Raw genomic sequence first — 71,201 nt, 5'->3', positions numbered from 1 at the left:
CGTGCAAGCTCCTGACAAAGGTGTTCTCCAGGTTCAGTTTCTATCTGCCAGACGCATTGGAAATGTTTTCCTCTATCATTCGCACCAAGAGTTGCAGATTGCTTAACTCAGGAGCTCTGAGAATGGAACGGCAAGTGGTGTTCCGCTTACGTCATAAACAGTGCTCCAGAGCGCTTAGCAACGGGGACAACGAAACGTGTGTGTGGGATAGTGACCATTCCCGCCTAGTGCTGGCAATGCACGAGCACTGCCAAAAGGCAAAGGAAGGCGCTTAGCATCTGGCTTGTGCGCAAAGCTTTCAGACTGCCAGAGGACCGCAGCTGTGGTAAGCCCGCTTGCTCATTTGACGTTACATGTCGCCTGCAAGAACTTCACCCGCATCTGGTTTATGCTGCTACCTGTTCTTAGGCCACAACAGGGACACGTGTAGCAAATGCTTTTTCCTGTTTCATTTTGCTAGACCACGCTCTTCTGTGGCTCTTTAGTCTTGCCAAACACCTATGTGTGTGCTGCTGCTTCCATCTGACAAGGAGCACAGCCTTCTGACAGCAGCTTTCAACTTGTCTAAGAAAGAGCTTGGCCATTTAGATGTGATGCAAATCTGTGTGTGTCTAAGGTGCACGTGCAAGCTCCTGACAAAGGTGTTCTCCAGGTTCAGTTTCTATCTGCCAGACGCATTGGAAATGTTTTCCTCTATCATTCGCACCAAGAGTTGCAGATTGCTTAACTCAGGAGCTCTGAGAATGGAACGGCAAGTGGTGTTCCGCTTACGTCATAAACAGTGCTCCAGAGTGGTTAGCAACGGGGACAACGAAACGTGTGTGTGGGATAGTGAGCATTCCCGCCTAGTGCTGGCAATGCACGAGCACTGCCAAAAGGCAAAGGAAGGCGCTTAGCATCTGGCTTGTGCGCAAAGCTTTCAGACTGCCAGAGGACCGCAGCTGTGGTAAGCCCGCTTGCTCATTTGACGTTAGATGTCGCCTGCAAGAACTTCACCCGCATCTGGTTTATGCTGCTACCTGTTCTTAGGCCACAACAAGGACACGTGTAGCAAATGCTTTTTCCTGTTTCATTTTGCTAGACCACGCTCTTCTGTGGCTCTTTAGTGTTGCCAAACACCTATGTGTGTGCTGCTGCTTCCATCTGACAAGGAGCACAGCCTTCTGACAGCAGCTTTCAACTTGTCTAAGAAAGAGCTTGGCCATTTAGATGTGATGCAAATCTGTGTGTGTGTAAGGTGCACGTGCAAGCTCCTGACAAAGGTGTTCCCCAGGTACAGTTTCTATCTGCCAGACGCATTGGAAATGTTTTCCTCTATCATTCGCACCAAGAGTTGCAGATTGCTTAACTCAGGAGCTCTGAGAATGGAACGGCAAGTGGTGTTCCGCTTACGTCATAAACAGTGCTCCAGAGTGCTTAGCAACGGGGACAACGAAACGTGTGTGTGGGATAGTGAGCATTCCCGCCTAGTGCTGGCAATGCACGAGCACTGCCAAAAGGCAAAGGAAGGCGCTTAGCATCCGGCTTGTGCGCAAAGCTTTCAGACTGCCAGAGGACCGCAGCTGTGGTAAGCCCGCTTGCTCATTTGACGTTACATGTCGCCTGCAAGAACTTCACCCGCATCTGGTTTATGCTGCTACCTGTTGTTAGGCGACAACAAGGGCACATGTAGCAAATGCTTTTTCCTGTTTCATTTTGCTAGACCACGCTCTTCTGTGGCTCTTTAGTCTTGCCAAACACCTATGTGTGTGCTGCTGCTTCCATCTGACAAGGAGCACAGCCTTCTGACAGCAGCTTTCAACTTGTCTAAGAAAGAGCTTGGCCATTTAGATGTGATGCAAATCTGTGTGTGTGTAAGGTGCAGGTGCAAGCTCCTGACAAAGGTGTTCTCCAGGTTCAGTTTCTCCTTGCCAGACACATTGGAAATGTTTTCGTCTGGCATTCGCACCAAAAGTCTCAGTTTGATTAACTCAGGAGCTCTGAGAATGGAACGGCAAGAGGTGTTCCGCTTACGTCATAAACAGTGCTCCAGAGCGCTTAGCAACGGGCACAACGAAACGTGTGTGCGGGATAGTGAGCATTCCCGCCTAGTGCTGGCAATGCACGAGCACTGCCAAAAGGCAAAGGAAGGCGCTTAGCATCCGGCTTCTGTGCAAAGCTTTCAGACTGCCAGAGGACCGCAGCTGTGGTAAGCCCGCTTGCTCATTTGACGTTAGATGTCACCTGCAAGAACTTCACCCGCATCTGGTTTATGCTGCTACCTGTTGTTAGGCGACAACAAGGGCACATGTAGCGATATGCTTTTTCCTGCCTCATTTTCCTAGGCCACGCTCTTCTGTGGCTCTTTAGTGCTTGCCAATCTCCTATGTGCGTGCTGCTGCTTCCACCTGACAAGGAGCACAGCCTTCTGACAGCAGCTTTCAACTTGCCGAAGAAAGAGCTTGGCCATTTAGATGTGATGCAAATCTGTGTGTGTCTAAGGTGCAGGTGCAAGCTCCTGACAAAGGTGTTCTCCAGGTTCACTTTCTATCTGCCAGACGCATTGGAAATGTTTTCCTCTATCATTCGCACCAAGAGTTGCAGATTGCTTAACTCAGGAGCTCTGAGAATGGAACGGCAAGTGGTGTTCCGCTTACGTCATAAACAGTGCTCCAGAGTGCTTAGCAACGGGGACAACGAAACGTGTGTGTGGGATAGTGACCTTTCCCGCCTAGTGCTGGCAGTGCGCGAGCACTGCCAAAAGGCAAAGGAAGGCGCTTAGCATCCGGCTTGTGCGCAAAGCTTTCAGACTGGCAGAGGACCGCAGCTGTGGTAAGCCCGCTTGCTCATTTGACGTTACATGTCGCCTGCAAGAACTTCACCCGCATCTGGTTTATGCTGCTACCTGTTCTTAGGCGACAACAAGGGCACATGTAGCAAATGCTTTTTCCTGTTTCATTTTGCTAGACCACGCTCTTCTGTGGCTCTTTAGTTTTGCCGAACACCTATGTGCGTGCTGCTGCTTCCATCTGACAAGGAGCACAGCCTTCTGACAGCAGCTTTCAACTTGTCGAAGAAAAAGCTTGGCCATTTAGATGTGATGCAAATCTGTGTGTGTCTAAGGTGCAGGTGCAAGCTCGTGACAAAAGTGTTCTCCAGATTCAGTTTCTCCTTGCCAGACACATTGGAAATGTTTTCGTCTGGCATTCGCACCAAAAGTCTCAGTTTGATTAACTCAGGAGCTCTGAGAATGGAACGGCAAGAGGTGTTCCACTTACGTCATAAATAGTGCTCCAGAGCGCTTAGCAACGGGCACAACGAAACGTGTGTGTGGGATAGTGACCTTTCCCGCCTAGTGCTGGCAATGCGCGAGCACTGCCAAAAGGCCAAGGAAGGCGCTTAGCATCCGGCTTCTGTGCAAAGCATTCAGACTGCCAGAGGACCGCAGCTGTGGTAAGCCCGCTTGCTCATTTGACGTTACATGTCGCCTGCAAGAACTTCACCCGCATCTGGTTTATGCTGCTACCTGTTGTTAGGCGACAACAAGGGCACATGTAGCAAATGCTTTTTCCTGTTTCATTTTGCTAGACCACGCTCTTCTGTGGCTCTTTAGTCTTGCCAAACACCTATGTGTGTGCTGCTGCTTCCATCTGACAAGGAGCACAGCCTTCTGACAGCAGCTTTCAACTTGTCTAAGAAAGAGCTTGGCCATTTAGATGTGATGCAAATCTGTGTGTGTGTAAGGTGCAGGTGCAAGCTCCTGACAAAGGTGTTCTCCAGGTTCAGTTTCTCCTTGCCAGACACATTGGAAATGTTTTCGTCTGGCATTCGCACCAAAAGTCTCAGTTTGATTAACTCAGGAGCTCTGAGAATGGAACGGCAAGAGGTGTTCCGCTTACGTCATAAACAGTGCTCCAGAGCGCTTAGCAACGGGCACAACGAAACGTGTCTGTGGGATAGTGACCATTCCCGCCTAGTGCTGGCAATGCACGAGCACTGCCAAAAGGCAAAGGAAGGCGCTTAGCATCTGGCTTGTGTGCAAAGCTTTCAGACTGGCAGAGGACCGCAGCTGTGGTAAGCCCGCTTGCTCATTTGACGTTAGATGTCACCTGCAAGAACTTCACCCGCATCTGGTTTATGCTGCTACCTGTTCTTAGGCCACAACAAGGGCACATGTAGCAAATGCTTTTTCCTGCCTCATTTTCCTAGGCCACGCTCTTCTGTGGCTCTTTAGTGCTTGCCAATCTCCTATGTGCGTGCTGCTGCTTCCACCTGACAAGGAGCACAGCCTTCTGACAGCAGCTTTCAACTTGCCGAAGAAAGAGCTTGGCCATTTAGATGTGATGCAAATCTGTGTGTGTCTAAGGTGCAGGTGCAAGCTCCTGACAAAGGTGTTCTCCAGGTTCAGTTTCTATCTGCCAGACGCATTTGAAATGTTTTCCTCTATCATTCGCACCAAGAGTTGCAGATTGCTTAACTCAGGAGCTCTGAGAATGGAACGGCAAGTGGTGTTCCGCTTACGTCATAAACAGTGCTCCAGAGTGCTTAGCAACGGGGACAACGAAACGTGTGTGTGGGATAGTGACCTTTCCCGCCTAGTGCTGGCAATGCGCGAGCACTGCCAAAAGGCAAAGGAAGGCGCTTAGCATCCGGCTTCTGTGCAAAGCTTTCAGACTGGCAGAGGACCGCAGCTGTGGTAAGCCCGCTTGCTCATTTGACGTTAGATGTCACCTGCAAGAACTTCACCCGCATCTGGTTTATGCTGCTACCTGTTCTTAGGCCACAACAAGGGCACATGTAGCGATATGCTTTTTCCTGCCTCATTTTCCTAGGCCACGCTCTTCTGTGGCTCTTTAGTGCTTGCCAATCTCCTATGTGCGTGCTGCTGCTTCCACCTGACAAGGAGCACAGCCTTCTGACAGCAGCTTTCAACTTGCCGAAGAAAGAGCTTGGCCATTTAGATGTGATGCAAATCTGTGTGTGTCTAAGGTGCAGGTGCAAGCTCCTGACAAAGGTGTTCTCCAGGTTCAGTTTCTATCTGCCAGACGCATTTGAAATGTTTTCCTCTATCATTCGCACCAAGAGTTGCAGATTGATTAACTCAGGAGCTCTGAGAATGGAACGGCAAGTGGTGTTCCGCTTACGTCATAAACAGTGCTCCAGAGTGCTTAGCAACGGGGACAACGAAACGTGTGTGTGGGATAGTGACCTTTCCCGCCTAGTGCTGGCAATGCGCGAGCACTGCCAAAAGGCAAAGGAAGGCGCTTAGCATCCGGCTTGTGCGCAAAGCTTTCAGACTGCCAGAGGACCGCAGCTGTGGTAAGCCCGCTTGCTCATTTGACGTTACATGTCGCCTGCAAGAACTTCACCCGCGTCTGGTTTATGCTGCTACCTGTTGTTAGGCGACAACAAGGGCACATGTAGCAAATGCTTTTTCCTGTTTCATTTTGCTAGACCACGCTCTTCTGTGGCTCTTTAGTCTTGCCAAACACCTATGTGTGTGCTGCTGCTTCCATCTGACAAGGAGCACAGCCTTCTGACAGCAGCTTTCAACTTGTCTAAGAAAGAGCTTGGCCATTTAGATGTGATGCAAATCTGTGTGTGTGTAAGGTGCAGGTGCAAGCTCCTGACAAAGGTGTTCTCCAGGTTCAGTTTCAACCTGCCAGACACATTGGAAATGTTTTCGTCTGGCATTCGCACCAAAAGTCTCAGTTTGATTAACTCAGGAGCTCTGAGAATGGAACGGCAAGAGGTGTTCCGCTTACGTCATAAACAGTGCTCCAGAGCGCTTAGCAACGGGCACAACGAAACGTGTCTGTGGGATAGTGACCATTCCCGCCTAGTGCTGGCAATGCGCGAGCACTGCCAAAAGGCAAAGGAAGGCGCTTAGCATCCGGCTTCTGTGCAAAGCTTTCAGACTGCCAGAGGACCGCAGCTGTGGTAAGCCCGTTTGCTCATTTGACGTTACATGTCGCCTGCAAGAACTTCACCCGCATCTGGTTTATGCTGCTACCTGTTCTTAGGCCACAACAAGGGCACATGTAGCGATATGCTTTTTCCTGCCTCATTTTCCTAGGCCACGCTCTTCTGTGGCTCTTTAGTGCTTGCCAATCTCCTATGTGCGTGCTGCTGCTTCCACCTGACAAGGAGCACAGCCTTCTGACAGCAGCTTTCAACTTGCCGAAGAAAGAGCTTGGCCATTTAGATGTGATGCAAATCTCTGTGTGTCTAAGGTGCAGGTGCAAGCTCCTGACAAAGGTGTTCTCCAGGTTCAGTTTCTATCTGCCAGACGCATTTGAAATGTTTTCCTCTATCATTCGCACCAAGAGTTGCAGATTGCTTAACTCAGGAGCTCTGAGAATGGAATGGCAAGAGGTGTTCCACTTACGTCATAAACAGTGCTCCAGCGCGCTTAGCAACGGGCACAACGAAACGTGTCTGTGAGATAGTGACCATTCCCGCCTAGTGCTGGCAATGCACGAGCACTGCCAAAAGGCAAAGGAAGGCGCTTAGCATCCGGCTTCTGTGCAAAGCTTTCAGACTGCCAGAGGACCGCAGCTGTGGTAAGCCCGCTTGCTCATTTGACGTTAGATGTCGCCTGCAAGAACTTCACCCGCATCTGGTTTATGCTGCTACCTGTTCTTAGGCCACAACAAGGGCACATGTAGCGATATGCTTTTTCCTGCCTCATTTTCCTAGGCCACGCTCTTCTGTGGCTCTTTAGTGCTTGCCAATCTCCTATGTGCGTGCTGCTGCTTCCACCTGACAAGGAGCACAGCCTTCTGACAGCAGCTTTCAACTTGCCGAAGAAAGAGCTTGGCCATTTAGATGTGATGCAAATCTCTGTGTGTCTAAGGTGCAGGTGCAAGCTCCTGACAAAGGTGTTCTCCAGGTTCAGTTTCTATCTGCCAGACGCATTTGAAATGTTTTCCTCTATCATTCGCACCAAGAGTTGCAGATTGCTTAACTCAGGAGCTCTGAGAATGGAACGGCAAGAGGTGTTCCACTTACGTCATAAACAGTGCTCCAGCGCGCTTAGCAACGGGCACAACGAAACGTGTCTGTGAGATAGTGACCATTCCCGCCTAGTGCTGGCAATGCACGAGCACTGCCAAAAGGCAAAGGAAGGCGCTTAGCATCCGGCTTCTGTGCAAAGCTTTCAGACTGCCAGAGGACCGCAGCTGTGGTAAGCCCGCTTGCTCATTTGACGTTAGATGTCGCCTGCAAGAACTTCACCCACATCTGGTTTATGCTGCTACCTGTTCTTAGGCGACAACAAGGGCACATGTAGCGATATGCTTTTTCCTGCCTCATTTTCCTAGGCCATGCTCTTCTGTGGCTCTTTAGTGCTTGCCAATCTCCTATGTGCGTGCTGCTGCTTCCACCTGACAAGGAGCACAGCCTTCTGACAGCAGCTTTCAACTTGCCGAAGAAAGAGCTTGGCCATTTAGATGTGATGCAAATCTGTGTGTTTCTAAGGTGCAGGTGCAAGCTCCTGACAAAGGTGTTCTCCAGGTTCAGTTTCTATCTGCCAGACGCATTTGAAATGTTTTCCTCTATCATTCGCACCAAGAGTTGCAGATTGCTTAACTCAGGAGCTCTGAGAATGGAACGGCAAGCGGTGTTCCGCTTACGTCATAAACAGTGCTCCAGAGCGCTTAGCAACGGCCACAACGAAACGTGTGTGTGGGATAGTAACCATTCCCGCCTAGTGCTGGCAATGCATGAGCACTGCCAAAAGGCAAAGGAAGGCGCTGTCGTGGTTTAAACCAGTAATTAACAGAAAGGGGAAAAAAAGGAATTATTTATTTCTTGCTGTGAGATATGGATTAAAATAAGAGCAAACCAGGCATAAAACTTAAAAAGAATAAAGAAGAGTTTATTGACAAACTACAAGAATAAGAACACCAGAATAAACTTTTAGAAAAACCTTTTCATTTCTCACTGCTCACTATTCCTTTGTTTACATGACAACAGAGACAAAAACTGTATAATTTTGATGGTTTAAACAGTCCCAATTCTTTCTATAGTCTTTTCCTCAGTTTCTGTAGAGAAACAGAAGTTCCTTTCTGTTAATTTATGGAGTTTGTCACAAGAAAACTATTTTTGTTATAGTTTCTCGTTTCTCTGATATCAGCTGCTCAGAGCTACTGTTATTAAAGCCCACCCCTCCCATTCCACATCACTCTGAAAATGTGTTATGGGTCATGAGTTTGAAGATAGCATTTTTAAGGATAAGTTAGTCAAAGGTAAAAAAGTATTCTTCATCTGCTTCTGTGAGCTTCACTAAGAAACAGTTTTTCTCATTGCCTCTCAAGGCTTCAAATTTCTCAGCACTTCACTATACCACAATTACTTCACTTATTACTCAAATTTACACTTTGAACACCTTATTCCTCTCCATACTCTATTATGAATTAAAGGGGTTTTTCTCAAGACTTCATTGTCTATTTCCATAGTTTTAACAGAAAGATATTTCAGCTTAATTAAAGCATCTCCTTAATTCTCTACCTTTCTTGAAGTCTCTTTTCTTTCTTGCCACTAGTAGTTTATAAAGTCTCTTTTCATGTTGATTACTTTCCTTTTCTCTCTCTGGATGAAAAGATTAATCTGCAAGTTTCATCTGGATAAGAAAGAGTTAAAATCTTGCCCAGGCTTTTGTAGATGGTTCTGTGATCTCTGCCGGAGCAGCAGCTGAAGCTGTCTTCGATAGAAGATTCTTCATGGCTGCTCTGCAGTGTAGTTGCTGTCTCAGCCTGCCGCAGGTCCAGAGCTTTTCTTCTTTACTCGGCAGTTTCCTAGTAAATTCTATTACAGCAAAACCTGCAGCTAAGCCAGGAACCGGCCTGGCCCGGCTCAGCCCGGGGCAAGCCCCCGCCGGCCCCCATCTCCCGGCCGGGAGAACGGCAGGCTCAGCCCGGCTCCCCACCCAGGCCGCATGGCCTGGGCAGAGAACAGGAGGCCTGGAGCTCCGCCACCATTTACAGCCAAGAAACAAAGAACAACTACAGACTTCTGGGTGTACACTTTAAGGTGGGGTTCACAAGTTGATTCTACTTTTCAATGGCTAAAACTGCTGTCAATTCTCAGCAATGACCGATAATTGGTCAAGAGAAAAGACTCCCAGGAGACCCCAGCAACTTTAATTTTCTTAAAGGTAAAGGAACTTTATGACAGGCGCTTAGCATCCGGCTTGTGCGCAAAGCTTTCAGTCTGCCAGAGGACCGCAGCTGTGGTAAGCCCGCTTGCTCATTTGATGTTAGATGTCGCCTGCAAGAACTTCACCCGCATCTGGTTTATGCTGCTACCTGTTGTTAGGCGACAACAAGGGCACATGTAGCGATATGCTTTTTCCTGCCTCATTTTCCTAGGCCACGCTCTTCTGTGGCTCTTTAGTGCTTGCTAATCTCCTATGTGCGTGCTGCTGCTTCCACCTGACAAGGAGCACAGCCTTCTGACAGCAGCTTTCAACTTGCCGAAGAAAGAGCTTGGCCATTTAGATGTGATGCAAATCTGTGTGTGTCTAAGGTGCAGGTGCAAGCTCCTGACAAAGGTGTTCTCCAGGTTCAGTTTCTCCTTGCCAGACACATTGGAAATGTTTTCGTCTGGCATTCGCACCAAAAGTCTCAGTTTGATTAACTCAGGAGCTCTGAGAATGGAACGGCAAGAGGTGTTCCGCTTACGTCATAAACAGTGCTCCAGAGCGCTTAGCAACGGGCACAACGAAACGTGTGTGTGGGATAGTGACCATTCCTGCCTAGTGCTGGCAATGCGCGAGCACTGCCAAAAGGCCAAGGAAGGCGCTTAGCATCCGGCTTCTGTGCAAAGCATTCAGACTGCCAGAGGACCGCAGCTGTGGTAAGCCCGCTTGCTCATTTGACGTTACATGTCGCCTGCAAGAACTTCACCCGCATCTGGTTTATGCTGCTACCTGTTGTTAGGCGACAACAAGGGCACATGTAGCGATATGCTTTTTCCTGCCTCATTTTCCTAGGCCACGCTTTTCTGTGGCTCTTTAGTGCTTGCCAAACTCCTATGTGCGTGCTGCTGCTTCCATCTGATAAGGAGCACAGCCTTCTGACAGCAGCTTTCAACTTGCCTAAGAAAGAGCTTGGCCATTTAGATGTGATGCAAATCTGTGTGTGTCTAAGGTGCAGGTGCAAGCTCCTGGCAAAGGTGTTCTCCAGGTTCAGTTTCTATCTGCCAGACGCATTTGAAATGTTTTCCTCTATCATTTGCACCAAGAGTTGCAGATTGCTTAACTCAGGAGCTCTGAGAATGGAACGGCAAGTGGTGTTCCGCTTACGTCATAAACAGTGCTCCAGAGTGCTTAGCAACGGGGACAACGAAACGTGTGTGTGGGATAGTGAGCATTCCCGCCTAGTGCTGGCAATGCACGAGCACTGCCAAAAGGCAAAGGAAGGCGCTTAGCATCCGGCTTGTGCGCAAAGCTTTCAGACTGCCAGAGGACCGCCGCTGTGGTAAGCCCGCTTGCTCATTTGACGTTAGATGTCACCTGCAAGAACTTCACCCGCATCTGGTTTATGCTGCTACCTGTTCTTAGGCCACAACAAGGACACATGTAGCAAATGCTTTTTCCTGTTTCATTTTGCTAGACCATGCTCTTCTGTGGCTCTTTAGTCTTGCCGAACACCTATGTGCGTGCTGCTGCTTCCATCTGACAAGGAGCACAGCCTTCTGACAGCAGCTTTCAACTTGTCTAAGAAAGAGCATGGCCATTTAGATGTGATGCAAATCTGTGTGTGTCTAAGGTGCAGGTGCAAGCTCCTGACAAAGGTGTTCTCCAGGTTCAGTTTCTATCTGCCAGACGCATTGGAAATGTTTTCCTCTATCATTTGCACCAAGAGTTGCAGATTGCTTAACTCAGGAGCTCTGAGAATGGAACGGCAAGTGGTGTTCCGCTTACGTCATAAACAGTGCTCCAGAGTGCTTAGCAACGGGGACAACGAAACGTGTGTGTGGGATAGTGACCATTCCCGCCTAGTGCTGGCAATGCACGAGCACTGCCAAAAGGCAAAGGAAGGCGCTTAGCATCCGGCTTGTGCGCAAAGCTTTCAGACTGCCAGAGGACCGCAGCTGTGGTAAGCCCGCTTGCTCATTTGACGTTAGATGTCGCCTGCAAGAACTTCACCCGCATCTGGTTTATGCTGCTACCTGTTCTTAGGCGACAACAAGGACACGTGTAGCAAATGCTTTTTCCTGTTTCATTTTGCTAGACCACGCTCTTCTGTGGCTCTTTAGTCTTGCCAAACACTTATGTGTGTGCTGCTGCTTCCATCTGACAAGGAGCACAGCCTTCTGACAGCAGCTTTCAACTTGTCTAAGAAAGAGCTTGGCCATTTAGATGTGATGCAAATCTGTGTGTGTCTAAGGTGCACGTGCAAGCTCCTGACAAAGGTGTTCCCCAGGTACAGTTTCTATCTGCCAGACGCATTGGAAATGTTTTCCTCTATCATTCGCACCAAGAGTTGCAGATTGCTTAACTCAGGAGCTCTGAGAATGGAACGGCAAGTGGTGTTCCGCTTACGTCATAAACAGTGCTCCAGAGCGCTTAGCAACGGGCACAACGAAACGTGTGTGCGGGATAGTGACCATTCCCGCCTAGTGCTGGCAATGCACGAGCACTGCCAAAAGGCAAAGGAAGGCGCTCTAGCATCCGGCTTGTGTGCAAAGCTTTCAGTCTGCCAGAGGACCGCAGCAGTGGTAAGCCCGCTTGCTCATTTGACGTTAGATGTCGCCTGCAAGAACTTCACCCGCATCTGGTTTATGCTGCTACCTGTTCTTAGGCGACAACAAGGGCACATGTAGCGATATGCTTTTTCCTGCCTCATTTTCCTAGGCCACGCTTTTCTGTGGCTCTTTAGTGCTTGCCAAACTCCTATGTGCGTGACGCTGCTTCCACCTGACAAGGAGCACAGCCTTCTGACAGCAGCTTTCAACTTGTCTAAGAAAGAGCTTGGCCATTTAGATGTGATGCAAATCTGTGTGTGTGTAAGGTGCACGTGCAAGCTCCTGACAAAGGTGTTCTCCAGGTTCAGTTTCTATCTGCCAGACGCATTGGAAATGTTTTCCTCTATCATTCGCACCAAGAGTTGCAGATTGCTTAACTCAGGAGCTCTGAGAATGGAACGGCAAGAGGTGTTCCGCTTCCGTCATAAACAGTGCTCCAGAGCGCTTAGCAACGGGCACAACGAAACGTGTGTGTGGGATAGTGACCTTTCCCGCCTAGTGCTGGCAATGCACGAGCACTGCCAAAAGGCAAAGGAAGGCGCTTAGCATCTGGCTTGTGCGCAAAGCTTTCAGACTGGCAGAGGACCGCAGCTGTGGTAAGCCCGCTTGCTCATTTGACGTTACATGTCGCCTGCAAGAACTTCACCCGCATCTGGTTTATGCTGCTACCTGTTGTTAGGCGACAACAAGGGCACATGTAGCGATATGCTTTTTTCTGCCTCATTTTCCTAGGCCATGCTCTTCTGTGGCTCTTTAGTGCTTGCCATACTCCTATGTGCATGCTGCTGCTTCCATCTGACAAGGAGCACAGCCTTCTGACAGCAGCTTTCAACTTGTCTAAGAAAGTGCTTGGCCATTTAGATGTGATGCAAATCTGTGTGTGTCTAAGATGCAGGTGCAAGCTCCTGACAAAGGTGTTCTCCAGGTTCAGTTTCTATCTGCCAGACGCATTGGAAATGTTTTCCTCTATCATTCGCACCAAGAGTTGCAGATTGATTAACTCAGGAGCTCTGAGAATGGAACGGCAAATGGTGTTCCGCTTACGTCATAAACAGTGCTCCAGAGCGCTTAGCAACGGGGACAACGAAACGTGTGTGTGGGATAGTGACCATTCCCGCCTAGTGCTGGCAATGCACGAGCACTGCCAAAAGGCAAAGGAAGGCGCTTAGCATCGGGCTTCTGTGCAAAGCTTTCAGACTGCCAGAGGACCGCAGCTGTGGTAAGCCCGCTTGCTCATTTGACGTTAGATGTCGCCTGCAAGAACTTCACCCGCATCTGGTTTATGCTGCTACCTGTTCTTAGGCCACAACAAGGGCACATGTAGCGATATGCTTTTTCCTGCCTCATTTTCCTAGGCCACGCTCTTCTGTGGCTCTTTAGTGCTTGCCAAGCTCCTATGTGCGTGCTGCTGCTTCCACCTGACAAGGAGCACAGCCTTCTGACAGCAGCATTCAACTTGCCGAAGAAAGAGCTTGGCCATTTAGATGTGATGCAAATCTGTGTGTGTCTAAGGTGCAGGTGCAAGCTCCTGACAAAGGTGTTCTCCAGGTTCAGTTTCTCCTTGCCAGACACATTGGAAATGTTTTCGTCTGGCATTCGCACCAAAAGTCTTAGTTTGATTAAGTCAGGAGCTCTGAGAATGGAACGGCAAGAGGTGTTCCGCTTACGTCATAAACAGTGCTCCAGAGCGCTTAGCAACGGGCACAACGAAACGTGTCTGTGGGATAGTGACCATTCCCGCCTAGTGCTGGCAATGCACGAGCACTGCCAAAAGGCAAAGGAAGGCGCTTAGCATCCGGCTTGTGTGCAAAGCTTTCAGACTGGCAGAGGACCGCAGCTGTGGTAAGCCCGCTTGCTCATTTGACGTTAGATGTCACCTGCAAGAACTTCACCCGCATCTGGTTTATGCTGCTACCTGTTCTTAGGCCACAACAAGGGCGCATGTAGCGATATGCTTTTTCCTGCCTCATTTTCCTAGGCCACGCTCTTCTGTGGCTCTTTAGTGCTTGCCAATCTCCTATGTGCGTGCTGCTGCTTCCACCTGACAAGGAGCACAGCCTTCTGACAGCAGCTTTCAACTTGCTGAAGAAAGAGCTTGGCCATTTAGATGTGATGCAAATCTGTGTGTGTGTAAGGTGCAGGTGCAAGCTCCTGACAAAGGTGTTCTCCAGGTTCAGTTTCTATCTGCCAGACGCATTTGAAATGTTTTCCTCTATCATTCGCACCAAGAGTTGCAGATTGCTTAACTCAGGAGCTCTGAGAATGGAACGGCAAGTGGTGTTCCGCTTACGTCATAAACAGTGCTCCAGAGTGCTTAGCAACGGGGACAACGAAACGTGTGTGTGGGATAGTGACCTTTCCCGCCTAGTGCTGGCAATGCACGAGCACTGCCAAAAGGCAAAGGAAGGTGCTCTAGCATCCGGCTTGTGTGCAAAGCTTTCAGTCTGCCAGAGGACCGCAGCAGTGGTAAGCCCGCTTGCTCATTTGACGTTAGATGTCGCCTGCAAGAACTTCACCCGCATCTGGTTTATGCTGCTACCTGTTCTTAGGCCACAACAAGGGCACATGTAGCGATATGCTTTTTCCTGCCTCATTTTCCTAGGCCACGCTCTTCTGTGCCTCTTTAGTGCTTGCCAAACTCCTATGTGCGTGCTGCTGCTTCCACCTGACAAGGAGCACAGCCTTCTGACAGCAGCTTTCAACTTGCCGAAGAAAGAGCTTGGCCATTTAGATGTGATGCAAATCTCTGTGTGTCTAAGGTGCAGGTGCAAGCTCCTGACAAAGGTGTTCTCCAGGTTCAGTTTCTATCTGCCAGACGCATTTGAAATGTTTTCCTCTATCATTCGCACCAAGAGTTGCAGATTGCTTAACTCAGGAGCTCTGAGAATGGAACGGCAAGAGGTGTTCTGCTTACGTCATAAACAGTGCTCCAGAGCGCTTAGCAACGGGCACAACGAAACGTGTCTGTGAGATAGTGACCATTCCCGCCTAGTGCTGGCAATGCGCGAGCACTGCCAAAAGGCAAAGGAAGGCGCTTAGCATCCGGCTTCTGTGCAAAGCTTTCAGACTGCCAGAGGACCGCAGCTGTGGTAAGCCCGCTTGCTCATTTGACGTTAGATGTCGCCTGCAAGAACTTCACCCACATCTGGTTTATGCTGCTACCTGTTCTTAGGTGACAACAAGGGCACATGTAGCGATATGCTTTTTCCTGCCTCATTTTCCTAGGCCACGCTCTTCTGTGGCTCTTTAGTGCTTGCCAATCTCCTATGTGCGTGCTGCTGCTTCCACCTGACAAGGAGCACAGCCTTCTGACAGCAGCTTTCAACTTGCCGAAGAAAGAGCTTGGCCATTTAGATGTGATGCAAATCTGTGTGTTTCTAAGGTGCAGGTGCAAGCTCCTGACAAAGGTGTTCTCCAGGTTCAGTTTCTATCTGCCAGACGCATTTGAAATGTTTTCCTCTATCATTCGCACCAAGAGTTGCAGATTGCTTAACTCAGGAGCTCTGAGAATGGAACGGCAAGCGGTGTTCCGCTTACGTCATAAACAGTGCTCCAGAGCGCTTAGCAACGGCCACAACGAAACGTGTGTGTGGGATAGTAACCATTCCCGCCTAGTGCTGGCAATGCATGAGCACTGCCAAAAGGCAAAGGAAGGCGCTGTCGTGGTTTAAACCAGTAATTAACAGAAAGGGGAAAAAAAGGAATTATTTATTTCTTGCTGTGAGATATGGATTAAAATAAGAGCAAACCAGGCATAAAACTTAAAAAGAATAAAGAAGAGTTTATTGACAAACTACAAGAATAAGAACACCAGAATAAACTTTTAGAAAAACCTTTTCATTTCTCACTGCTCACTATTCCTTTGTTTACATGACAACAGAGACAAAAACTGTATAATTTTGATGGTTTAAACAGTCCCAATTCTTTCTATAGTCTTTTCCTCAGTTTCTGTAGAGAAACAGAAGTTCCTTTCTGTTAATTTATGGAGTTTGTCACAAGAAAACTATTTTTGTTATAGTTTCTCGTTTCTCTGATATCAGCTGCTCAGAGCTACTGTTATTAAAGCCCACCCCTCCCATTCCACATCACTCTGAAAATGTGTTATGGGTCATGAGTTTGAAGATAGCATTTTTAAGGATAAGTTAGTCAAAGGTAAAAAAGTATTCTTCATCTGCTTCTGTGAGCTTCACTAAGAAACAGTTTTTCTCATTGCCTCTCAAGGCTTCAAATTTCTCAGCACTTCACTATACCACAATTACTTCACTTATTACTCAAATTTACACTTTGAACACCTTATTCCTCTCCATACTCTATTATGAATTAAAGGGGTTTTTCTCAAGACTTCATTGTCTATTTCCATAGTTTTAACAGAAAGATATTTCAGCTTAATTAAAGCATCTCCTTAATTCTCTACCTTTCTTGAAGTCTCTTTTCTTTCTTGCCACTAGTAGTTTATAAAGTCTCTTTTCATGTTGATTACTTTCCTTTTCTCTCTCTGGATGAAAAGATTAATCTGCAAGTTTCATCTGGATAAGAAAGAGTTAAAATCTTGCCCAGGCTTTTGTAGATGGTTCTGTGATCTCTGCCGGAGCAGCAGCTGAAGCTGTCTTCGATAGAAGATTCTTCATGGCTGCTCTGCAGTGTAGTTGCTGTCTCAGCCTGCCGCAGGTCCAGAGCTTTTCTTCTTTACTCGGCAGTTTCCTAGTAAATTCTATTACAGCAAAACCTGCAGCTAAGCCAGGAACCGGCCTGGCCCGGCTCAGCCCGGGGCAAGCCCCCGCCGGCCCCCATCTCCCGGCCGGGAGAACGGCAGGCTCAGCCCGGCTCCCCACCCAGGCCGCATGGCCTGGGCAGAGAACAGGAGGCCTGGAGCTCCGCCACCATTTACAGCCAAGAAACAAAGAACAACTACAGACTTCTGGGTGTACACTTTAAGGTGGGGTTCACAAGTTGATTCTACTTTTCAATGGCTAAAACTGCTGTCAATTCTCAGCAATGACCGATAATTGGTCAAGAGAAAAGACTCCCAGGAGACCCCAGCAACTTTAATTTTCTTAAAGGTAAAGGAACTTTATGACAGGCGCTTAGCATCCGGCTTGTGCGCAAAGCTTTCAGTCTGCCAGAGGACCGCAGCTGTGGTAAGCCCGCTTGCTCATTTGATGTTAGATGTCGCCTGCAAGAACTTCACCCGCATCTGGTTTATGCTGCTACCTGTTGTTAGGCGACAACAAGGGCACATGTAGCGATATGCTTTTTCCTGCCTCATTTTCCTAGGCCACGCTCTTCTGTGGCTCTTTAGTGCTTGCTAATCTCCTATGTGCGTGCTGCTGCTTCCACCTGACAAGGAGCACAGCCTTCTGACAGCAGCTTTCAACTTGCCGAAGAAAGAGCTTGGCCATTTAGATGTGATGCAAATCTGTGTGTGTGTAAGGTGCAGGTGCAAGCTCCTGACAAAGGTGTTCTCCAGGTTCAGTTTCTATCTGCCAGACGCATTTGAAATGTTTTCCTCTATCATTCGCACCAAGAGTTGCAGATTGATTAACTCAGGAGCTCTGAGAATGGAACGGCAAGAGGTGTTCCGCTTTCGTCATAAACAGTGCTCCAGAGTGCTTAGCAACGGGCACAACGAAACGTGTCTGTGGGATAGTGACCATTCCCGCCTAGTTCTGGCAATGCGCGAGCACTGCCAAAAGGCAAAGGAAGGCGCTTAGCATCTGGCTTGTGCGCAAAGCTTTCAAACTGCCAGAGGACCGCAGCTGTGGTAAGCCCGCTTGCTCATTTGACGTTACATGTTGCCTGCAAGTACTTCACCTGCATCTGGTTTATGCTGCTACCTGTTGTTAGGCGACAACAAGGGCACATGTAGCGATATGCTTTTTCCTGCCTCATTTTGCTAGACCACGCTCTTCTGTGGCTCTTTAGTCTTGCCAAACTCCTATGTGTGTGCTGCTGCTTCCATCTGACAAGGAGCACAGCCTTCTGACAGCAGCTTTCAACTTGTCTAAGAAAGAGCTTGGCCATTTAGATGTGATGCAAATCTGTGTGTGTGTAAGGTGCAGGTGCAAGCTCCTGACAAAGGTGTTCTCCAGGTTCAGTTTCTCCTTGCCAGACACATTGGAAATGTTTTCGTCTGGCATTCGCACCAAAAGTCTCAGTTTGATTAACTCAGGAGCTCTGAGAATGGAACGGCAAGAGGTGTTCCGCTTACGTCATAAACAGTGCTCCAGAGCGCTTAGCAACGGGCACAACGAAACGTGTGTGTGGGATAGTGACCATTCCCGCCTAGTGCTGGCAATGCACGAGCACTGCCAAAAGGCAAAGGAAGGCGCTTAGCATCTGGCTTGTGTGCAAAGCCTTCAGACTGGCAGAGGACCGCAGCTGTGGTAAGCCCGCTTGCTAATTTGACGTTAGATGTCACCTGCAAGAACTTCACCCGCATCTGGTTTATGCTGCTACCTGTTCTTAGGCCACAACAAGGGCACATGTAGCAAATGCTTTTTCCTGCCTCATTTTCCTAGGCCACGCTCTTCTGTGGCTCTTTAGTGCTTGCCAATCTCCTATGTGCGTGCTGCTGCTTCCACCTGACAAGGAGCACAGCCTTCTGACAGCAGCTTTCAACTTGCCGAAGAAAGAGCTTGGCCATTTAGATGTGATGCAAATCTGTGTGTGTCTAAGATGCAGGTGCAAGCTCCTGACAAAGGTGTTCTCCAGGTTCAGTTTCTATCTGCCAGACGCATTTGAAATGTTTTCCTCCATCATTCGCACCAAGAATTGCAGATTGATTAACTCAGGAGCTCTGAGAATGGAACGGCAAGAGGTGTTCCGCTTACGTCATAAACAGTGCTCCAGAGTGCTTAGCAACGGGCACAACGAAACGTGTGTGCGGGATAGTGACCATTCCCGCCTAGTGCTGGCAATGCACGAGCACTGCCAAAAGGCAAAGGAAGGCGCTCTAGCATCCGGCTTGTGTGCAAAGCTTTCAGTCTGCCAGAGGACCGCAGCAGTGGTAAGCCCGCTTGCTCATTTGACGTTAGATGTCGCCTGCAAGAACTTCACCCGCATCTGGCTTATGCTGCTACCTGTTCTTAGGCGACAACAAGGGCACATGTAGCGATATGCTTTTTCCTGCCTCATTTTCCTAGGCCACGCTTTTCTGTGGCTCTTTAGTGCTTGCCAAACTCCTATGTGCGTGACGCTGCTTCCACCTGACAAGGAGCACAGCCTTCTGACAGCAGCTTTCAACTTGTCTAAGAAAGAGCATGGCCATTTAGATGTGATGCAAATCTGTGTGTGTGTAAGGTGCACGTGCAAGCTCCTGACAAAGGTGTTCTCCAGGTTCAGTTTCTATCTGCCAGACGCATTGGAAATGTTTTCCTCTATCATTCGCACCAAGAGTTGCAGATTGCTTAACTCAGGAGCTCTGAGAATGGAACGGCAAGAGGTGTTCCGTTTATGTCATAAACAGTGCTCCAGAGCGCTTAGCAACGGGCACAACGAAACGTGTGTGTGGGATAGTGACCATTCCCGCCTAGTGCTGGCAATGCACGAGCACTGCCAAAAGGCAAACTAAGGCGCTTAGCATCTGGCTTGTGCGCAAAGCTTTCAGACTGCCAGAGGACCGCCGCAGTGGTAAGCCCGCTTGCTCATTTGACGTTAGATGTCACCTGCAAGAACTTCACCCGCATCTGGTTTATGCTGCTACCTGTTCTTAGGCCACAACAAGGACACATGTAGCAAATGCTTTTTCCTGTTTCATTTTGCTAGACCATGCTCTTCTGTGGCTCTTTAGTCTTGCCGAACACCTATGTGCGTGCTGCTGCTTCCATCTGACAAGGAGCACAGCCTTCTGACAGCAGCTTTCAACTTGCCGAAGAAAGAGCTTGGCCATTTAGATGTGATGCAAATCTGTGTGTGTCTAAGGTGCAGGTGCAAGCTCCTGACAAAGGTGTTCTCCAGGTTCAGTTTTTATCTGCCAGACGCATTTGAAATGTTTTCCTCTATCATTCGCACCAAGAGTTGCAGATTGCTTAACTCAGGAGCTCTGAGAATGGAACGGCAAGTGGTGTTCCGCTTACGTCATAAACAGTGCTCCAGAGTGCTTAGCAACGGGGACAACGAAACGTGTGTGTGGGATAGTGACCATTCCCGCCTAGTGCTGGCAATGCGCGAGCACTGCCAAAAGGCAAAGGAAGGCACTTAGCATCCGGCTTCTGTGCAAAGCTTTCAGACTGCCAGAGGACCGCAGCTGTGGTAAGCCCGCTTGCTCATTTGACGTTACATGTCGCCTGCAAGAACTTCACCCGCATCTGGTTTATGCTGCTACCTGTTGTTAGGCGACAACAAGGACACATGTAGCAAATGCTTTTTCCTGTTTCATTTTGCTAGACCACGCTCTTCTGTGGCTCTTTAGTCTTGCCAAACACCTATGTGTGTGCTGCTGCTTCCATCTGACAAGGAGCACAGCCTTCTGACAGCAGCTTTCAACTTGTCTAAGAAAGAGCTTGGCCATTTAGATGTGATGCAAATCTGTGTGTGTGTAAGGTGCAGGTGCAAGCTCCTGACAAAGGTGTTCTCCAGGTTCAGTTTCTCCTTGCCAGACACATTGGAAATGTTTTCGTCTGGCATTCGCACCAAAAGTCTCAGTTTGATTAACTCAGGAGCTCTGAGAATGGAACGGCAAGAGGTGTTCCGCTTACGTCATAAACAGTGCTCCAGAGCGCTTAGCAACGGGCACAACGAAACGTGTCTGTGGGATAGTGACCATTCCCGCCTAGTGCTGGCAATGCACGAGCACTGCCAAAAGGCAAAGGAAGGCGCTTAGCATCCGGCTTGTGTGCAAAGCTTTCAGTCTGCCAGAGGACCGCAGCTGTGGTAAGCCCGCTTGCTCATTTGACGTTAGATGTCACCTGCAAGAACTTCACCCGCATCTGGTTTATGCTGCTACCTGTTGTTAGGCGACAACAAGGGCACATGTAGCGATATGCTTTTTCCTGCCTCATTTTCCTAGGCCACGCTCTTCTGTGGCTCTTTAGTGCTTGCCAATCTCCTATGTGCGTGCTGCTGCTTCCACCTGACAAGGAGCACAGCCTTCTGACAGCAGCTTTCAACTTGCCGAAGAAAGAGCTTGGCCATTTAGATGTGATGCAAATCTGTGTGTGTCTAAGGTGCAGGTGCAAGCTCCTGACAAAGGTGTTCTCCAGGTTCAGTTTCTATCTGCCAGACGCATTTGAAATGTTTTCCTCTATCATTCGCACCAAGAGTTGCAGATTGCTTAACTCAGGAGCTCCGAGAATGGAACGGCAAGCGGTGTTCCGCTTACGTCATAAACAGTGCTCCAGAGCGCTTAGCAACGGCCACAACGAAACGTGTGTGTGGGATAGTAACCATTCCCGCCTAGTGCTGGCAATGCATGAGCACTGCCAAAAGGCAAAGGAAGGCGCTGTCGTGGTTTAAACCAGTAATTAACAGAAAGGGGAAAAAAAGGAATTATTTATTTCTTGCTGTGAGATATGGATTAAAATAAGAGCAAACCAGGCATAAAACTTAAAAGGAATAAAGAAGAGTTTATTGACAAACTACAAGAATAAGAACACCAGAATAAACTTTTAGAAAAACCTTTTCATTTCTCACTGCTCACTATTCCTTTGTTTACATGACAACAGAGACAAAAACTGTATAATTTTGATGGTTTAAACAGTTCTAATTCTTTCTATAGTCTTTTCCTCAGTTTCTGTAGAGAAACAGAAGTTCCTTTCTGTTAATTTATGGAGTTTGTCACAAGAAAACTATTTTTGTTATAGTTTCTCGTTTCTCTGATATCAGCTGCTCAGAGCTACTGTTATTAAAGCCCACCCCTCCCATTCCACATCACTCTGAAAATGTGTTATGGGTCATGAGTTTGAAGATAGCATTTTTAAGGATAAGTTAGTCAAAGGTAAAAAAGTATTCTTCATCTGCTTCTGTGAGCTTCACTAAGAAACAGTTTTTCTCATTGCCTCTCAAGGCTTCAAATTTCTCAGCACTTCACTATACCACAATTACTTCACTTATTACTCAAATTTACACTTTGAACACCTTATTCCTCTCCATACTCTATTATGAATTAAAGGGGTTTTTCTCAAGACTTCATTGTCTATTTCCATAGTTTTAACAGAAAGATATTTCAGCTTAATTAAAGCATCTCCTTAATTCTCTACCTTTCTTGAAGTCTCTTTTCTTTCTTGCCACTAGTAGTTTATAAAGTCTCTTTTCATGTTGATTACTTTCCTTTTCTCTCTCTGGATGAAAAGATTAATCTGCAAGTTTCATCTGGATAAGAAAGAGTTAAAATCTTGCCCAGGCTTTTGTAGATGGTTCTGTGATCTCTGCCGGAGCAGCAGCTGAAGCTGTCTTCGATAGAAGATTCTTCATGGCTGCTCTGCAGTGTAGTTGCTGTCTCAGCCTGCCGCAGGTCCAGAGCTTTTCTTCTTTACTCGGCAGTTTCCTAGTAAATTCTATTACAGCAAAACCTGCAGCTAAGCCAGGAACCGGCCTGGCCCGGCTCAGCCCGGGGCAAGCCCCCGCCGGCCCCCATCTCCCGGCCGGGAGAACGGCAGGCTCAGCCCGGCTCCCCACCCAGGCCGCATGGCCTGGGCAGAGAACAGGAGGCCTGGAGCTCCGCCACCATTTACAGCCAAGAAACAAAGAACAACTACAGACTTCTGGGTGTACACTTTAAGGTGGGGTTCACAAGTTGATTCTACTTTTCAATGGCTAAAACTGCTGTCAATTCTCAGCAATGACCGATAATTGGTCAAGAGAAAAGACTCCCAGGAGACCCCAGCAACTTTAATTTTCTTAAAGGTAAAGGAACTTTATGACAGGCGCTTAGCATCCGGCTTGTGCGCAAAGCTTTCAGTCTGCCAGAGGACCGCAGCTGTGGTAAGCCCGCTTGCTCATTTGATGTTAGATGTCGCCTGCAAGAACTTCACCCGCATCTGGTTTATGCTGCTACCTGTTCTTAGGCCACAACAAGGGCACATGTAGCGATATGCTTTTTCCTGCCTCATTTTCCTAGGCCACGCTCTTCTGTGGCTCTTTAGTGCTTGCTAATCTCCTATGTGCGTGCTGCTGCTTCCACCTGACAAGGAGCACAGCCTTCTGACAGCAGCTTTCAACTTGCCGAAGAAAGAGCTTGGCCATTTAGATGTGATGCAAATCTATGTGTGTGTAAGGTGCAGGTGCAAGCTCCTGACAAAGGTGTTCTCCAGGTTCAGTTTCTATCTGCCAGACGCATTTGAAATGTTTTCCTCTATCATTCGCACCAAGAGTTGCAGATTGATTAACTCAGGAGCTCTGAGAATGGAACGGCAAGAGGTGTTCCGCTTTCGTCATAAACAGTGCTCCAGAGTGCTTAGCAACGGGCACAACGAAACGTGTCTGTGGGATAGTGACCATTCCCGCCTAGTGCTGGCAATGCGCGAGCACTGCCAAAAGGCAAACTAAGGCGATGAGCATCTGGCTTGTGCGCAAAGCTTTCAAACTGCCAGAGGACCGCAGCTGTGGTAAGCCCGCTTGCTCATTTGACGTTACATGTCGCCTGCAAGAACTTCACCTGCATCTGGTTTATGCTGCTACCTGTTGTTAGGCGACAACAAGGGCACATGTAGCGATATGCTTTTTCCTGCCTCATTTTGCTAGACCACGCTCTTCTGTGGCTCTTTAGTGCTTGCCAAACTCCTATGTGCGTGCTGCTGCTTCCATCTGACAAGGAGCACAGCCTTCTGACAGCAGCTTTCAACTTGTCTAAGAAAGAGCTTGGCCATTTAGATGTGATGCAAATCTGTGTGTGTCTAAGATGCAGGTGCAAGCTCCGGACAAAGGTGTTCTCCAGGTTCAGTTTCTATCTGCCAGACACATTGGAAATGTTTTCGTCTGGCATTCGCACCAAAAGTCTCAGTTTGATTAACTCAGGAGCTCTGAGAATGGAACGGCAAGAGGTGTTCCGCTTACGTCATAAACAGTGCTCCAGAGCGCTTAGCAACGGCCACAACGAAACGTGTGTGCGGGATAGTGACCATTCCCGCCTAGTGCTGGCAATGCACGAGCACTGCCAAAAGGCAAAGGAAGGCGCTCTAGCATCCGGCTTGTGTGCAAAGCTTTCAGTCTGCCAGAGGACCGCAGCAGTGGTAAGCCCGCTTGCTCATTTGACGTTAGATGTCGCCTGCAAAAACTTCACCCGCATCTGGTTTATGCTGCTACCTGTTCTTAGGCGACAACAAGGGCACATGTAGCGATATGCTTTTTCCTGCCTCATTTTCCTAGGCCACGCTTTTCTGTGGCTCTTTAGTGCTTGCCAAACTCCTATGTGCGTGACGCTGCTTCCACCTGACAAGGAGCACAGCCTTCTGACAGCAGCTTTCAACTTGTCTAAGAAAGAGCATGGCCATTTAGATGTGATGCAAATCTGTGTGTGTGTAAGGTGCACGTGCAAGCTCCTGACAAAGGTGTTCTCCAGGTTCAGTTTCTATCTGCCAGACGCATTTGAAATGTTTTCCTCTATCATTCGCACCAAGAGTTGCAGATTGCTTAACTCAGGAGCTCTGAGAATGGAACGGCAAGTGGTGTTCCGTTTATGTCATAAACAGTGCTCCAGAGCGCTTAGCAACGGGCACAACGAAACGTGTGTGTGGGATAGTGACCATTCCCGCCTAGTGCTGGCAATGCACGAGCACTGCTAAAAGGCAAACTAAGGCGCTTAGCATCCGGCTTGTGCGCAAAGCTTTCAGACTGGCAGAGGACCGCAGCTGTGGTAAGCCCGCTTGCTCATTTGACGTTACATGTCGCCTGCAAGAACTTCACCTGCATCTGGTTTATGCTGCTACCTGTTGTTAGGCGACAACAAGGGCACATGTAGCGATATGCTTTTTTCTGCCTCATTTTGCTAGACCACGCTCTTCTGTGGCTCTTTAGTGCTTGCCATACTCCTATGTGCGTGCTGCTGCTTCCATCTGACAAGGAGCACAGCCTTCTGACAGCAGCTTTCAACTTGTCTAAGAAAGAGCTTGGCCATTTAAATGTGATGCAAATCTGTGTGTGTCAAAGATGCAGGTGCAAGCTCCTGACAAAGGTGTTCTCCAGGTTCAGTTTCTATCTGCCAGACGCATTGGAAATGTTTTCCTCTATCATTCGCACCAAGAGTTGCAGATTGATTAACTCAGGAGCTCTGAGAATGGAACGGCAAATGGTGTTCCGCTTACGTCATAAACAGTGCTCCAGAGTGCTTAGCAACGGGGACAACGAAACGTGTGTGTGGGATAGTGACCATTCCCGCCTAGTGCTGGCAATGCACGAGCACTGCCAAAAGGCAAAGGAAGGCGCTTAGCATCCGGCTAGTGCGCAAAGCTTTCAGTCTGCCAGAGGACCGCCGCTGTGGTAAGCCCGCTTGCTCATTTGACGTTAGATGTCACCTGCAAGAACTTCACCCGCATCTGGTTTATGCTGCTACCTGTTCTTAGGCCACAACAAGGACACATGTAGCAAATGCTTTTTCCTGTTTCATTTTGCTAGACCATGCTCTTCTGTGGCTCTTTAGTCTTGCCGAACACCTATGCGCGTGCTGCTGCTTCCATCTGACAAGGAGCACAGCCTTCTGACAGCAGCTTTCAACTTGTCGAAGAAAGAGCTTGGCCATTTAGATGTGATGCAAATCTGTGTGTGTGTAAGGTGCAGGTGCAAGCTCGTGACAAAAGTGTTCTCCAGGTTCAGTTTCTCCTTGCCAGACACATTGGAAATGTTTTCGTCTGGCATTCGCACCAAAAGTCTCAGTTTGATTAACTCAGGAGCTCTGAGAATGGAACGGCAAGAGGTGTTCCGCTTACGTCATAAACAGTGCTCCAGAGCGCTTAGCAACGGGCACAAGGAAACGTGTCTGTGGGATAGTGACCATTCCCGCCTAGTGCTGGCAATGCACGAGCACTGCCAAAAGGCAAAGGAAGGCGCTTAGCATCCGGCTTGTGTGCAAAGCTTTCAGACTGGCAGAGGACCGCAGCTGTGGTAAGCCCGCTTGCTCATTTGACGTTAGATGTCACCTGCAAGAACTTCACCCGCATCTGGTTTATGCTGCTACCTGATCTTAGGCCACAACAAGGGCACATGTAGCGATATGCTTTTTCCTGCCTCATTTTCCTAGGCCACGCTCTTCTGTGGCTCTTTAGTGCTTGCCAATCTCCTATGTGCGTGCTGCTGCTTCCACCTGACAAGGAGCACAGCCTTCTGACAGCAGCTTTCAACTTGCCGAAGAAAGAGCTTGGCCATTTAGATGTGATGCAAATCTGTGTGTGTCTAAGGTGCAGGTGCAAGCTCCTGACAAAGGTGTTCTCCAGGTTCAGTTTCTATCTGCCAGACGCATTTGAAATGTTTTCCTCTATCATTCGCACCAAGAGTTGCAGATTGCTTAACTCAGGAGCTCTGAGAATGGAACGGCAAGTGGTGTTCCGCTTACGTCATAAACAGTGCTCCAGAGTGCTTAGCAACGGGGACAACGAAACGTGTGTGTGGGATAGTGACCTTTCCCGCCTAGTGCTGGCAATGCGCGAGCACTGCCAAAAGGCAAAGGAAGGCGCTTAGCATCCGGCTTGTGCGCAAAGCTTTCAGACTACCAGAGGACCGCAGCTGTGGTAAGCCCGCTTGCTCATTTGACGTTACATGTCGCCTGCAAGAACTTCACCCGCATCTGGTTTATGCTGCTACCTGTTCTTAGGCGACAACAAGGGCACATGTAGCAAATGCTTCTTCCTGTTTCATTTTGCTAGACCACGCTCTTCTGTGGCTCTTTAGTCTTGCCAAACACCTATGTGTGTGCTGCTGCTTCCATCTGACAAGGAGCACAGCCTTCTGACAGCAGCTTTCAACTTGTCTAAGAAAGAGCTTGGCCATTTAGATGTGATGCAAATCTGTGTGTGTGTAAGGTGCAGGTGCAAGCTCCTGACAAAGGTGTTCTCCAGGTTCAGTTTCTCCTTGCCAGACACATTGGAAATGTTTTCGTCTGGCATTCGCACCAAAAGTCTCAGTTTGATTAACTCAGGAGCTCTGAGAATGGAACGGCAAGAGGTGTTCCGCTTACGTCATAAACAGTGCTCCAGAGTGCTTAGCAACGGGCACAACGAAACGTGTGTGTGGGATAGTGACCATTCCCGCCTAGTGCTGGCAATGCGCGAGCACTGCCAAAAGGCAAAGGAAGGCGCTTAGCATCCGGCTTCTGTGCAAAGCTTTCAGACTGCCAGAGGACCGCAGCTGTGGCAAGCCCGCTTGCTCATTTGACGTTAGATGTCGCCTGCAAGAACTTCACCCGCATCTGGTTTATGCTGCTACCTGTTCTTAGGCCACAACAAGGACACGTGTAGCAAATGCTTTTTCCTGTTTCATTTTGCTAGACCACGCTCTTCTGTGGCTCTTTAGTCTTGCCAAACACCTATGTGTGTGCTGCTGCTTCCATCTGACAAGGAGCACAGCCTTCTGACAGCAGCTTTCAACTTGTCTAAGAAAGAGCTTGGCCATTTAGATGTGATGCAAATCTGTGTGTGTCTAAGGTGCACGTGCAAGCTCCTGACAAACGTGTTCCCCAGGTACAGTTTCTATCTGCCAGACGCATTGGAAATGTTTTCCTCTATCATTCGCACCAAGAGTTGCAGATTGCTTAACTCAGGAGCTCTGAGAATGGAACGGCAAGTGGTGTTCCGCTTACGTCATAAACAGTGCTCCAGAGTGCCTAGCAACGGGGACAACGAAACGTGTGTGTGGGATAGTGAGCATTCCCGCCTAGTGCTGGCAATGCACGAGCACTGCCAAAAGGCAAAGGAAGGCGCTTAGCATCCGGCTTGTGCGCAAAGCTTTCAGACTGCCAGAGGACCGCAGCTGTGGTAAGCCCGCTTCCTCATTTGACGTTAGATGTCGCCTGCAAGAACTTCACCCGCATCTGGTTTATGCTGCTACCTCTTCTTAGGCCACAACAAGGGCACATGTAGCGATATGCTTTTTCCTGCCTCATTTTCCTAGGCCATGCTCTTCTGTGGCTCTTTAGTGCTTGCCAATCTCCTATGTGCGTGCTGCTGCTTCCACCTGACAAGGAGCACAGCCTTCTGACAGCAGCTTTCAACTTGCCGAAGAAAGAGCTTGGCCATTTAGATGTGATGCAAATCTGTGTGTTTCTAAGATGCAGGTGCAAGCTCCTGACAAAGGTGTTCTCCAGGTTCAGTTTCTATCTGCCAGACGCATTTGAAATGTTTTCCTCTATCATTCGCACCAAGAGTTGCAGATTGCTTAACTCAGGAGCTCCGAGAATGGAACGGCAAGCGGTGTTCCGCTTACGTCATAAACAGTGCTCCAGAGCGCTTAGCAACGGCCACAACGAAACGTGTGTGTGGGATAGTGACCATTCCCGCCTAGTGCTGGCAATGCATGAGCACTGCCAAAAGGCAAAGGAAGGCGCTGTCGTGGTTTAAACCAGTAATTAACAGAAAGGGGAAAAAAAGGAATTATTTATTTCTTGCTGTGAGATATGGATTAAAATAAGAGCAAACCAGGCATAAAACTTAAAAGGAATAAAGAAGAGTTTATTGACAAACTACAAGAATAAGAACACCAGAATAAACTTTTAGAAAAATCTTTTCATTTCTCACTGCTCACTATTCCTTTGTTTACATGACAACAGAGACAAAAACTGTATAATTTTGATGGTTTAAACAGTTCTAATTCTTTCTATAGTCTTTTCCTCAGTTTCTGTAGAGAAACAGAAGTTCCTTTCTGTTAATTTATGGAGTTTGTCACAAGAAAACTATTTTTGTTATAGTTTCTCGTTTCTCTGATATCAGCTGCTCAGAGCTACTGTTATTAAAGCCCACCCCTCCCATTCCACATCACTCTGAAAATGTGTTATGGGTCATGAGTTTGAAGATAGCATTTTTAAGGATAAGTTAGTCAAAGGTAAAAAAGTATTCTTCATCTGCTTCTGTGAGCTTCACTAAGAAACAGTTTTTCTCATTGCCTCTCAAGGCTTCAAATTTCTCAGCACTTCACTATACCACAATTACTTCACTTATTACTCAAATTTACACTTTGAACACCTTATTCCTCTCCATACTCTATTATGAATTAAAGGGGTTTTTCTCAAGACTTCATTGTCTATTTCCATAGTTTTAACAGAAAGATATTTCAGCTTAATTAAAGCATCTCCTTAATTCTCTACCTTTCTTGAAGTCTCTTTTCTTTCTTGCCACTAGTAGTTTATAAAGTCTCTTTTCATGTTGATTACTTTCCTTTTCTCTCTCTGGATGAAAAGATTAATCTGCAAGTTTCATCTGGATAAGAAAGAGTTAAAATCTTGCCCAGGCTTTTGTAGATGGTTCTGTGATCTCTGCCGGAGCAGCAGCTGAAGCTGTCTTCGATAGAAGATTCTTCATGGCTGCTCTGCAGTGTAGTTGCTGTCTCAGCCTGCCGCAGGTCCAGAGCTTTTCTTCTTTACTCGGCAGTTTCCTAGTAAATTCTATTACAGCAAAACCTGCAGCTAAGCCAGGAACCGGCCTGGCCCGGCTCAGCCCGGGGCAAGCCCCCGCCGGCCCCCATCTCCCGGCCGGGAGAACGGCAGGCTCAGCCCGGCTCCCCACCCAGGCCGCATGGCCTGGGCAGAGAACAGGAGGCCTGGAGCTCCGCCACCATTTACAGCCAAGAAACAAAGAACAACTACAGACTTCTGGGTGTACACTTTAAGGTGGGGTTCACAAGTTGATTCTACTTTTCAATGGCTAAAACTGCTGTCAATTCTCAGCAATGACCGATAATTGGTCAAGAGAAAAGACTCCCAGGAGACCCCAGCAACTTTAATTTTCTTAAAGGTAAAGGAACTTTATGACAGGCGCTTAGCATCCGGCTTGTGCGCAAAGCTTTCAGTCTGCCAGAGGACCGCAGCTGTGGTAAGCCCGCTTGCTCATTTGATGTTAGATGTCGCCTGCAAGAACTTCACCTGCATCTGGTTTATGCTGCTACCTGTTGTTAGGCGACAACAAGGGCACATGTAGCGATATGCTTTTTCCTGCCTCATTTTCCTAGGCCACGCTCTTCTGTGGCTCTTTAGTGCTTGCTAATCTCCTATGTGCGTGCTGCTGCTTCCACCTGACAAGGAGCACAGCCTTCTGACAGCAGCTTTCAACTTGCCGAAGAAAGAGCTTGGCCATTTAGATGTGATGCAAATCTGTGTGTGTGTAAGGTGCAGGTGCAAGCTCCTGACAAAGGTGTTCTCCAGGTTCAGTTTCTATCTGCCAGACGCATTTGAAATGTTTTCCTCTATCATTCGCACCAAGAGTTGCAGATTGATTAACTCAGGAGCTCTGAGAATGGAACGGCAAGAGGTGTTCCGCTTTCGTCATAAACAGTGCTCCAGAGTGCTTAGCAACGGGCACAACGAAACGTGTGTGCGGGATAGTGACCATTCCCGCCTAGTGCTGGCAATGCACGAGCACTGCCAAAAGGCAAAGGAAGGTGCTCTAGCATCCGGCTTGTGTGCAAAGCTTTCAGTCTGCCAGAGGACCGCAGCTGTGGTAAGCCCGCTTGCTCATTTGACGTTAGATGTCGCCTGCAAGAACTTCACCCGCATCTGGTTTATGCTGCTACCTGTTCTTAGGCCACAACAAGGGCACATGTAGCGATATGCTTTTTCCTGCCTCATTTTGCTAGACCACGCTCTTCTGTGGCTCTTTAGTGCTTGCCAAACTCCTATGTGCGTGCTGCTGCTTCCATCTGACAAGGAGCACAGCCTTCTGACAGCAGCTTTCAACTTGTCGAAGAAAGAGCTTGGCCATTTAGATGTGATGCAAATCTCTGTGTGTCTAAGGTGCAGGTGCAAGCTCCTGATAAAAGTGTTCTCCAGGTTCAGTTTCTATCTGCCAGACGCATTGGAAATGTTTTCCTCTATCATTCGCACCAAGAGTCGCAGATTACTTTACTCAGGAGCTCTGAGAATGGAACGGCAAGAGGTGTTCCGCTTACGTCATAAACAGTGCTCCAGAGCGCTTAGCAACAGGCACAACGAAACGTGTCTGTGGGATAGTGACCATTCCCGCCTAGTGCTGGCAATGCACGAGCACTGCCAAAAGGCAAAGGAAGGCGCTTAGCATGCGGCTTGTGCGCAAAGCATTCAGTCTGCCAGAGGACCGCCGCTGTGGTAAGCCCGCTTGCTCATTTGACGTTAGATGTCGCCTGCAAGAACTTCAACCGCATCTGGTTTATGCTGCTACCTGTTCTTAGGCCACAACAAGGGCACATGTAGCGATATGCTTTTTCCTGCCTCATTTTGCTAGACCACGCTCTTCTGTGGCTCTTTAGTGCTTGCCAATCTCCTATGTGTGTGCTGCTGCTTCCATCTGACAAGGAGCACAGCCTTCTGACAGCAGCTTTCAACTTGTCTAAGAAAGAGCTTGGCCATTTAGATGTGATGCAAATCTGTGTGTGTGTAAGGTGCAGGTGCAAGCTCCTGACAAAGGTGTTCTCCAGGTTCAGTTTCTCCTTGCCAGACACATTGGAAATGTTTTCGTCTGGCATTCGCACCAAAAGTCTCAGTTTGATTAACTCAGGAGCTCTGAGAATGGAACGGCAAGAGGTGTTCCGCTTACGTCATAAACAGTGCTCCAGAGCGCTTAGCAACGGGCACAACGAAACGTGTGTGTGGGATAGTGACCATTCCCGCCTAGTGCTGGCAATGCACGAGCACTGCCAAAAGGCAAAGGAAGGCGCTTAGCATCCGGCTTGTGTGCAAAGCTTTCAGACTGGCAGAGGACCGCAGCTGTGGTAAGCCCGCTTGCTCATTTGACGTTAGATGTCACCTGCAAGAACTTCACCCGCATCTGGTTTATGCTGCTACCTGTTGTTAGGCGACAACAAGGGCACATGTAGCGATATGCTTTTTCCTGCCTCATTTTCCTAGGCCACGCTCTTCTGTGGCTCTTTAGTGCTTGCCAATCTCCTATGTGCGTGCTGCTGCTTCCACCTGACAAGGAGCACAGCCTTCTGACAGCAGCTTTCAACTTGCCGAAGAAAGAGCTTGGCCATTTAGATGTGATGCAAATCTGTGTGTGTGTAAGGTGCAGGTGCAAGCTCCTGACAAAGGTGTTCTCCAGGTTCAGTTTCTATCTGCCAGACGCATTTGAAATGTTTTCCTCTATCATTCGCACCAAGAGTTGCAGATTGCTTAACTCAGGAGCTCTGAGAATGGAACGGCAAGTGGTGTTCCGCTTACGTCATAAACAGTGCTCCAGAGTGCTTAGCAACGGGGACAACGAAACGTGTGTGTGGGATAGTGACCTTTCCCGCCTAGTGCTGGCAATGCGCGAGCACTGCCAAAAGGCAAAGGAAGGCGCTTAGCATCCGGCTTGTGCGCAAAGCTTTCAGACTACCAGAGGACCGCAGCTGTGGTAAGCCCGCTTGCTCATTTGACGTTACATGTCGCCTGCAAGAACTTCACCCGCATCTGGTTTATGCTGCTACCTGTTCTTAGGCCACAACAAGGGCACATGTAGCAAATGCTTTTTCCTGTTTCATTTTGCTAGACCACGCTCTTCTGTGGCTCTTTAGTCTTGCCAAACACCTATGTGTGTGCTGCTGCTTCCATCTGACAAGGAGCACAGCCTTCTGACAGCAGCTTTCAACTTGTCTAAGAAAGAGCTTGGCCATTTAGATGTGATGCAAATCTGTGTGTGTGTAAGGTGCAGGTGCAAGCTCCTGACAAAGGTGTTCTCCAGGTTCAGTTTCTCCTTGCCAGACACATTGGAAATGTTTTCGTCTGTCATTCGCACCAAAAGTCTCAGTTTGATTATCTCAGGAGCTCTGAGAATGGAACGGCAAGAGGTGTTCCGCTTACGTCATAAACAGTGCTCCAGAGTGCTTAGCAACGGGCACAACGAAACGTGTGTGTGGGATAGTGACCATTCCCGCCTAGTGCTGGCAATGCGCGAGCACTGCCAAAAGGCAAAGAAAGGCGCTTAGCATCCGGCTTCTGTGCAAAGCTTTCAGACTGCCAGAGGACCGCAGCTGTGGCAAGCCCGCTTGCTCATTTGACGTTAGATGTCGCCTGCAAGAACTTCACCCGCATCTGGTTTATGCTGCTACCTGTTCTTAGGCCACAACAAGGGCACATGTAGCGATATGCTTTTTCCTGCCTCATTTTCCTAGGCCACGCTCTTCTGTGGCTCTTTAGTGCTTGCCAATCTCCTATGTGCGTGCTGCTGCTTCCACCTGACAAGGAGCACAGCCTTCTGACAGCAGCTTTCAACTTGTCTAAGAAAGAGCTTGGCCATTTAGATGTGATGCAAATCTGTGTGTGTGTAAGGTGCAGGTGCAAGCTCCTGACAAAGGTGTTCTCCAGGTTCAGTTTCTATCTGCCAGACGCATTTGAAATGTTTTCCTCTATCATTCGCACCAAGAGTTGCAGATTGCTTAACTCAGGAGCTCTGAGAATGGAACGGCAAGTGGTGTTCCACTTACGTCATAAACAGTGCTCCAGAGTGCTTAGCAACGGGGACAACGAAACGTGTATGTGGGATAGTGACCATTCCCGCCTAGTGCTGGCAATGCACGAGCACTGCCAAAAGGCAAACTAAGGCGCTTAGCATCTGGCTTGTGCGCAAAGCTTTCAGACTGGCAGAGGACCGCAGCTGTGGTAAGCCCGCTTGCTCATTTGACGTTACATGTCGCCTGCAAGAACTTCACCTGCATCTGGTTTATGCTGCTACCTGTTCTTAGGCGACAACACGGGCACATGTAGCGATATGCTTTTTCCTGCCTCATTTTGCTAGACCACGCTCTTCTGTGGCTCTTTAGTGCTTGCCAAACTCCTATGTGCGTGCTGCTGCTTCCATCTGACAAGGAGCACAGCCTTCTGACAGCAGCTTTCAACTTGTCTAAGAAAGAGCTTGGCCATTTAGATGTGATGCAAATCTGTGTGTGTGTAAGGTGCAGGTGCAAGCTCCTGACAAAGGTGTTCTCCAGGTTCAGTTTCTCCTTGCCAGACACATTGGAAATGTTTTCGTCTGGCATTCGCACCAAAAGTCTCAGTTTGATTAACTCAGGAGCTCTGAGAATGGAACGGCAAGAGGTGTTCCGCTTACGTCATAAACAGTGCTCCAGAGCGCTTAGCAACGGGCACAAGGAAACGTGTGTGTGGGATAGTGACCATTCCCGCCTAGTGCTGGCAATGCACGAGCACTGCCAAAAGGCAAAGGAAGGCGCTTAGCATCTGGCTTGTGCGCAAAGCTTTCAGACTGGCAGAGGACCGCAGCTGTGGTAAGCCCGCTTGCTCATTTGACGTTAGATGTCGCCTGCAAGAACTTCACCCGCATCTGGTTTATGCTGCTACCTGTTCTTAGGCCACAACAAGGACACGTGTAGCAAATGCTTTTTCCTGTTTCATTTTGCTAGACCACGCTCTTCTGTGGCTCTTTAGTCTTGCCAAACACCTATGTGTGTGCTGCTGCTTCCATCTGACAAGGAGCACAGCCTTCTGACAGCAGCTTTCAACTTGTCTAAGAAAGAGCTTGGCCATTTAGATGTGATGCAAATCTGTGTGTGTCTAAGGTGCACGTGCAAGCTCCTGACAAAGGTGTTCCCCAGGTACAGTTTCTATCTGCCAGACGCATTGGAAATGTTTTCCTCTATCATTCGCACCAAGAGTTGCAGATTGCTTAACTCAGGAGCTCTGAGAATGGAACGGCAAGTGGTGTTCCGCTTACGTCATAAACAGTGCTCCAGAGTGCTTAGCAACGGGGACAACGAAACGTGTGTGTGGGATAGTGACCATTCCCGCCTAGTGCTGGCAATGCACGAGCACTGCCAAAAGGCAAAGGAAGGCGCTTAGCATCTGGCTTGTGCGCAAAGCTTTCAGACTGCCAGAGGACCGCAGCTGTGGTAAGCCCGCTTGCTCATTTGACGTTAGATGTCGCCAGCAAGAACTTCACCCGCATCTGGTTTATGCTGCTACCTCTTCTTAGGCCACAACAAGGGCACATGTAGCGATATGCTTTTTCCTGCCTCATTTTCCTAGGCAACGCTCTTCTGTGGCTCTTTAGTGCTTGCCAATCTCCTATGTGCGTGCTGCTGCTTCCACCTGACAAGGAGCACAGTCTTCTGACAGCAGCTTTCAACTTGCCGAAGAAAGAGCTTGGCCATTTAGATGTGATGCAAATCTGTGTGTGTCTAAGGTGCAGGTGCAAGCTCCTGACAAAGGTGTTCTCCAGGTTCAGTTTCTATCTGCCAGACGCATTGGAAATGTTTTCCTCTATCATTCGCACCAAGAGTTGCAGATTGCTTAACTCAGGAGCTCTGAGAATGGAACGGCAAGTGGTGTTCCGCTTACGTCATAAACAGTGCTCCAGAGTGCTTAGCAACGGGGACAACGAAACGTGTGTGTGGGATAGTGACCATTCCCGCCTAGTGCTGGCAATGCACGAGCACTGCCAAAAGGCAAAGGAAGGCACTTAGCATCCGGCTTGTGCGCAAAGCTTTCAGACTGGCAGAGGACCGCAGCTGTGGTAAGCCCGCTTGCTCATTTGACGTTACATGTCGCCTGCAAGAACTTCACCTGCATCTGGTTTATGCTGCTACCTGTTCTTAGGCGACAACACGGGCACATGTAGCGATATGCTTTTTCCTGCCTCATTTTGCTAGACCACGCTCTTCTGTGGCTCTTTAGTGCTTGCCAAACTCCTATGTGCGTGCTGCTGCTTCCATCTGACAAGGAGCACAGCCTTCTGACAGCAGCTTTCAACTTGTCTAAGAAAGAGCTTGGCCATTTAGATGTGATGCAAATCTGTGTGTGTGTAAGGTGCAGGTGCAAGCTCCTGACAAAGGTGTTCTCCAGGTTCAGTTTCTCCTTGCCAGACACATTGGAAATGTTTTCGTCTGGCATTCGCACCAAAAGTCTCAGTTTGATTAACTCAGGAGCTCTGAGAATGGAACGGCAAGAGGTGTTCCGCTTACGTCATAAACAGTGCTCCAGAGCGCTTAGCAACGGGCACAAGGAAACGTGTGTGTGGGATAGTGACCATTCCCGCCTAGTGCTGGCAATGCGCGAGCACTGCCAAAAGGCAAAGGAAGGCACTTAGCATCCGGCTTGTGCGCAAAGCTTTCAGACTGCCAGAGGACCGCAGCTGTGGTAAGCCCGCTTGCTCATTTGACGTTAGATGTCGCCTGCAAGAACTTCACCCGCATCTGGTTTATGCTGCTACCTGTTGTTAGGCGACAACAAGGGCACGTGTAGCAAATGCTTTTTCCTGTTTCATTTTGCTAGACCACGCTCTTCTGTGGCTCTTTAGTCTTGCCAAACACCTATGTGTGTGCTGCTGCTTCCATCTGACAAGGAGCACAGCCTTCTGACAGCAGCTTTCAACTTGTCTAAGAAAGAGCTTGGCCATTTAGATGTGATGCAAATCTGTGTGTGTGTAAGGTGCAGGTGCAAGCTCCTGACAAAGGTGTTCTCCAGGTTCAGTTTCTATCTGCCAGACGCATTTGAAATGTTTTCCTCTATCATTCGCACCAAGAGTTGCAGATTGCTTAACTCAGGAGCTCTGAGAATGGAACGGCAAGTGGTGTTCCGCTTACGTCATAAACAGTGCTCCAGAGTGCTGAGCAACGGGGACAACGAAACGTGTATGTGGGATAGTGACCATTCCCGCCTAGTGCTGGCAATGCGCGAGCACTGCCAAAAGGCAAACTAAGGCGCTTAGCATCTGGCTTGTGCGCAAAGCTTTCAGACTGCCAGAGGACCGCAGCTGTGGTAAGCCCGCTTGCTCATTTGACGTTACATGTCGCCTGCAAGAACTTCACCTGCATCTGGTTTATGCTGCTACCTGTTCTTAGGCGACAACACGGGCACATGTAGCGATATGCTTTTTCCTGCCTCATTTTGCTAGACCACGCTTTTCTGTGGCTCTTTAGTGCTTGCCAAACTCCTATGTGCGTGCTGCTGCTTCCATCTGACAAGGAGCACAGCCTTCTGACAGCAGCTTTCAACTTGTCTAAGAAAGAGCTTGGCCATTTAGATGTGATGCAAATCTGTGTGTGTGTAAGGTGCAGGTGCAAGCTCCTGACAAAGGTGTTCTCCAGGTTCAGTTTCTCCTTGCCAGACACATTGGAAATGTTTTCGTCTGGCATTCGCACCAAAAGTCTCAGTTTGATTAACTCAGGAGCTCTGAGAATGGAACGGCAAGAGGTGTTCCGCTTACGTCATAAACAGTGCTCCAGAGCGCTTAGCAACGGGCACAAGGAAACGTGTGTGTGGGATAGTGACCATTCCCGCCTAGTGCTGGCAATGCACGAGCACTGCCAAAAGGCAAAGGAAGGCGCTTAGCATCCGGCTTGTGCGCAAAGCTTTCAGACTGCCAGAGGACCGCAGCTGTGGTAAGCCCGCTTGCTCATTTGACGTTAGATGTCGCCTGCAAGAACTTCACCCGCATCTGGTTTATGCTGCTACCTGTTGTTAGGCGACAACAAGGGCACGTGTAGCAAATGCTTTTTCCTGTTTCATTTTGCTAGACCACGCTCTTCTGTGGCTCTTTAGTCTTGCCAAACACCTATGTGTGTGCTGCTGCTTCCATCTGACAAGGAGCACAGCCTTCTGACAGCAGCTTTCAACTTGTCTAAGAAAGAGCTTGGCCATTTAGATGTGATGCAAATCTGTGTGTGTGTAAGGTGCAGGTGCAAGCTCCTGACAAAGGTGTTCTCCAGGTTCAGTTTCTATCTGCCAGACGCATTTGAAATGTTTTCCTCTATCATTCGCACCAAGAGTTGCAGATTGCTTAACTCAGGAGCTCTGAGAATGGAACGGCAAGTGGTGTTCCGCTTACGTCATAAACAGTGCTCCAGAGTGCTGAGCAACGGGGACAACGAAACGTGTATGTGGGATAGTGACCATTCCCGCCTAGTGCTGGCAATGCGCGAGCACTGCCAAAAGGCAAACTAAGGCGCTTAGCATCTGGCTTGTGCGCAAAGCTTTCAGACTGCCAGAGGACCGCAGCTGTGGTAAGCCCGCTTGCTCATTTGACGTTACATGTCGCCTGCAAGAACTTCACCTGCATCTGGTTTATGCTGCTACCTGTTCTTAGGCGACAACACGGGCACATGTAGCGATATGCTTTTTCCTGCCTCATTTTGCTAGACCACGCTTTTCTGTGGCTCTTTAGTGCTTGCCAAACTCCTATGTGCGTGCTGCTGCTTCCATCTGACAAGGAGCACAGCCTTCTGACAGCAGCTTTCAACTTGTCTAAGAAAGAGCTTGGCCATTTAGATGTGATGCAAATCTGTGTGTGTGTAAGGTGCAGGTGCAAGCTCCTGACAAAGGTGTTCTCCAGGTTCAGTTTCTCCTTGCCAGACACATTGGAAATGTTTTCGTCTGGCATTCGCACCAAAAGTCTCAGTTTGATTAACTCAGGAGCTCTGAGAATGGAACGGCAAGAGGTGTTCCGCTTACGTCATAAACAGTGCTCCAGAGCGCTTAGCAACGGGCACAACGAAACGTGTCTGTGGGATAGTGACCATTCCCGCCTAGTGCTGGCAATGCACGAGCACTGCCAAAAGGCAAAGGAAGGCGCTTAGCATCCGGCTTGTGCGCAAAGCTTTCAGACTGCCAGAGGACTGTAGCTGTGGTAAGCCCGCTTCCTCATTTGACGTTAGATGTCGCCTGCAAGAACTTCACCCGCATCTGGTTTATGCTGCTACCTGTTGTTAGGCGACAACAAGGACACATGTAGCGATATGCTTTTTCCTGACTCATTTTCCTAGGCCACGCTCTTCTGTGGCTCTTTAGTGCTTGCCAAACTCCTATGTTCATGCTGCTGCTTCCATTTGACAAGGAGCGCAACCTTCTGATAGCAGCTTTCAACTTGTCTAAGAAAGAGCTTGGCCATTTAGATGTGATGCAAATCTGTGTGTGTGTAAGGTGCAGGTGCAAGCTCCTGACAAAGGTGTTCTCCAGGTTCAGTTATTCCTTGCCAGACACATTGGAAATGTTTTCCTCTGGCATTCGCACCAAGAGTCGCTGATTACGTAACTGAGGAGCTCTGAGAATGGAATGGCAAGAGGTGTTCCGCTTACGTCATAAACAGTGCTCCAGAGCGCTTAGCAACGGGCACAACGAAACGTGTGTGCGGGATAGTGACCATTCCCGCCTAGTGCTGGCAATGCACGAGCACTGCCAAAAGGCAAAGGAAGGCGCCTTGCATGCGGCTTGTGCGCAAAGCTTTCAGACTGCCAGAGGACCGCAGCTGTGGTAAGCCCGTTTGCTCATTTGACGTTAGATGTCGCCTGCAAGAACTTCACCCGCATCTGGTTTATGCTGCTACCTGTTGTTAGGCGACAACAAGGACACATGTAGCGATATGCTTTTTCCTGCCTCATTTTTCTAGGCCACGCTCTTCTGTGGCTCTTTAGTGCTTGTCAAACTCCTATGTTCATGCTGCTGCTTCCATCTGACAAGGAGCACAACCTTCTGACAGCAGCTTTCAACTTGTCTAAGAAAGAGCTTGGCCATTTAGATGTGATGCAAATCTGTGTGTGTCTACGGTGCAGGTGAAAGCTCCTGACAAAGGTGTTCTCCAGGTTCAGTTTCTATATGCCAGACACATTGGAAATGTTTTCCTCTGGCATTCGCACCAAGAGTCTCAGTTTGATTAACTCAGGAGCTCTGAGAATGGAACGGCAAGAGGTGTTCCGCTTACGTCATAAACAGTGCTCCAGAGCGCTTAGCAACGGGCACAACGAAACGTGTGTGCGGGATAGTGACCATTCCCGCCTAGTGCTGGCAATGCACGAGCACTGCCAAAAGGCAAAGGAAGGCGCTTAGCATCCGGCTTGTGCGCAAAGCTTTCAGACTGCCAGAGGACCGCAGCTGTGGTAAGCCCGTTTGCTCATTTGACGTTAGATGTCGCCTGCAAGAACTTCACCCGCATCTGGTTTATGCTGCTACCTGTTGTTAGGCGACAACAAGGACACATGTAGCGATATGCTTTTTCCTGCCTCATTTTCCTAGGCCACGCTCTTCTGTGGCTCTTTAGTGCTTGTCAAACTCTTATGTTCATGCTGCTGCTTCCATCTGACAAGGAGAACAGCCTTCTGACAGCAGCTTTCAACTTGTCTAAGAAAGAGCTTGGCCATTTAGATGTGATGCAAATCTGTGTGTGTCTACGGTGCAGGTGAAAGCTCCTGACAAAGGTGTTCTCCAGGTTCAGTTTCTATATGCCAGACACATTGGAAATGTTTTCCTCTGGCATTCGCACCAAGAGTCTCAGTTTGATTAACTCAGGAGCTCTGAGAATGGAACGGCAAGATGTGTTCCGCTTACGTCATAAACAGTGCTCCAGAGCGCTTAGCAACGGGCACAACGAAACGTGTGTGCGGGATAGTGACCATTCCCGCCTAGTGCTGGCAATGCACGAGCACTGCCAAAAGGCAAAGGAAGGCGCTTAGCATCCGGCTTGTGCGCAAAGCTTTCAGACTGCCAGAGGACCGCAGCTGTGGTAAGCCCGCTTGCTCATTTGACGTTAGATGTCGCCAGCAAGAACTTCACCCGCATCTGGTTTATGCTGCTACCTGTTGTTAGGCGACAACAAGGACACATGTAGCGATATGCTTTTTCCTGCCTCATTTTCCTAGGCCACGCTCTTCTGTGGCTCTTTAGTGCTTGCCAAACTCCTATGTGAGTGCTGCTGCTTCCATCTGACAAGGAGCACAACCTTCTGACAGCAGCTTTCAACTTGTCTAAGAAAGAGCTTGGCCATTTAGATGTGATGCAAATCTGTGTGTGTCTACGGTGCAGGTGCAAGCTCCTGACAAAGGTGTTCTCCAGGTTCAGTTTCTATATGCCAGACACATTGGAAATGTTTTCCTCTATCATTCGCACCAAGAATCGCAGATTACTTAACTGAGGAGCTCTGAGAATGGAACGGCAAGAGGTGTTCCGCTTACGTCATAAACAGTGCTCCAGAGCGCTTAGCAACGGGCACAACGAAACATGTGTGCGGGATAGTGACCATTCCCGCCTAGTGCTGGCAATGCACGAGCACTGCCAAAAGGCAAAGGAAGGCGCTTAGCATGCGGCTTGTGCGCAAAGCTTTCAGACTGCCAGAGGACCGCAGCTGTGGTAAGCCCGTTTGCTCATTTGACGTTAGATGTCGCCAGCAAGAACTTCACCCGCATCTGGTTTATGCTGCTACCTGTTGTTAGGCGACAACAAGGACACATGTAGCGATATGCTTTTTCCTCACTCATTTTCCTAGGCCACGCTCTTCTGTGGCTCTTTAGTGCTTGCCAAACTCCTATGTGAGTGCTGATGCTTCCATCTAACAAGGAGCACAGCCTTCTGACAGCAGCTTTCAACTTGTCTAAGAAAGAGCTTGGCCATTTAGATGTGATGCAAATCTGTGTGTGTGTAAGGTGCAGGTGCAAGCTCCTGACAAAGGTGTTCTCCAGGTTCAGTTTCTCCTTGCCAGACACATTGGAAATGTTTTCCTCTGGCATTCGCACCAAGAGTCGCAGATTACGTAACTCAGGAGCTCTGAGAATGGAATGGCAAGAGGTGTTCCGCTTACGTCATAAACAGTGCTCCAGAGCGCTTAGCAACGGGCACAACGAAACGTGTGTGGGGATAGTGACCATTCCCGCCTAGTGCTGGCAATGCACGAGCACTGCCAAAAGGCAAAGGAAGGCGCTTAGCATGCAGCTTGTGCGCAAAGCTTTCAGACTGCCAGAGGACCGCAGCTGTGGTAAGCCCGTTTGCTCATTTGACGTTAGATGTCGCCTGCAAGAACTTCACCCGCATCTGGTTTATGCTGCTACCTGTTGTTAGGCGACAACAAGGACACATGTAGCGATATGCTTTTTCCTGACTCATTTTCCTAGGCCACGCTCTTCTGTGGCTCTTTAGTGCTTGTCAAACTCCTATGTGAGTGCTGCTGCTTCCATCTGACAAGGAGCACAGCCTTCTGACAGCAGCTTTCAACTTGTCTAAGAAAGAGCTTGGCCATTTAGATGTGATGCAAATCTGTGTGTGTCTACGGTGCAGGTGAAAGCTCCTGACAAAGGTGTTCTCCAGGTTCAGTTTCTATATGCCAGACACATTGGAAATGTTTTCCACTGGCATTCGCACCAAGAGTCTCAGTTTGATTAACTTAGGAGCTCTGAGAATGGAACGGCAAGATGTGTTCCGCTTCCGTCATAAACAGTGCTCCAGAGCGCTTAGCAACGGGCACAACGAAACGTGTCTGTGGGATAGTGACCATTCCCGCCTAGTGCTGGCAATGCACGAGCACTGCCAAAAGGCAAAGGAAGGCGCTTAGCATCCGGCTTGTGCGCAAAGCTTTCAGACTGCCAGAGGACTGTAGCTGTGGTAAGCCCGTTTGCTCATTTGACGTTAGATGTCGCCTGCAAGAACTTCACCCGCATCTGGTTTATGCTGCTACCTGTTGTTAGGCGACAACAAGGACACATGTAGCGATATGCTTTTTCCTGACTCATTTTCCTAGGCCACGCTCTTCTGTGGCTCTTTAGTGCTTGCCAAACTCCTATGTGAGTGCTGCTGCTTCCATTTGACAAGGAGCGCAACCTTCTGATAGCAGCTTTCAACTTGTCTAAGAAAGAGCTTGGCCATTTAGATGTGATGCAAATCTGTGTGTGTGTAAGGTGCAGGTGCAAGCTCCTGACAAAGGTGTTCTCCAGGTTCAGTTATTCCTTGCCAGACACATTGGAAATGTTTTCCTCTGGCATTCGCACCAAGAGTCGCTGATTACGTAACTGAGGAGCTCTGAGAATGGAATGGCAAGAGGTGTTCCGCTTACGTCATAAACAGTGCTCCAGAGCGCTTAGCAACGGGCACAACGAAACGTGTGTGCGGGATAGTGACCATTCCCGCCTAGTGCTGGCAATGCACGAGCACTGCCAAAAGGCAAAGGAAGGCGCTTCGCATGCGGCTTGTGCGCAAAGCTTTCAGACTGCCAGAGGACCGCAGCTGTGGTAAGCTTGCTTGCTCATTTGACGTTAGATGTCGCCTGCAAGAACTTCACCCGCATCTGGTTTATGCTGCTACCTGTTGTTAGGCGACAACAAGGGCACATGTAGCGATATGCTTTTTCCTGACTCATTTTCCTAGGCCACGCTCTTCTGTGGCTCTTTAGTGCTTGCCAAACTCCTATGTTCATGCTGCTGCTTCCATTTGACAAGGAGCACAACCTTCTGATAGCAGCTTTCAACTTGTCTAAGAAAGAGCTTGGCCATTTAGATGTGATGCAAATCTGTGTGTGTGTAAGGTGCAGGTGCAAGCTCCTGACAAAGGTTTTCTCCAGGTTCAGTTTCTCCTTGCCAGACACATTGGAAATGTTTTCCTCTGGCATTCGCACCAAGAGTCGCTGATTACGTAACTGAGGAGCTCTGAGAATGGAATGGCAAGAGGTGTTCCGCTTACGTCATAAACAGTGCTCCAGAGCGCTTAGCAACGGGCACAACGAAACGTGTGTGCGGGATAGTGACCATTCCCGCCTAGTGCTGGCAATGCACGAGCACTGCCAAAAGGCAAAGGAAGGCGCTTAGCATGCGGCTTGTGCGCAAAGCTTTCAGACTGCCAGAGGACCGCAGCTGTGGTAAGCTTGCTTGCTCATTTGACGTTAGATGTCGCCTGCAAGAAATTCACCCGCATCTGGTTTATGCTGCTACCTGTTGTTAGGCGACAACAAGGACACATGTAGCGATATGCTTTTTCCTGACTCATTTTTCTAGGCCACGCTCTTCTGTGGCTCTTTAGTGCTTGTCAAACTCCTATGTTCATGCTGCTGCTTCCATCTGACAAGGAGCACAACCTTCTGACAGCAGCTTTCAACTTGTCTAAGAAAGAGCTTGGCCATTTAGATGTGATGCAAATCTGTGTGTGTCTACGGTGCAGGTGAAAGCTCCTGACAAAGGTGTTCTCCAGGTTCAGTTTCTATATGCCAGACACATTGGAAATGTTTTCCTCTGGCATTCGCACCAAGAGTCTCAGTTTGATTAACTCAGGAGCTCTGAGAATGGAACGGCAAGAGGTGTTCCGCTTACGTCATAAACAGTGCTCCAGAGCGCTTAGCAACGGGCACAACGAAACGTGTGTGCGGGATAGTGACCATTCCCGCCTAGTGCTGGCAATGCACGAGCACTGCCAAAAGGCAAAAGAAGGCGCTTAGCATGCAGCTTGTGCGCAAAGCTTTCAGACTGCCAGAGGACCGCAGCTGTGGTAAGCCCGTTTGCTCATTTGACGTTAGATGTCGCCTGCAAGAACTTCACCCGCATCTGGTTTATGCTGCTACCTGTTGTTAGGCGACAACAAGGACACATGTAGCGATATGCTTTTTCCTGACTCATTTTCCTAGGCCACGCTCTTCTGTGGCTCTTTAGTTCTTGTCAAACTCCTATGTGAGTGCTGCTGCTTCCATCTGACAAGGAGCACAGCCTTCTGACAGCAGCTTTCAACTTGTCTAAGAAAGAGCTTGGCCATTTAGATGTGATGCAAATCTGTGTGTGTCTACGGTGCAGGTGAAAGCTCCTGACAAAGGTGTTCTCCAGGTTCAGTTTCTATATGCCAGACACATTGGAAATGTTTTCCACTGGCATTCGCACCAAGAGTCTCAGTTTGATTAACTTAGGAGCTCTGAGAATGGAACGGCAAGATGTGTTCCGCTTCCGTCATAAACAGTGCTCCAGAGCGCTTAGCGACGGGCACAACGAAACGTGTGTGTGGGATAGTGACCATTCCCGCCTAGTGCTGGCAATGCACGAGCACTGCCAAAAGGCAAAGGAAGGCGCTTAGCATCCGGCTTGTGCGCAAAGCTTTCAGACTGCCAGAGGACTGTAGCTGTGGTAAGCCCGCTTCCTCATTTGACGTTAGATGTCGCCTGCAAGAACTTCACCCGCATCTGGTTTATGCTGCTACCTGTTGTTAGGCGACAACAAGGACACGTAGCGATATGCTTTTTCCTGACTCATTTTCCTAGGCCACGCTCTTCTGTGGCTCTTTAGTGCTTGCCAAACTCCTATGTTCATGCTGCTGCTTCCATTTGACAAGGAGCGCAACCTTCTGATAGCAGCTTTCAACTTGTCTAAGAAAGAGCTTGGCCATTTAGATGTGATGCAAATCTGTGTGTGTGTAAGGTGCAGGTGCAAGCTCCTGACAAAGGTGTTCTCCAGGTTCAGTTATTCCTTGCCAGACACATTGGAAATGTTTTCCTCTGGCATTCGCACCAAGAGTCGCTGATTACGTAACTGAGGAGCTCTGAGAATGGAATGGCAAGAGGTGTTCCGCTTACGTCATAAACAGTGCTCCAGAGCGCTTAGCAACGGGCACAACGAAACGTGTGTGCGGGATAGTGACCATTCCCGCCTAGTGCTGGCAATGCACGAGCACTGCCAAAAGGCAAAGGAAGGCGCTTAGCATCCGGCTTGTGCGCAAAGCTTTCAGACTGCCAGAGGACCGCAGCTGTGGTAAGCCCGTTTGCTCATTTGACGTTAGATGTCGCCTGCAAGAACTTCACCCGCATCTGGTTTATGCTGCTACCTGTTGTTAGGCGACAACAAGGACACATGTAGCGATATGCTTTTTCCTGACTCATTTTCCTAGGCCACGCTCTTCTGTGGCTCTTTAGTTCTTGTCAAACTCTTATGTTCATGCTGCTGCTTCCATCTGACAAGGAGAACAGCCTTCTGACAGCAGCTTTCAACTTGTCTAAGAAAGAGCTTGGCCATTTAGATGTGATGCAAATCTGTGTGTGTCTACGGTGCAGGTGAAAGCTCCTGACAAAGGTGTTCTCCAGGTTCAGTTTCTATATGCCAGACACATTGGAAATGTTTTCCTCTGGCATTCGCACCAAGAGTCTCAGTTTGATTAACTCAGGAGCTCTGAGAATGGAACGGCAAGATGTGTTCCGCTTACGTCATAAACAGTGATCCAGAGCGCTTAGCAACGGGCACAACGAAACGTGTGTGCGGGATAGTGACCATTCCCGCCTAGTGCTGGCAATGCACGAGCACTGCCAAAAGGCAAAGGAAGGCGCCTTGCATGCGGCTTGTGCGCAAAGCTTTCAGACTGCCAGAGGACCGCAGCTGTGGTAAGCCCGTTTGCTCATTTGACGTTAGATGTCGCCTGCAAGAACTTCACCCGCATCTGGTTTATGCTGCTACCTGTTGTTAGGCGACAACAAGGACACATGTAGCGATATGCTTTTTCCTGCCTCATTTTTCTAGGCCACGCTCTTCTGTGGCTCTTTAGTGCTTGTCAAACTCCTATGTTCATGCTGCTGCTTCCATCTGACAAGGAGCACAACCTTCTGACAGCAGCTTTCAACTTGTCTAAGAAAGAGCTTGGCCATTTAGATGTGATGCAAATCTGTGTGTGTCTACGGTGCAGGTGAAAGCTCCTGACAAAGGTGTTCTCCAGGTTCAGTTTCTATATGCCAGACACATTGGAAATGTTTTCCTCTGGCATTCGCACCAAGAGTCTCAGTTTGATTAACTCAGGAGCTCTGAGAATGGAACGGCAAGAGGTGTTCCGCTTACGTCATAAACAGTGCTCCAGAGCGCTTAGCAACGGGCACAACGAAACGTGTGTGGGGATAGTGACCATTCCCGCCTAGTGTTGGCAATGCACGAGCACTGCCAAAAGGCAAAGGAAGGCGCTTAGCATGCAGCTTGTGCGCAAAGCTTTCAGACTGCCAGAGGACCGCAGCTGTGGTAAGCCCGTTTGCTCATTTGACGTTAGATGTCGCCTGCAAGAACTTCACCCGCATCTGGTTTATGCTGCTACCTGTTGTTAGGCGACAACAAGGACTCATGTAGCGATATGCTTTTTCCTGACTCATTTTCCTAGGCCACGCTCTTCTGTGGCTCTTTAGTTCTTGTCAAACTCCTATGTGAGTGCTGCTGCTTCCATCTGACAAGGAGCACAGCCTTCTGACAGCAGCTTTCAACTTGTCTAAGAAAGAGCTTGGCCATTTAGATGTGATGCAAATCTGTGTGTGTCTACGGTGCAGGTGAAAGCTCCTGACAAAGGTGTTCTCCAGGTTCAGTTTCTATATGCCAGACACATTGGAAATGTTTTCCACTGGCATTCGCACCAAGAGTCTCAGTTTGATTAACTTAGGAGCTCTGAGAATGGAACGGCAAGATGTGTTGCGCTTACGTCATAAACAGTGCTCCAGAGCGCTTAGCAACGGGCACAACGAAACGTGTCTGTGGGATAGTGACCATTCCCGCCTAGTGCTGGCAATGCACGAGCACTGCCAAAAGGCAAAGGAAGGCGCTTAGCATCCGGCTTGTGCGCAAAGCTTTCAGACTGCCAGAGGACTGTAGCTGTGGTAAGCCCGCTTCCTCATTTGACGTTAGATGTCGCCTGCAAGAACTTCACCCGCATCTGGTTTATGCTGCTACCTGTTGTTAGGCGACAACAAGGACACATGTAGCGATATGCTTTTTCCTGCCTCATTTTCCTAGGCCACGCTCTTCTGTGGCTCTTTAGTTCTTGTCAAACTCTTATGTTCATGCTGCTGCTTCCATCTGACAAGGAGAACAGCCTTCTGACAGCAGCTTTCAACTTGTCTAAGAAAGAGCTTGGCCATTTAGATGTGATGCAAATCTGTGTGTGTGTAAGGTGCAGGTGCAAGCTCCTGACAAAGGTGTTCTCCAGGTTCAGTTTCTATATGCCAGACACATTGGAAATGTTTTCCTCTATCATTCGCACCAAGAATCGCAGATTACATAACTGAGGAGCTCTGAGAATGGAACGGCAAGAGGTGTTCCGCTTACGTCATAAACAGTGCTCCAGAGCGCTTAGCAACGGGCACAACGAAACGTGTGTGCGGGATAGTGACCATTCCCGCCTAGTGCTGGCAATGCACGAGCACTGCCAAAAGGCAAAGGAAGGCGCTTAGCATCCGGCTTGTGCGCAAAGCTTTCAGACTGCCAGAGGACCGCAGCTGTGGTAAGCCCGCTTGCTCATTTGACGTTAGATGTCGCCAGCAAGAACTTCACCCGCATCTGGTTTATGCTGCTACCTGTTGTTAGGCGACAACAAGGACACATGTAGCGATATGCTTTTTCCTGCCTCATTTTCCTAGGCCACGCTCTTCTGTGGCTCTTTAGTGCTTGCCAAACTCCTATGTGAGTGCTGCTGCTTCCATCTGACAAGGAGCACAGCCTTCTGACAGCAGCTTTCAACTTGTCTAAGAAAGAGCTTGGCCATTTAGATGTGATGCAAATCTGTGTGTGTCTACGGTGCAGGTGAAAGCTCCTGACAAAGGTGTTCTCCAGGTTCAGTTTCTCCTTGCCAGACACATTGGAAATGTTTTCCTCTATCATTCGCACCAAGAGCCGCAGATTACTTAACTCAGGAGCTCTGAGAATGGAACGGCAAGAGGTGTTCCGCTTACGTCATAAACAGTGCTCCAGAGCGCTTAGCAACGGGCACAACGAAACGTGTGTGCGGGATAGTGACCATTCCCGCCTAGTGCTGGCAATGCACTAGCACTGCCAAAAGGCAAAGGAAGGCGCTTAGCATCCGGCTTGTGTGCAAAGCTTTCAGACTGCCAGAGGACCGCAGCTGTGGTAAGCCCGTTTGCTCATTTGACGTTAGATGTCGCCAGCAAGAACTTCACCCGCATCTGGTTTATGCTGCTACCTGTTGTTAGGCGACAACAAGGACACATGTAGCGATATGCTTTTTCCTGACTCATTTTCCTAGGCCACGCTCTTCTGTGGCTCTTTAGTGCTTGCCAAACTCCTATGTGAGTGCTGCTGCTTCCATCTGACAAGGAGCACAGCCTTCTGACAGCAGCTTTCAACTTGTCTAAGAAAGAGCTTGGCCATTTAGATGTGATGCAAATCTGTGTGTGTGTAAGGTGCAGGTGAAAGCTCCTGACAAAGGTGTTCTCCAGGTTCAGTTTCTCCTTGCCAGACACATTGGAAATGTTTTCCTCTGGCATTCGCACCAAGAGTCGCTGATTACGTAACTCAGGAGCTCTGAGAATGGAATGGCAAGAGGTGTTCCGCTTACGTCATAAACAGTGCTCCAGAGCGCTTAGCAACGGGCACAACGAAACGTGTGTGCGGGATAGTGACCATTCCCGCCTAGTGCTGGCAATGCACGAGCACTGCCAAAAGGCAAAGGAAGGCGCTTAGCATCCGGCTTGTGCGCAAAGCTTTCAGACTGCCAGAGGACCGCAGCTGTGGTAAGCCCGTTTGCTCATTTGACGTTAGATGTCGCCAGCAAGAACTTCACCCGAATCTGGTTTATGCTGCTACCTGTTGTTAGGCGACAACAAGGACACATGTAGCGATATGCTTTTTCCTGACTCATTTTCCTAGGCCACGCTCTTCTGTGGCTCTTTAGTGCTTGTCAAACTCCTATGTGAGTGCTGCTGCTTCCATCTGACAAGGAGCACAGCCTTCTGACAGCAGCTTTCAACTTGTCTAAGAAAGAGCTTGGCCATTTAGATGTGATGCAAATCTGTGTGTGTCTACGGTGCAGGTGAAAGCTCCTGACAAAGGTGTTCTCCAGGTTCAGTTTCTATATGCCAGACACATTGGAAATGTTTTCCACTGGCATTCGCACCAAGAGTCTCAGTTTGATTAACTCAGGAGCTCTGAGAATGGAACGGCAAGAGGTGTTCCGCTTACGTCATAAACAGTGCTCCAGAGCGCTTAGCAACGGGCACAACGAAACGTGTGTGCGGGATAGTGACCATTCCCGCCTAGTGCTGGCAATGCACGAGCACTGCCAAAAGGCAAAGGAAGGCGCTTAGCATCCGGCTTGTGCGCAAAGCTTTCAGACTGCCAGAGGACCGCAGCTGTGGTGAGCCCGTTTGCTCATTTGACGTTAGATGTCGCCAGCAAGAACTTCACCCGCATCTGGTTTATGCTGCTACCTGTTGTTAGGCGACAACAAGGACACATGTAGCGATATGCTTTTTCCTGACTCATTTTCCTAGGCCACGCTCTTCTGTGGCTTTTTAGTTCTTGTCAAACTCCTATGTGAGTGCTGCTGCTTCCATCTGACAAGGAGCACAGCCTTCTGACAGCAGCTTTCAACTTGTCTAAGAAAGAGCTTGGCCATTTAGATGTGATGCAAATCTGTGTGTGTCTACGGTGCAGGTGAAAGCTCCTGACAAAGGTGTTCTCCAGGTTCAGTTTCTATATGCCAGACACATTGGAAATGTTTTCCTCTGGCATTCGCACCAAGAGTCGCTGATTATGTAACTCAGGAGCTCTGAGAATGGAATGGCAAGAGGTGTTCCGCTTACGTCATAAACAGTGCTCCAGAGCGCTTAGCGACGGGCACAACGAAACGTGTGTGTGGGATAGTGACCATTCCCGCCTAGTGCTGGCAATGCACGAGCACTGCCAAAAGGCAAAGGAAGGCGCTTAGCATGCGGCTTGTGCGCAAAGCTTTCAGACTGCCAGAGGACCGCAGCTGTGGTAAGCCCATTGCTCATTTGACGTTAGATGTCGCCAGCAAGAACTTCACCCGCATCTGGTTTATGCTGCTACCTGTTGTTAGGCGACAACAAGGACACATGTAGCGATATGCTTTTTCCTGACTCATTTTCCTAGGCCACGCTCTTCTGTGGCTCTTTAGTGCTTGTCAAACTCCTATGTGCGTGCTGCTGCTTCCATCTGACAAGGAGCACAGCCTTCTGACAGCAGCTTTCAACTTGTCTAAGAAAGAGCTTGGCCATTTAGATGTGATGCAAGTCTGTGTGTGTCTACGGTGCAGGTGAAAGCTCCTGACAAAGGTGTTCTCCAGGTTCAGTTTCTATATGCCAGACACATTTGAAATGTTTTCCTCTATCATTCGCACCAAGAATCGCAGATTACTTAACTGAGGAGCTCTGAGAATGGAACGGCAAGAGGTGTTCCGCTTACGTCATAAACAGTGCTCCAGAGCGCTTAGCAACGGGCACAACGAAACGTGTGTGCGGGATAGTGACCATTCCCGCCTAGTGCTGGCAATGCACGAGCACTGCCAAAAGGCAAAGGAAGGCGCTTAGCATGCGGCTTGTGCGCAAAGCTTTCAGACTGCCAGAGGACCGCAGCTGTGGTAAGCCCGTTTGCTCATTTGACGTTAGATGTCGCCAGCAAGAACTTCACCCGCATCTGGTTTATGCTGCTACCTGTTGTTAGGCGACAACAAGGACACATGTAGCGATATGCTTTTTCCTCACTCATTTTCCTAGGCCACGCTCTTCTGTGCCTCTTTAGTGCTTGCCAAACTCCTATGTGAGTGCTGATGCTTCCATCTAACAAGGAGCACAACCTTCTGACAGCAGCTTTCAACTTGTCTAAGAAAGAGCTTGGCCATTTAGATGTGATGCAAATCTGTGTGTGTCTACGGTGCAGGTGAAAGCTCCTGACAAAGGTGTTCTCCAGGTTCAGTTTCTATATGCCAGACACATTGGAAATGTTTTCCTCTATCATTCGCACCAAGAATCGCAGATTACTTAACTGAGGAGCTCTGAGAATGGAACGGCAAGAGGTGTTCCGCTTACGTCATAAACAGTGCTCCAGAGCGCTTAGCAACGGGCACAACGAAACGTGTGTGCGGGATAGTGACCATTCCCGCCTAGTGCTGGCAATGCACGAGCACTGCCAAAAGGCAAAGGAAGGCGCTTAGCATGCGGCTTGTGCGCAAAGCTTTCAGACTGCCAGAGGACCGCAGCTGTGGTAAGCTTGCTTGCTCATTTGACGTTAGATGTCGCCTGCAAGAACTTCACCCGCATCTGGTTTATGCTGCTACCTGTTGTTAGGCGACAACAAGGACACATGTAGCGATATGCTTTTTCCTGACTCATTTTCCTAGGCCACGCTCTTCTGTGGCTCTTTAGTGCTTGCCAAACTCCTATGTTCATGCTGCTGCTTCCATTTGACAAGGAGCACAACCTTCTGATAGCAGCTTTCAACTTGTCTAAGAAAGAGCTTGGCCATTTAGATGTGATGCAAATCTGTGTGTGTGTAAGGTGCAGGTGCAAGCTCCTGACAAAGGTGTTCTCCAGGTTCAGTTTCTCCTTGCCAGACACATTGGAAATGTTTTCCTCTGGCATTCGCACGAAGAGTCGCTGATTACGTAACTGAGGAGCTCTGAGAATGGAATGGCAAGAGGTGTTCCGCTTACGTCATAAACAGTGCTCCAGAGCGCTTAGCAACGGGCACAACGAAACGTGTGTGCGGGATAGTGACCATTCCCGCCTAGTGCTGGCAATGCACGAGCACTGCCAAAAGGCAAAGGAAGGAGCTTAGCATGCGACTTGTGCGCAAAGCTTTCAGACTGCCAGAGGACCGCAGCTGTGGTAAGCCCGTTTGCTCATTTGACGTTAGATGTCGCCAGCAAGAACTTCACCCGCATCTGGTTTATGCTGCTACCTGTTGTTAGGCGACAACAAGGACACATGTAGCGATATGCTTTTTCCTGACTCATTTTCCTAGGCCACGCTCTTCTGTGGCTCTTTAGTTCTTGTCAAACTCTTATGTTCATGCTGCTGCTTCCATCTGACAAGGAGAACAGCCTTCTGACAGCAGCTTTCAACTTGTCTAAGAAAGAGCTTGGCCATTTAGATGTGATGCAAATCTGTGTGTGTCTACGGTGCAGGTGAAAGCTCCTGACAAAGGTGTTCTCCAGGTTCAGTTTCTATATGCCAGACACATTGGAAATGTTTTCCTCTGGCATTCGCACCAAGAGTCTCAGTTTGATTAACTCAGGAGCTCTGAGAATGGAACGGCAAGATGTGTTCCGCTTACGTCATAAACAGTGATCCAGAGCGCTTAGCAACGGGCACAACGAAACGTGTGTGCGGGATAGTGACCATTCCCGCCTAGTGCTGGCAATGCACGAGCACTGCCAAAAGGCAAAGGAAGGCGCCTTGCATGCGGCTTGTGCGCAAAGCTTTCAGACTGCCAGAGGACCGCAGCTGTGGTAAGCCCGTTTGCTCATTTGACGTTAGATGTCGCCAGCAAGAACTTCACCCGCATCTGGTTTATGCTGCTACCTGTTGTTAGGCGACAACAAGGACACATGTAGCGATATGCTTTTTCCTGACTCATTTTTCTAGGCCACGCTCTTCTGTGGCTCTTTAGTGCTTGTCAAACTCCTATGTTCATGCTGCTGCTTCCATCTGACAAGGAGCACAACCTTCTGACAGCAGCTTTCAACTTGTCTAAGAAAGAGCTTGGCCATTTAGATGTGATGCAAATCTGTGTGTGTCTACGGTGCAGGTGAAAGCTCCTGACAAAGGTGTTCTCCAGGTTCAGTTTCTATATGCCAGACACATTGGAAATGTTTTCCTCTGGCATTCGCACCAAGAGTCTCAGTTTGATTAACTCAGGAGCTCTGAGAATGGAACGGCAAGAGGTGTTCCGCTTACGTCATAAACAGTGCTCCAGAGCGCTTAGCAACGGGCACAACGAAACGTGTGTGCGGGATAGTGACCATTCCCGCCTAGTGCTGGCAATGCACGAGCACTGCCAAAAGGCAAAGGAAGGCGCTTAGCATGCGGCTTGTGCGCAAAGCTTTCAGACTGCCAGAGGACCGCAGCTGTGGTAAGCCCGCTTGCTCATTTGACGTTAGATGTCGCCTGCAAGAACTTCACCCGCATCTGGTTTATGCTGCTACCTGTTGTTAGGCGACAACAAGGACACATGTAGCGATATGCTTTTTCCTGCCTCATTTTCCTAGGCCACGCTCTTCTGTGGCTCTTTAGTGCTTGCCAAACTCCTATGTGAGTGCTGCTGCTTCCATCTGACAAGGAGCACAGCCTTCTGACAGCAGCTTTCAACTTGTCTAAGAAAGAGCTTGGCCATTTAGATGTGATGCAAATCTGTGTGTGTCTACGGTGCAGGTGAAAGCTCCTGACAAAGGTGTTCTCCAGGTTCAGTTTCTATATGCCAGACACATTGGAAATGTTTTCCACTGGCATTCGCACCAAGAGTCTCAGTTTGATTAACTCAGGAGCTCTGAGAATGGAACGGCAAGAGGTGTTCCGCTTACGTCATAAACAGTGCTCCAGAGCGCTTAGCAACGGGCACAACGAAACGTGTGTGCGGGATAGTGACCATTCCCGCCTAGTGCTGGCAATGCACGAGCACTGCCAAAAGGCAAAGGAAGGCGCTTAGCATCCGGCTTGTGCGCAAAGCTTTCAGACTGCCAGAGGACCGCAGCTGTGGTGAGCCCGTTTGCTCATTTGACGTTAGATGTCGCCTGCAAGAACTTCACCCGCATCTGGTTTATGCTGCTACCTGTTGTTAGGCGACAACAAGGACACATGTAGCGATATGCTTTTTCCTCACTCATTTTCCTAGGCCACGCTCTTCTGTGGCTCTTTAGTGCTTGCCAAACTCCTATGTGAGTGCTGCTGCTTCCATCTGACAAGGAGCACAGCCTTCTGACAGCAGCTTTCAACTTGTCTAAGAAAGAGCTTGGCCATTTAGATGTGATGCAAATCTGTGTGTGTCTACGGTGCAGGTGAAAGCTCCTGACAAAGGTGTTCTCCAGGTTCAGTTTCTATATGCCAGACACATTGGAAATGTTTTCCTCTATCATTCGCACCAAGAGCCGCAGATTACTTAACTCAGGAGCTCTGAGAATGGAACGGCAAGAGGTGTTCCGCTTACGTCATAAACAGTGCTCCAGAGCGCTTAGCAACGGGCACAACGAAACGTGTCTGTGGGATAGTGAGCATTCCCGCCTAGTGCTGGCAATGCACGAGCACTGCCAAAAGGCAAAGGAAGGCGCTTAGCATCCGGCTTGTGTGCAAAGCTTTCAGACTGCCAGAGGACCGCAGCTGTGGTAAGCCCGCTTCCTCATTTGACGTTAGATGTCGCCTGCAAGAACTTCACCCGCATCTGGTTTATGCTGCTACCTGTTGTTAGGCGACAACAAGGACACATGTAGCGATATGCTTTTTCCTGACTCATTTTCCTAGGCCACGCTCTTCTGTGGCTCTTTAGTTCTTGTCAAACTCCTATGTTCATGCTGCTGCTTCCATCTGACAAGGAGCACAGCCTTCTGACAGCAGCTTTCAACTTGTCTAAGAAAGAGCTTGGCCATTTAGATGTGATGCAAATCTGTGTGTGTGTAAGGTGCAGGTGCAAGCTCCTGACAAAGGTGTTCTCCAGGTTCAGTTTCTATATGCCAGACACATTGGAAATGTTTTCCTCTGGCATTCGCACCAAGAGTCGCAGATTACGTAACTCAGGAGCTCTGAGAATGGAACGGCAAGAGGTGTTCCGCTTACATCATAAACAGTGCTCCAGAGCGCTTAGCAACGGGCACAACGAAACGTGTCTGTGGGATAGTGACCATTCCCGCCTAGTGCTGGCAATGCACGAGCACTGCCAAAAGGCAAAGGAAGGCGCTTAGCATGCGGCTTGTGCGCAAAGCTTTCAGACTGCCAGAGGACCGCAGCTGTGGTAAGCCCGTTTGCTCATTTGACGTTAGATGTCGCCAGCAAGAACTTCACCCGCATCTGGTTTATGCTGCTACCTGTTGTTAGGCGACAACAAGGACACATGTAGCGATATGCTTTTTCCTCACTCATTTTCCTAGGCCACGCTCTTCTGTGCCTCTTTAGTGCTTGCCAAACTCCTATGTGAGTGCTGATGCTTCCATCTAACAAGGAGCACAACCTTCTGACAGCAGCTTTCAACTTGTCTAAGAAAGAGCTTGGCCATTTAGATGTGATGCAAATCTGTGTGTGTCTACGGTGCAGGTGAAAGCTCCTGACAAAGGTGTTCTCCAGGTTCAGTTTCTATATGCCAGACACATTGGAAATGTTTTCCTCTATCATTCGCACCAAGAATCGCAGATTACTTAACTGAGGAGCTCTGAGAATGGAACGGCAAGAGGTGTTCCGCTTACGTCATAAACAGTGCTCCAGAGCGCTTAGCAACGGGCACAACGAAACGTGTGTGCGGGATAGTGACCATTCCCGCCTAGTGCTGGCAATGCACGAGCACTGCCAAAAGGCAAAGGAAGGCGCTTAGCATGCGGCTTGTGCGCAAAGCTTTCAGACTGCCAGAGGACCGCAGCTGTGGTAAGCTTGCTTGCTCATTTGACGTTAGATGTCGCCTGCAAGAACTTCACCCGCATCTGGTTTATGCTGCTACCTGTTGTTAGGCGACAACAAGGACACATGTAGCGATATGCTTTTTCCTGACTCATTTTCCTAGGCCACGCTCTTCTGTGGCTCTTTAGTGCTTGCCAAACTCCTATGTGAGTGCTGATGCTTCCATTTGACAAGGAGCACAACCTTCTGATAGCAGCTTTCAACTTGTCTAAGAAAGAGCTTGGCCATTTAGATGTGATGCAAATCTGTGTGTGTGTAAGGTGCAGGTGCAAGCTCCTGACAAAGGTGTTCTCCAGGTTCAGTTTCTCCTTGCCAGACACATTGGAAATGTTTTCCTCTGGCATTCGCACGAAGAGTCGCTGATTACGTAACTGAGGAGCTCTGAGAATGGAATGGCAAGAGGTGTTCCGCTTACGTCATAAACAGTGCTCCAGAGCGCTTAGCAACGGGCACAACGAAACGTGTGTGCGGGATAGTGACCATTCCCGCCTAGTGCTGGCAATGCACGAGCACTGCCAAAAGGCAAAGGAAGGAGCTTAGCATGCGGCTTGTGCGCAAAGCTTTCAGACTGCCAGAGGACCGCAGCTGTGGTAAGCCCGTTTGCTCATTTGACGTTAGATGTCGCCAGCAAGAACTTCACCCGCATCTGGTTTATGCTGCTACCTGTTGTTAGGCGACAACAAGGACACATGTAGCGATATGCTTTTTCCTGACTCATTTTCCTAGGCCACGCTCTTCTGTGGCTCTTTAGTTCTTGTCAAACTCTTATGTTCATGCTGCTGCTTCCATCTGACAAGGAGAACAGCCTTCTGACAGCAGCTTTCAACTTGTCTAAGAAAGAGCTTGGCCATTTAGATGTGATGCAAATCTGTGTGTGTCTACGGTGCAGGTGAAAGCTCCTGACAAAGGTGTTCTCCAGGTTCAGTTTCTATATGCCAGACACATTGGAAATGTTTTCCTCTGGCATTCGCACCAAGAGTCTCAGTTTGATTAACTCAGGAGCTCTGAGAATGGAACGGCAAGATGTGTTCCGCTTACGTCATAAACAGTGATCCAGAGCGCTTAGCAACGGGCACAACGAAACGTGTGTGCGGGATAGTGACCATTCCCGCCTAGTGCTGGCAATGCACGAGCACTGCCAAAAGGCAAAGGAAGGCGCCTTGCATGCGGCTTGTGCGCAAAGCTTTCAGACTGCCAGAGGACCGCAGCTGTGGTAAGCCCGTTTGCTCATTTGACGTTAGATGTCGCCTGCAAGAACTTCACCCGCATCTGGTTTATGCTGCTACCTGTTGTTAGGCGACAACAAGGACACATGTAGCGATATGCTTTTTCCTGACTCATTTTTCTAGGCCACGCTCTTTTGTGGCTCTTTAGTGCTTGTCAAACTCCTATGTTCATGCTGCTGCTTCCATCTGACAAGGAGCACAACCTTCTGACAGCAGCTTTCAACTTGTCTAAGAAAGAGCTTGGCCATTTAGATGTGATGCAAATCTGTGTGTGTCTACGGTGCAGGTGAAAGCTCCTGACAAAGGTGTTCTCCAGGTTCAGTTTCTATATGCCAGACACATTGGAAATGTTTTCCTCTGGCATTCGCACCAAGAGTCTCAGTTTGATTAACTCAGGAGCTCTGAGAATGGAACGGCAAGAGGTGTTCCGCTTACGTCATAAACAGTGCTCCAGAGCGCTTAGCAACGGGCACAACGAAACGTGTGTGCGGGATAGTGACCATTCCCGCCTAGTGCTGGCAATGCACGAGCACTGCCAAAAGGCAAAGGAAGGCGCTTAGCATGCGGCTTGTGCGCAAAGCTTTCAGACTGCCAGAGGACCGCAGCTGTGGTAAGCCCGCTTGCTCATTTGACGTTAGATGTCGCCTGCAAGAACTTCACCCGCATCTGGTTTATGCTGCTACCTGTTGTTAGGCGACAACAAGGACACATGTAGCGATATGCTTTTTCCTGCCTCATTTTCCTAGGCCACGCTCTTCTGTGGCTCTTTAGTGCTTGCCAAACTCCTATGTGAGTGCTGCTGCTTCCATCTGACAAGGAGCACAGCCTTCTGACAGCAGCTTTCAACTTGTCTAAGAAAGAGCTTGGCCATTTAGATGTGATGCAAATCTGTGTGTGTCTACGGTGCAGGTGAAAGCTCCTGACAAAGGTGTTCTCCAGGTTCAGTTTCTATATGCCAGACACATTGGAAATGTTTTCCACTGGCATTCGCACCAAGAGTCTCAGTTTGATTAACTCAGGAGCTCTGAGAATGGAACGGCAAGAGGTGTTCCGCTTACGTCATAAACAGTGCTCCAGAGCGCTTAGCAACGGGCACAACGAAACGTGTGTGCGGGATAGTGACCATTCCCGCCTAGTGCTGGCAATGCACGAGCACTGCCAAAAGGCAAAGGAAGGCGCTTAGCATCCGGCTTGTGCGCAAAGCTTTCAGACTGCCAGAGGACCGCAGCTGTGGTGAGCCCGTTTGCTCATTTGACGTTAGATGTCGCCAGCAAGAACTTCACCCGCATCTGGTTTATGCTGCTACCTGTTGTTAGGCGACAACAAGGACACATGTAGCGATATGCTTTTTCCTCACTCATTTTCCTAGGCCACGCTCTTCTGTGGCTCTTTAGTGCTTGCCAAACTCCTATGTGAGTGCTGCTGCTTCCATCTGACAAGGAGCACAGCCTTCTGACAGCAGCTTTCAACTTGTCTAAGAAAGAGCTTGGCCATTTAGATGTGATGCAAATCTGTGTGTGTCTACGGTGCAGGTGAAAGCTCCTGACAAAGGTGTTCTCCAGGTTCAGTTTCTATATGCCAGACACATTGGAAATGTTTTCCTCTATCATTCGCACCAAGAGCCGCAGATTACTTAACTCAGGAGCTCTGAGAATGGAACGGCAAGAGGTGTTCCGCTTACGTCATAAACAGTGCTCCAGAGCGCTTAGCAACGGGCACAACGAAACGTGTCTGTGGGATAGTGAGCATTCCCGCCTAGTGCTGGCAATGCACGAGCACTGCCAAAAGGCAAAGGAAGGCGCTTAGCATCCGGCTTGTGTGCAAAGCTTTCAGACTGCCAGAGGACCGCAGCTGTGGTAAGCCCGCTTCCTCATTTGACGTTAGATGTCGCCTGCAAGAACTTCACCCGCATCTGGTTTATGCTGCTACCTGTTGTTAGGCGACAACAAGGACACATGTAGCGATATGCTTTTTCCTGACTCATTTTCCTAGGCCACGCTCTTCTGTGGCTCTTTAGTTCTTGTCAAACTCCTATGTTCATGCTGCTGCTTCCATCTGACAAGGAGCACAGCCTTCTGACAGCAGCTTTCAACTTGTCTAAGAAAGAGCTTGGCCATTTAGATGTGATGCAAATCTGTGTGTGTGTAAGGTGCAGGTGCAAGCTCCTGACAAAGGTGTTCTCCAGGTTCAGTTTCTATATGCCAGACACATTGGAAATGTTTTCCTCTGGCATTCGCACCAAGAGTCGCAGATTACGTAACTCAGGAGCTCTGAGAATGGAACGGCAAGAGGTGTTCCGCTTACATCATAAACAGTGCTCCAGAGCGCTTAGCAACGGGCACAACGAAACGTGTCTGTGGGATAGTGACCATTCCCGCCTAGTGCTGGCAATGCACGAGCACTGCCAAAAGGCAAAGGAAGGCGCTTAGCATGCGGCTTGTGCGCAAAGCTTTCAGACTGCCAGAGGACTGTAGCTGTGGTAAGCCCGCTTGCTCATTTGACGTTAGATGTCGCCAGCAAGAACTTCACCCGCATCTGGTTTATGCTGCTACCTGTTGTTAGGCGACAACAAGGACACATGTAGCGATATGCTTTTTCCTGACTCATTTTCCTAGGCCACGCTCTTCTGTGGCTCTTTAGTGCTTGCCAAACTCCTATGTGAGTGCTGCTGCTTCCATCTGACAAGGAGCACAACCTTCTGACAGCAGCTTTCAACTTGTCTAAGAAAGAGCTTGGCCATTTAGATGTGATGCAAATCTGTGTGTGTCTACGGTGCAGGTGAAAGCTCCTGACAAAGGTGTTCTCCAGGTTCAGTTTCTATATGCCAGACACATTGGAAATGTTTTCCTCTGGCATTCGCACCAAGAGTCGCTGATTATGTAACTCAGGAGCTCTGAGAATGGAATGGCAAGAGGTGTTCCGCTTACGTCATAAACAGTGCTCCAGAGCGCTTAGCGACGGGCACAACGAAACGTGTGTGTGGGATAGTGACCATTCCCGCCTAGTGCTGGCAATGCACGAGCACTGCCAAAAGGCAAAGGAAGGCGCTTAGCATGCGGCTTGTGCGCAAAGCTTTCAGACTGCCAGAGGACCGCAGCTGTGGTAAGCCCATTGCTCATTTGACGTTAGATGTCGCCAGCAAGAACTTCACCCGCATCTGGTTTATGCTGCTACCTGTTGCTAGGCGACAACAAGGACACATGTAGCGATATGCTTTTTCCTGACTCATTTTCCTAGGCCACGCTCTTCTGTGGCTCTTTAGTTCTTGTCAAACTCCTATGTTCATGCTGCTGCTTCCATCTGACAAGGAGCACAGCCTTCTGACAGCAGCTTTCAACTTGTCTAAGAAAGAGCTTGGCCATTTAGATGTGATGCAAATCTGTGTGTGTGTAAGGTGCAGGTGCAAGCTCCTGACAAAGGTGTTCTCCAGGTTCAGTTTCTATATGCCAGACACATTGGAAATGTTTTCCTCTGGCATTCGCACCAAGAGTCGCAGATTACGTAACTCAGGAGCTCTGAGAATGGAACGGCAAGAGGTGTTCCGCTTACATCATAAACAGTGCTCCAGAGCGCTTAGCAACGGGCACAACGAAACGTGTCTGTGGGATAGTGACCATTCCCGCCTAGTGCTGGCAATGCACGAGCACTGCCAAAAGGCAAAGGAAGGCGCTTAGCATGCGGCTTGTGCGCAAAGCTTTCAGACTGCCAGAGGACCGCAGCTGTGGTAAGCCCGTTTGCTCATTTGACGTTAGATGTCGCCAGCAAGAACTTCACCCGCATCTGGTTTATGCTGCTACCTGTTGTTAGGCGACAACAAGGACACATGTAGCGATATGCTTTTTCCTCACTCATTTTCCTAGGCCACGCTCTTCTGTGCCTCTTTAGTGCTTGCCAAACTCCTATGTGAGTGCTGATGCTTCCATCTAACAAGGAGCACAACCTTCTGACAGCAGCTTTCAACTTGTCTAAGAAAGAGCTTGGCCATTTAGATGTGATGCAAATCTGTGTGTGTCTACGGTGCAGGTGAAAGCTCCTGACAAAGGTGTTCTCCAGGTTCAGTTTCTATATGCCAGACACATTGGAAATGTTTTCCTCTATCATTCGCACCAAGAATCGCAGATTACTTAACTGAGGAGCTCTGAGAATGGAACGGCAAGAGGTGTTCCGCTTACGTCATAAACAGTGCTCCAGAGCGCTTAGCAACGGGCACAACGAAACGTGTGTGCGGGATAGTGACCATTCCCGCCTAGTGCTGGCAATGCACGAGCACTGCCAAAAGGCAAAGGAAGGCGCTTAGCATGCGGCTTGTGCGCAAAGCTTTCAGACTGCCAGAGGACCGCAGCTGTGGTAAGCTTGCTTGCTCATTTGACGTTAGATGTCGCCTGCAAGAACTTCACCCGCATCTGGTTTATGCTGCTACCTGTTGTTAGGCGACAACAAGGACACATGTAGCGATATGCTTTTTCCTGACTCATTTTCCTAGGCCACGCTCTTCTGTGGCTCTTTAGTGCTTGCCAAACTCCTATGTGAGTGCTGATGCTTCCATTTGACAAGGAGCACAACCTTCTGATAGCAGCTTTCAACTTGTCTAAGAAAGAGCTTGGCCATTTAGATGTGATGCAAATCTGTGTGTGTGTAAGGTGCAGGTGCAAGCTCCTGACAAAGGTGTTCTCCAGGTTCAGTTTCTCCTTGCCAGACACATTGGAAATGTTTTCCTCTGGCATTCGCACGAAGAGTCGCTGATTACGTAACTGAGGAGCTCTGAGAATGGAATGGCAAGAGGTGTTCCGCTTACGTCATAAACAGTGCTCCAGAGCGCTTAGCAACGGGCACAACGAAACGTGTGTGCGGGATAGTGACCATTCCCGCCTAGTGCTGGCAATGCACGAGCACTGCCAAAAGGCAAAGGAAGGAGCTTAGCATGCGGCTTGTGCGCAAAGCTTTCAGACTGCCAGAGGACCGCAGCTGTGGTAAGCCCGTTTGCTCATTTGACGTTAGATGTCGCCAGCAAGAACTTCACCCGCATCTGGTTTATGCTGCTACCTGTTGTTAGGCGACAACAAGGACACATGTAGCGATATGCTTTTTCCTGACTCATTTTCCTAGGCCACGCTCTTCTGTGGCTCTTTAGTTCTTGTCAAACTCTTATGTTCATGCTGCTGCTTCCATCTGACAAGGAGAACAGCCTTCTGACAGCAGCTTTCAACTTGTCTAAGAAAGAGCTTGGCCATTTAGATGTGATGCAAATCTGTGTGTGTCTACGGTGCAGGTGAAAGCTCCTGACAAAGGTGTTCTCCAGGTTCAGTTTCTATATGCCAGACACATTGGAAATGTTTTCCTCTGGCATTCGCACCAAGAGTCTCAGTTTGATTAACTCAGGAGCTCTGAGAATGGAACGGCAAGAGGTGTTCCGCTTACGTCATAAACAGTGCTCCAGAGCGCTTAGCAACGGGCACAACGAAACGTGTGTGCGGGATAGTGACCATTCCCGCCTAGTGCTGGCAATGCACGAGCACTGCCAAAAGGCAAAGGAAGGCGCTTAGCATGCGGCTTGTGCGCAAAGCTTTCAGACTGCCAGAGGACCGCAGCTGTGGTAAGCCCGCTTGCTCATTTGACGTTAGATGTCGCCTGCAAGAACTTCACCCGCATCTGGTTTATGCTGCTACCTGTTGTTAGGCGACAACAAGGACACATGTAGCGATATGCTTTTTCCTGCCTCATTTTCCTAGGCCACGCTCTTCTGTGGCTCTTTAGTGCTTGCCAAACTCCTATGTGAGTGCTGCTGCTTCCATCTGACAAGGAGCACAGCCTTCTGACAGCAGCTTTCAACTTGTCTAAGAAAGAGCTTGGCCATTTAGATGTGATGCAAATCTGTGTGTGTCTACGGTGCAGGTGAAAGCTCCTGACAAAGGTGTTCTCCAGGTTCAGTTTCTATATGCCAGACACATTGGAAATGTTTTCCACTGGCATTCGCACCAAGAGTCTCAGTTTGATTAACTCAGGAGCTCTGAGAATGGAACGGCAAGAGGTGTTCCGCTTACGTCATAAACAGTGCTCCAGAGCGCTTAGCAACGGGCACAACGAAACGTGTGTGCGGGATAGTGACCATTCCCGCCTAGTGCTGGCAATGCACGAGCACTGCCAAAAGGCAAAGGAAGGCGCTTAGCATCCGGCTTGTGCGCAAAGCTTTCAGACTGCCAGAGGACCGCAGCTGTGGTGAGCCCGTTTGCTCATTTGACGTTAGATGTCGCCAGCAAGAACTTCACCCGCATCTGGTTTATGCTGCTACCTGTTGTTAGGCGACAACAAGGACACATGTAGCGATATGCTTTTTCCTCACTCATTTTCCTAGGCCACGCTCTTCTGTGGCTCTTTAGTGCTTGCCAAACTCCTATGTGAGTGCTGCTGCTTCCATCTGACAAGGAGCACAGCCTTCTGACAGCAGCTTTCAACTTGTCTAAGAAAGAGCTTGGCCATTTAGATGTGATGCAAATCTGTGTGTGTCTACGGTGCAGGTGAAAGCTCCTGACAAAGGTGTTCTCCAGGTTCAGTTTCTATATGCCAGACACATTGGAAATGTTTTCCTCTATCATTCGCACCAAGAGCCGCAGATTACTTAACTCAGGAGCTCTGAGAATGGAACGGCAAGAGGTGTTCCGCTTACGTCATAAACAGTGCTCCAGAGCGCTTAGCAACGGGCACAACGAAACGTGTCTGTGGGATAGTGAGCATTCCCGCCTAGTGCTGGCAATGCACGAGCACTGCCAAAAGGCAAAGGAAGGCGCTTAGCATCCGGCTTGTGTGCAAAGCTTTCAGACTGCCAGAGGACCGCAGCTGTGGTAAGCCCGCTTCCTCATTTGACGTTAGATGTCGCCTGCAAGAACTTCACCCGCATCTGGTTTATGCTGCTACCTGTTGTTAGGCGACAACAAGGACACATGTAGCGATATGCTTTTTCCTGACTCATTTTCCTAGGCCACGCTCTTCTGTGGCTCTTTAGTTCTTGTCAAACTCCTATGTTCATGCTGCTGCTTCCATCTGACAAGGAGCACAGCCTTCTGACAGCAGCTTTCAACTTGTCTAAGAAAGAGCTTGGCCATTTAGATGTGATGCAAATCTGTGTGTGTGTAAGGTGCAGGTGCAAGCTCCTGACAAAGGTGTTCTCCAGGTTCAGTTTCTATATGCCAGACACATTGGAAATGTTTTCCTCTGGCATTCGCACCAAGAGTCGCAGATTACGTAACTCAGGAGCTCTGAGAATGGAACGGCAAGAGGTGTTCCGCTTACATCATAAACAGTGCTCCAGAGCGCTTAGCAACGGGCACAACGAAACGTGTCTGTGGGATAGTGACCATTCCCGCCTAGTGCTGGCAATGCACGAGCACTGCCAAAAGGCAAAGGAAGGCGCTTAGCATGCGGCTTGTGCGCAAAGCTTTCAGACTGCCAGAGGACTGTAGCTGTGGTAAGCCCGCTTGCTCATTTGACGTTAGATGTCGCCAGCAAGAACTTCACCCGCATCTGGTTTATGCTGCTACCTGTTGTTAGGCGACAACAAGGACACATGTAGCGATATGCTTTTTCCTGACTCATTTTCCTAGGCCACGCTCTTCTGTGGCTCTTTAGTGCTTGCCAAACTCCTATGTGAGTGCTGCTGCTTCCATCTGACAAGGAGCACAACCTTCTGACAGCAGCTTTCAACTTGTCTAAGAAAGAGCTTGGCCATTTAGATGTGATGCAAATCTGTGTGTGTCTACGGTGCAGGTGAAAGCTCCTGACAAAGGTGTTCTCCAGGTTCAGTTTCTATATGCCAGACACATTGGAAATGTTTTCCTCTGGCATTCGCACCAAGAGTCGCTGATTATGTAACTCAGGAGCTCTGAGAATGGAATGGCAAGAGGTGTTCCGCTTACGTCATAAACAGTGCTCCAGAGCGCTTAGCGACGGGCACAACGAAACGTGTGTGTGGGATAGTGACCATTCCCGCCTAGTGCTGGCAATGCACGAGCACTGCCAAAAGGCAAAGGAAGGCGCTTAGCATGCGGCTTGTGCGCAAAGCTTTCAGACTGCCAGAGGACCGCAGCTGTGGTAAGCCCATTGCTCATTTGACGTTAGATGTCGCCAGCAAGAACTTCACCCGCATCTGGTTTATGCTGCTACCTGTTGCTAGGCGACAACAAGGACACATGTAGCGATATGCTTTTTCCTGACTCATTTTCCTAGGCCACGCTCTTCTGTGGCTCTTTAGTTCTTGTCAAACTCCTATGTTCATGCTGCTGCTTCCATCTGACAAGGAGCACAGCCTTCTGACAGCAGCTTTCAACTTGTCTAAGAAAGAGCTTGGCCATTTAGATGTGATGCAAATCTGTGTGTGTGTAAGGTGCAGGTGCAAGCTCCTGACAAAGGTGTTCTCCAGGTTCAGTTTCTATATGCCAGACACATTGGAAATGTTTTCCTCTGGCATTCGCACCAAGAGTCGCAGATTACGTAACTCAGGAGCTCTGAGAATGGAACGGCAAGAGGTGTTCCGCTTACATCATAAACAGTGCTCCAGAGCGCTTAGCAACGGGCACAACGAAACGTGTCTGTGGGATAGTGACCATTCCCGCCTAGTGCTGGCAATGCACGAGCACTGCCAAAAGGCAAAGGAAGGCGCTTAGCATGCGGCTTGTGCGCAAAGCTTTCAGACTGCCAGAGGACCGCAGCTGTGGTAAGCCCGTTTGCTCATTTGACGTTAGATGTCGCCAGCAAGAACTTCACCCGCATCTGGTTTATGCTGCTACCTGTTGTTAGGCGACAACAAGGACACATGTAGCGATATGCTTTTTCCTCACTCATTTTCCTAGGCCACGCTCTTCTGTGCCTCTTTAGTGCTTGCCAAACTCCTATGTGAGTGCTGATGCTTCCATCTAACAAGGAGCACAACCTTCTGACAGCAGCTTTCAACTTGTCTAAGAAAGAGCTTGGCCATTTAGATGTGATGCAAATCTGTGTGTGTCTACGGTGCAGGTGAAAGCTCCTGACAAAGGTGTTCTCCAGGTTCAGTTTCTATATGCCAGACACATTGGAAATGTTTTCCTCTATCATTCGCACCAAGAATCGCAGATTACTTAACTGAGGAGCTCTGAGAATGGAACGGCAAGAGGTGTTCCGCTTACGTCATAAACAGTGCTCCAGAGCGCTTAGCAACGGGCACAACGAAACGTGTGTGCGGGATAGTGACCATTCCCGCCTAGTGCTGGCAATGCACGAGCACTGCCAAAAGGCAAAGGAAGGCGCTTAGCATGCGGCTTGTGCGCAAAGCTTTCAGACTGCCAGAGGACCGCAGCTGTGGTAAGCTTGCTTGCTCATTTGACGTTAGATGTCGCCTGCAAGAACTTCACCCGCATCTGGTTTATGCTGCTACCTGTTGTTAGGCGACAACAAGGACACATGTAGCGATATGCTTTTTCCTGACTCATTTTCCTAGGCCACGCTCTTCTGTGGCTCTTTAGTGCTTGCCAAACTCCTATGTGAGTGCTGATGCTTCCATTTGACAAGGAGCACAACCTTCTGATAGCAGCTTTCAACTTGTCTAAGAAAGAGCTTGGCCATTTAGATGTGATGCAAATCTGTGTGTGTGTAAGGTGCAGGTGCAAGCTCCTGACAAAGGTGTTCTCCAGGTTCAGTTTCTCCTTGCCAGACACATTGGAAATGTTTTCCTCTGGCATTCGCACGAAGAGTCGCTGATTACGTAACTGAGGAGCTCTGAGAATGGAATGGCAAGAGGTGTTCCGCTTACGTCATAAACAGTGCTCCAGAGCGCTTAGCAACGGGCACAACGAAACGTGTGTGCGGGATAGTGACCATTCCCGCCTAGTGCTGGCAATGCACGAGCACTGCCAAAAGGCAAAGGAAGGAGCTTAGCATGCGGCTTGTGCGCAAAGCTTTCAGACTGCCAGAGGACCGCAGCTGTGGTAAGCCCGTTTGCTCATTTGACGTTAGATGTCGCCAGCAAGAACTTCACCCGCATCTGGTTTATGCTGCTACCTGTTGTTAGGCGACAACAAGGACACATGTAGCGATATGCTTTTTCCTGACTCATTTTCCTAGGCCACGCTCTTCTGTGGCTCTTTAGTTCTTGTCAAACTCTTATGTTCATGCTGCTGCTTCCATCTGACAAGGAGAACAGCCTTCTGACAGCAGCTTTCAACTTGTCTAAGAAAGAGCTTGGCCATTTAGATGTGATGCAAATCTGTGTGTGTCTACGGTGCAGGTGAAAGCTCCTGACAAAGGTGTTCTCCAGGTTCAGTTTCTATATGCCAGACACATTGGAAATGTTTTCCTCTGGCATTCGCACCAAGAGTCTCAGTTTGATTAACTCAGGAGCTCTGAGAATGGAACGGCAAGATGTGTTCCGCTTACGTCATAAACAGTGATCCAGAGCGCTTAGCAACGGGCACAACGAAACGTGTGTGCGGGATAGTGACCATTCCCGCCTAGTGCTGGCAATGCACGAGCACTGCCAAAAGGCAAAGGAAGGCGCCTTGCATGCGGCTTGTGCGCAAAGCTTTCAGACTGCCAGAGGACCGCAGCTGTGGTAAGCCCGTTTGCTCATTTGACGTTAGATGTCGCCTGCAAGAACTTCACCCGCATCTGGTTTATGCTGCTACCTGTTGTTAGGCGACAACAAGGACACATGTAGCGATATGCTTTTTCCTGACTCATTTTTCTAGGCCACGCTCTTCTGTGGCTCTTTAGTGCTTGTCAAACTCCTATGTTCATGCTGCTGCTTCCATCTGACAAGGAGCACAACCTTCTGACAGCAGCTTTCAACTTGTCTAAGAAAGAGCTTGGCCATTTAGATGTGATGCAAATCTGTGTGTGTCTACGGTGCAGGTGAAAGCTCCTGACAAAGGTGTTCTCCAGGTTCAGTTTCTATATGCCAGACACATTGGAAATGTTTTCCTCTGGCATTCGCACCAAGAGTCTCAGTTTGATTAACTCAGGAGCTCTGAGAATGGAACGGCAAGAGGTGTTCCGCTTACGTCATAAACAGTGCTCCAGAGCGCTTAGCAACGGGCACAACGAAACGTGTGTGCGGGATAGTGACCATTCCCGCCTAGTGCTGGCAATGCACGAGCACTGCCAAAAGGCAAAGGAAGGCGCTTAGCATGCGGCTTGTGCGCAAAGCTTTCAGACTGCCAGAGGACCGCAGCTGTGGTAAGCCCGCTTGCTCATTTGACGTTAGATGTCGCCTGCAAGAACTTCACCCGCATCTGGTTTATGCTGCTACCTGTTGTTAGGCGACAACAAGGACACATGTAGCGATATGCTTTTTCCTGCCTCATTTTCCTAGGCCACGCTCTTCTGTGGCTCTTTAGTGCTTGCCAAACTCCTATGTGAGTGCTGCTGCTTCCATCTGACAAGGAGCACAGCCTTCTGACAGCAGCTTTCAACTTGTCTAAGAAAGAGCTTGGCCATTTAGATGTGATGCAAATCTGTGTGTGTCTACGGTGCAGGTGAAAGCTCCTGACAAAGGTGTTCTCCAGGTTCAGTTTCTATATGCCAGACACATTGGAAATGTTTTCCACTGGCATTCGCACCAAGAGTCTCAGTTTGATTAACTCAGGAGCTCTGAGAATGGAACGGCAAGAGGTGTTCCGCTTACGTCATAAACAGTGCTCCAGAGCGCTTAGCAACGGGCACAACGAAACGTGTGTGCGGGATAGTGACCATTCCCGCCTAGTGCTGGCAATGCACGAGCACTGCCAAAAGGCAAAGGAAGGCGCTTAGCATCCGGCTTGTGCGCAAAGCTTTCAGACTGCCAGAGGACCGCAGCTGTGGTGAGCCCGTTTGCTCATTTGACGTTAGATGTCGCCAGCAAGAACTTCACCCGCATCTGGTTTATGCTGCTACCTGTTGTTAGGCGACAACAAGGACACATGTAGCGATATGCTTTTTCCTCACTCATTTTCCTAGGCCACGCTCTTCTGTGGCTCTTTAGTGCTTGCCAAACTCCTATGTGAGTGCTGCTGCTTCCATCTGACAAGGAGCACAGCCTTCTGACAGCAGCTTTCAACTTGTCTAAGAAAGAGCTTGGCCATTTAGATGTGATGCAAATCTGTGTGTGTCTACGGTGCAGGTGAAAGCTCCTGACAAAGGTGTTCTCCAGGTTCAGTTTCTATATGCCAGACACATTGGAAATGTTTTCCTCTATCATTCGCACCAAGAGCCGCAGATTACTTAACTCAGGAGCTCTGAGAATGGAACGGCAAGAGGTGTTCCGCTTACGTCATAAACAGTGCTCCAGAGCGCTTAGCAACGGGCACAACGAAACGTGTCTGTGGGATAGTGAGCATTCCCGCCTAGTGCTGGCAATGCACGAGCACTGCCAAAAGGCAAAGGAAGGCGCTTAGCATCCGGCTTGTGTGCAAAGCTTTCAGACTGCCAGAGGACCGCAGCTGTGGTAAGCCCGCTTCCTCATTTGACGTTAGATGTCGCCTGCAAGAACTTCACCCGCATCTGGTTTATGCTGCTACCTGTTGTTAGGCGACAACAAGGACACATGTAGCGATATGCTTTTTCCTGACTCATTTTCCTAGGCCACGCTCTTCTGTGGCTCTTTAGTTCTTGTCAAACTCCTATGTTCATGCTGCTGCTTCCATCTGACAAGGAGCACAGCCTTCTGACAGCAGCTTTCAACTTGTCTAAGAAAGAGCTTGGCCATTTAGATGTGATGCAAATCTGTGTGTGTGTAAGGTGCAGGTGCAAGCTCCTGACAAAGGTGTTCTCCAGGTTCAGTTTCTATATGCCAGACACATTGGAAATGTTTTCCTCTGGCATTCGCACCAAGAGTCGCAGATTACGTAACTCAGGAGCTCTGAGAATGGAACGGCAAGAGGTGTTCCGCTTACATCATAAACAGTGCTCCAGAGCGCTTAGCAACGGGCACAACGAAACGTGTCTGTGGGATAGTGACCATTCCCGCCTAGTGCTGGCAATGCACGAGCACTGCCAAAAGGCAAAGGAAGGCGCTTAGCATGCGGCTTGTGCGCAAAGCTTTCAGACTGCCAGAGGACTGTAGCTGTGGTAAGCCCGCTTGCTCATTTGACGTTAGATGTCGCCAGCAAGAACTTCACCCGCATCTGGTTTATGCTGCTACCTGTTGTTAGGCGACAACAAGGACACATGTAGCGATATGCTTTTTCCTGACTCATTTTCCTAGGCCACGCTCTTCTGTGGCTCTTTAGTGCTTGCCAAACTCCTATGTGAGTGCTGCTGCTTCCATCTGACAAGGAGCACAACCTTCTGACAGCAGCTTTCAACTTGTCTAAGAAAGAGCTTGGCCATTTAGATGTGATGCAAATCTGTGTGTGTCTACGGTGCAGGTGAAAGCTCCTGACAAAGGTGTTCTCCAGGTTCAGTTTCTATATGCCAGACACATTGGAAATGTTTTCCTCTGGCATTCGCACCAAGAGTCGCTGATTATGTAACTCAGGAGCTCTGAGAATGGAATGGCAAGAGGTGTTCCGCTTACGTCATAAACAGTGCTCCAGAGCGCTTAGCGACGGGCACAACGAAACGTGTGTGTGGGATAGTGACCATTCCCGCCTAGTGCTGGCAATGCACGAGCACTGCCAAAAGGCAAAGGAAGGCGCTTAGCATGCGGCTTGTGCGCAAAGCTTTCAGACTGCCAGAGGACCGCAGCTGTGGTAAGCCCATTGCTCATTTGACGTTAGATGTCGCCAGCAAGAACTTCACCCGCATCTGGTTTATGCTGCTACCTGTTGCTAGGCGACAACAAGGACACATGTAGCGATATGCTTTTTCCTGACTCATTTTCCTAGGCCACGCTCTTCTGTGGCTCTTTAGTGCTTGTCAAACTCCTATGTGCGTGCTGCTGCTTCCATCTGACAAGGAGCACAGCCTTCTGACAGCAGCTTTCAACTTGTCTAAGAAAGAGCTTGGCCATTTAGATGTGATGCAAGTCTGTGTGTGTCTACGGTGCAGGTGAAAGCTCCTGACAAAGGTGTTCTCCAGGTTCAGTTTCTATATGCCAGACACATTTGAAATGTTTTCCTCTATCATTCACACCAAGAATCGCAGATTACTTAACTGAGGAGCTCTGAGA

This window comes from Poecile atricapillus, chromosome 4, assembly GCF_030490865.1.
Source record: "Poecile atricapillus isolate bPoeAtr1 chromosome 4, bPoeAtr1.hap1, whole genome shotgun sequence".
Classification (NCBI taxonomy): domain Eukaryota; kingdom Metazoa; phylum Chordata; class Aves; order Passeriformes; family Paridae; genus Poecile; species Poecile atricapillus.
The sequence above is the reverse complement of the archived record's forward strand: the minus strand, read 5'-3'. Positions refer to the sequence as shown.